Source organism: Amborella trichopoda, chromosome 6 (assembly GCF_054954075.1).
Source record: "Amborella trichopoda isolate Santa Cruz 75 chromosome 6, AtrichopodaSantaCruz75HAP2 v2.0, whole genome shotgun sequence".
NCBI classification, from domain to species: domain Eukaryota; kingdom Viridiplantae; phylum Streptophyta; class Magnoliopsida; order Amborellales; family Amborellaceae; genus Amborella; species Amborella trichopoda.
Window position 1 is genome coordinate 41,253,676 of NC_142341.1, and position 72,089 is coordinate 41,325,764.

General features: G+C 38.4%; 2 protein-coding genes across 3 annotated transcripts in view; one reads left to right on the forward strand and one right to left on the reverse strand.

The window, feature by feature from the left end:
* Positions 1-33,025: 33,025 nt before the first annotated feature.
* On the forward strand, positions 33,026-58,824 carry LOC18429952 (high mobility group B protein 9). Of its 2 annotated transcripts, none has more exons than XM_020664671.2 (7): positions 33,026-33,225; positions 33,690-34,142; positions 41,991-42,069; positions 56,672-56,834; positions 56,974-57,120; positions 57,274-57,638; positions 58,002-58,824. In XM_020664671.2, the coding sequence occupies exons 2-7, from the start codon at positions 33,838-33,840 to the stop codon at positions 58,365-58,367; spliced, it is 1,425 nt and encodes a 474-aa protein (XP_020520330.2). In that variant the 5' UTR covers positions 33,026-33,225; positions 33,690-33,837; the 3' UTR covers positions 58,368-58,824. The 2 variants fall into 2 exon arrangements, with proteins under 2 accessions (XP_020520330.2, XP_088726964.1); XM_088870838.1 differs by lacking the exon at positions 33,026-33,225 and adding an exon at positions 53,543-53,655 and having other exon boundaries at positions 33,978-34,142.
* A 10,118-nt stretch (positions 58,825-68,942) lies between these two features.
* Positions 68,943-72,089, reverse strand: part of LOC18429949 (ubiquitin-conjugating enzyme E2 11) — a 14,475-nt gene continuing 11,328 nt past the window's right edge. Inside the window, exon 2 of the mRNA XM_006840115.4 lies at positions 68,943-69,422. Within this exon, the coding sequence (XP_006840178.1) occupies positions 69,192-69,422 (231 nt within the window). The 3' untranslated portion in view covers positions 68,943-69,191. The remainder of the gene's footprint in view (positions 69,423-72,089) is intronic.

The window sequence follows — 72,089 nt, forward strand, 5'->3', positions numbered from 1 at the left end:
AGTGGTCAAGTGGCAGGGTTACAATTTATGTCTTGAGCTCCATTTTTATCATGAATAGAAAATCCTTTCCTACTGAATTGTTCAAAATAGAACAAAATTTGAGTGCTCTATAATACTCTTTTAATTTGAAATATGTTAATTTTTATTTTCTTTGTCTATACCAATGTGGGTTGTTCATCCCATTCACAAAGCAAACCTATTTGTCAAGTTCTAAGGGGCAAGCCCCTCAACCACGACCAATCCCTCACCTAAAATGGTGCCTTAACAATGCCAAACCACATATTAGAGTGGCATGCAAAAAAGGACCCCTGATGAGAGGGTGTGAGGTACTGTAGAAAAAGTGCAGCATGTTCACTATATGGCTTTAGGAGCGGCATCAGTCAAAGAAGGTATTGGAGTAGGGCTAGTGCTTGATTGTTATTCATATAATTGGAAGTGGAGGTGAAAAAAGGGCACTTCTTTTATAGATAGATGAGCGTGTATACTATGGTCCTGTAGGATATATTACACACATTCTCAGGCAACTTGGGAAGATCTTTTTTGATTGAAAATTTTGAGAAACACCTAAAAATTACTAGATGATTATATTTAAAAGAAATAAATTGAATTTTTAAAATTTTTAACACTTAGACCTGCCTTTAAAAAAATTGGACGGTTTCTATTCAGTCTTGAGGCATTATTTCTTTTAAGCCCAATGAGAATGCAATCCACTCCCTTTTTTTTTTTTTTAATATAACATGGGTATGTTTTGTATAAGGTTGCAATATTAAACAATCCAACTAGGACATACCTCCAAATTTTATCATAATATATCACTTTGGTGTGAAGATTTCTTAGGATTATTTGGAAATCTATTTTCAGCCCTAAATATAAAATTTTAAACATGAAAAATGGTCCCACCTTGGAAATCTCCTTGGAATATTGACTTGATACCTCTAAATTAAAACTTGTAAATAGTATGTTTGTCTCTCCAAGCTATAAAATAAGAAGATATTGTGAAATAAGTGACCCTCAAACTAGACAACTAGCCCAACACTAGAATAAGCAATACTAGATTGTCAAAGACATTTTTATTTCTTTTTGATAAATATTCTTGAATTTTATTGATGACTAAGAAAAGAAATTACGTCATTAGAAATAATAATAGTAGGTAAAGAACCACCACCCTTAGCCAAAGCATCTGCCACATAATTCGTTTCGCAATAAACATGAGAGAAAGAAACTGATAGAGAATCTACCAAGTCCATAACATGCAAGCATAGAGATTACAGCTCCCAAGAAACTTTCTGCTCTTTATTGCACCATCTAATAATATTTAAAGAATCCCCTTCAATCCAACAGTTATTACCAAGATTCCTATCAGTGAAGATTTTCACCCTACAAAGTAGAGCACTCGGTTCAGTATAATTGGCAGTTTTAACACCTATTGGACCGGCATAGAAAAAAAGGATGTTACCCATGCAATCTTGCAGACTACTACCAATCCCAGCTAAACCAGGGTTTTCAAGCAAGCTACCATCAAAGTTGAGCTTCAAACGTCCACTAGAATGTGCAATCTAAATACTTGTCGTTCTACTTTTAATATAACCAAGGAGGAAAAGATTACTAAGATTAGCCATAACATCAACCTTGGAGATACCCCTACCCCTTTTTGTCACTGACAACCAAGACCAAATAGAAAGTTTTATGACATGTACTAATCTTTCAAAAGACATAGAAATCCTCTCAAAAGTCCTTCTATTTCTTTCCGTCCACACCTCCCACAGGATAACACCTTTCGATATTGTCCAAATAACTTTTCCAATTTTAGGCAGATGAAAAAGCAAATTGTGAGACTATCCCTTCCACAGATTGGGGAAGCACCAAATTAATCCCTAAAACCCTAAAAAGCCAATACAAAATTCTCACTGTGAATGAACAATGAATAAAAAGGTGCATAGCATATTCCCCATCAGCTTTACATAGCAAACAAACATTCGGCAAAATTTTCACCTTTTGATCAAATTATCAATGGTCAACACCTTATTCAGTGCCGCCAGTCAAATAAAAACTTGAACTTTGTGGAATGGGCCATTTCCATATTTGGGCAATATGAGGGCAAGGCCATCTCCACCGATCATGAAAAAAGAGGTTGTAGCACGATTTAACAAAGAAAACCCCTTCACTCTCAATTTCCCAAATCATTTCATCCTCTGCATTCAGTGAGATATAAGCCTTATCCAACAACTCTATCAATGCACGCCATTGGGATAGCAACACATTATTCAAGTGTCTGTAAGCCAGGAAAATGTTCCATGACATAAGATGACCCCTTCTCTCTATAGCCTCACTAACTTTCAAATTAGGACGAGTAATTGTCCCAAATAATTCTGAAAAAACCGACTTTAAAGGGTACTCCCCAATCCATTTGTGGTGCCAAAAAGAAACTCATCTACTACAACCTATATTCCATCTGAAATAACCCGAAACCATAAGCCTACAGTTGAAAATAGCCTTCCACGCATGAGAAATAGCTTTACCTCTTCCACCCCCAAGCCAAACATCAAATCTATCCATCCCATACTTGGCCAAAAGAACTTTTAACCTGAGATGATCTTGCAAATAAAAATTACGCCACCACCATTTGCACATCAATGTTTGAACGTATTTTTCAGCACCTTGGTCCCTGGTAGGAAGCAGGTCAATAAATCCTACAAAACAGTGAAAATTCTCAAAAGTCTCAGAACGACACCGAAATTGGTCACGATCGTCATCAGCACTCCAAAAGACCACCTGCCAAGTTTCGTCGGATTCCAACGTGTCTAAGGCAGTGAACACAAAGGAACAATTTTCCAAAAAAAATGGCCTCTAAGCACCATGAAACGGACCCTACAACTGGGACTATATTTTCGATGTCTCAAATCATTGTGGGACTACTGCCATTAGATCTGGCACGGTCAAAAACCCTACAAGCCAAATTTCGGCTTAATCGGACACTCCAAGGATATGAGCAACACATTGAAACAAAAGGGGCCGCACACTAATCCCGTGTGGCCTCACTATACCAAAACACCATTAAAGGTGGTTGTTTTTACAGTCACGGGCAGTCACTTTCGGGGCCCGTAACTCACTCGTTCCAAGTCGGATCACTCCCAAATTTGGTGAGTATATTCGTCTCATCAAGACAAACAATTCGATATGTGGCACACCCCGAGACGATGTCCGAGTAGGGAAAAAAGCTAGAGAGAAGTTGTAAATCCGTGAAGAAATTGTAGAAAAATTCAGCAGTGACGTGCCTCGCTCGATGGACCAAATCACGACGCTAGCGAAACTGATCAATGTTAAAACAATTCCATTGTGTGTGTAAGATCCAAGGCTATCATTGGTCCAAACCTCGTACATGATGGATAGTCAGATTTCATGCACGAAGCCAACGAAGTAACTAAAATTCCAGCCGTCGGATCTTAGATTGGCCAAAACTTAAAAGTTACAAAATCTTTGTTCGGCTTCCAAATCACATCCCGTTTGTTGCCACGCAATCGTGACGGCATGCTTAGTGCACTACGATGAAAAAATTATAGAAAAGGATCAAAGAACGAGCGCACTATCAATATGAAGTTTCCACGATTCAAACAAATTTCAAGTCTCATGATCATGGCTCAAAAACATGATTCATGGCTCGAAGTTGGTATCAAAACAATCGTCATGTCGAGCCCTACAAGAAAACAATAATATTTTGATCAAATAGGCATTAGTGCAACCCCGGGTCAGCCACCGAAGATCACGCATGTTCTCGTGCAGCAACAGAGACTGTTCTGAAATTCTACACATTGTTAGACAGGGGAAAACAGTCTTTTTGTACCCATTTTTAGAATTTCTTTTAATTCAATTAAATCTTAATTTTTAGTAATTGGGTCTAATTTTGATAAATCCACCCATGTTTGGGCACAATTCTATATAAACAGGTATTGCCTCATTACAAATAGGACCCTCAGCCTTCAGTTGATTATTTGAAGATTGAATAAAAATTTTGATTCCTTGCTTGAGCCTGTGAGTACGTCTTGGAGAGAGAGAGAGAGAGGAGAGAGAAGAAAATGGTCGGTACCCTTCGGGCATGCAACTTTCTCTCTTCTCCCTATCTCTCCCCCTCTTTTCTCTCCCTTCTCTCTTTCTTTCTTTCTCCCTCTTCTCTCTCTCTCTCTCTCTCTCTCTCTCTCTCTCTCTCTCCTCTGTCTCTTTCTCCATCATCTCCTCTCATCTCTATCTCCATTTGCTCCCTTCTAATGCAACCAACAAGGCTTAGCGTCGATTGGTCTCCTCACTCTCTCTCTCTGTCAGTTTGCAAGACCTAGCACCAATTGAGCTTTCTCTCTCTTCCTCTGTCAGTCAACGAGACCTAGCACCGACTGGTTTCTCTCTCTTCCTCTGTCAGTCGGCGAGACCTCGCGTCGACTGGTTTTCTCTCTCTCCCTATGTTAGTTTGTGAGACCTAGCGCCGACTAGTCTTCTATCTCTTCCTCTGTCAGTCGGCGAGACCTAGCGCTGACTGGTCTTCTCTATCTTCCTTTGTCAGTCGGCGAGACCTAGCGCCGACTGGCTTTCTTTCTCTTCCTCTATCAGTGAGCGAGACCTAGCACCGATTGGGTTTCTTTCTCTTCCTCTGACAGTCGGTGAGAGCTAGCGCCGACTGGGTTTCTCTCTGTTCCTCTGTCAGTCGGTGAGACCTAACATCGACTGGGTTTCTCTCTCTTTCTCTATTAGTTGGCGGGACCTCACGTCGACTAGTTTTCTCTCTCTTCCTCTGTCAATCGGTAAGACCTCGTGCCGACTGGTTCTCTCTCTCTTCTTCTATCAGTTGGCAAGACTTAGCACCGATAGCTTCTTCCCTCTCTCATCTCCTGAAACACACGGTAATGTCTAGCGCCAACTGCATCTTGTCTCCTTTCTTCTCCCTCCTCTCTTCCTTCTTTTCTCTTCTTCTGTCTATTCCCTTCTTCTCTTCAAACCATACCTCTGCCACTCTTGCATTCGACCAAGCGAGATTGAATTTAGCATCTCATGGCAGGCCTGCTGTTTAGTCGTAATGTTGTTGCACCAAGATCACTTGGCCTGCTTTACTGCCACGATAGACAGACCATCGTGCTTAGCTGGTCGATATTGGTAATAACATCTAGTGGTGATCTCGTGAGCCGGTCTTCATTATCGAGCCCGTTTTGCTGCTACGTTAGGTCAATCATCAACTAACCTAATCACCGCTCTAATCCTCTCGCTTGGTCGAATTCTTCTCTTCCCCCGTCTTTCTTTCTTCTTTTTGAATGCGCATGCTTGTGTATGTTCATTAGAGAAAAAATGGGTGAGGTCTGACCCATCTGTCCCATAACCTTTGCCATATACATGTGTGATTGCAGAAAAGCAGAAAATACGAAGAAAACGAGCCAAGGGAGGCGATTTCGAACCAGTTTTATTATTGGGGGCTTTCTTCGTGTTCTAAGAGGGTGCCCATGCGAGACAACCCAATTAAGTCTCGAACCTACCTTTAAAATTCCTCTCTCACGGGTTGGTAACACCTGCCTCCATTTTCAAACGAGGTTCTTGAGAGAGTGATCTCATAAACGTCTCGGGTCTCCCCTGAAACCCGAGACACAAGCCACCTGATCCTCCAGGATCCGGAGCGCGAGATCGAGCCACCTAACCAGCTTGTAAACTTCAGTGGGGACTTAGTACCTCTTAGTCGAATCGTTCTTCTTTGGCTAATTTTTTCTTTTATTATCTGCTTTCATTCTCTTTTCATATTCACTTATGGTTGCTGGGTTTTGTAACCCATTTATCCAGATTGGGGATTTTCTTTTCCCCTTATTCGAGAGTGTCCCCAGGGATCAAGGTCCTTTGACTTTATTCCCGACCATCCTCTTGAGCAAAGACCCCTTGTCTAGCTCCCAGGTCTTAACCTGGACCGGTGTGAGGAGGGACTTGAAGGTCCCTCACTCCCCATCTCGTCGATCTGGTGGAAACTCCACCAAGGAGCCCTGCATGGGCAGCCCCACACAGCATACAGTCAGCTATCGGTAAGTTACTTGTTGGTCGAGTTCCTGAGGTACTCCCGAAGGCTGCCCAATCCCTTTCTACAAAAGGCAAACAAGTTGTCATTGCTCTTGTGGGTCGCCATAAGGCTACCCCCCCACATTTATGCACCACTGGTCTCTATCCCTAGAGGCTCAACACTTCGAGGCAGAAACCCCCATCCCTCACACACACCACAAGTCTCATGGGTCATCCACTCGAGCCACACCTGGAGGCAACCATTTTGTTACCTCAAGTCCGTGTCCAAGATCAAACCTTCCAAGGCCAGGTCTTGCGCATGCTACTCATATGCATCTCATTGCTCAGGGCAACACCGTTATTATGCCAACCAGAGTACACAGGAGATGACCTCTTCATCCTCCTACTATGCACATACAAGCGCACCCTGGAAGGGGCAGGACTGCACCCGTTCTCTTACAGACACCTACTCGTAGTTCTCCACCTCCTAATGCCAGATCACTTGCACGAGCCCAGGTGGACCCCCAGGTCCCCCGAGATCCTTCTTCGAAGGGTGCACACGCGTCGCCATCTCAAGTGTCCCCTCCCCCTCAACTCATGCCTCCTCATGAGTCAACCCCTCTCCTGCCTGCTCCTTCTTCATCGAGCAAGCACCTTCAACCTTGTTACTCCAAGGTTTTCCCCAAGAGTACCATCCTGAACCAGCCCTATCACTTAGGTCATATCTCTGGAGCTCATAAGAGAGTTTGGGACATTGGCTTCATGGAAGATCGAGTCCTTCTTCTTCCCCGGCCTAAGATGACTCCAGTTCCTAGCCCTCATCCATTGTCGCATCTGATGAAGACAGCTCTTTCATGTGCAAAAAGAGTTGACCTTTCGTGACCTAGATCGCAGTTTTGGCGTGAGGTCCATCAAAACCTCAAGGCTAAACGTGATGGAGACCTGCGAATTTCTACTAGGGAGGTGACCAAGGCAGTCAAAATAGCCAATTTTGATGACCCTCTTCACCTGAATCCCTTCCATCTCCTTCAGACAATGAAGCTTGAAGAAGAGCTCCATGAGCCCTTTGCTGCGGTTACTGTCGCAGAAGAGGACCCAGCCACTCAGTAGCCACGGTCCCAAGATCGTCGAGAATCGGTCCAAACGAGATCCATGTACAGAAGTCGAGTTTAGTCAGGGCATGCTGACCCTTACTGACTGACCTACCATGTATGACCCGTTAAGCTCGCAAGCCTTCAGCTGCCACTAACGTTGACCTCCCTAAAGAAACGGTCAGCGTAATGGTCGTAAGAAGGCCCAGTGATACGTAGGAGGATCGTATGAACAAGTTTGAGAACATGGTGCACACGATGACGGAGAAGATCGATCGTATCGACGTGGCACGTCAGTCGGCTAACCATGAGGTCAATTCCCATCACTCTAATGGTGCACCTCCATGGCAGCCCCCTCCATCTACCTCACAGGACAATTTTGTCCCTCATTCGGTCTCTCAGTTAGATATTGATGCTATGGTCACCCATAGCCTAAAGAACAGACAAATTCCGGGGATACAAGGTGCGACGCCTTATAAAAGACCTTACCCCTCCTATATTGATCAGGTCTCGTCCCCCTAAGACTATAAGAAAGGGAAGTTTCCCCTATTCAATGGAACCACCTCCCCAAACCATTATATTGCCCACTTCCAGGCGACATGTCGGGAAATAGCCGCTGACCAGAGACTTCTTCTCCGATAGTTCGTTGAGACCCTTGATGGCCCGGCATTCCAATGGTATGCCCGACTTCCTCTAAACTCGGTGCATACATGGGAGGAGATGGAGAAACTGTTCTATCAACACTTCTTTGAGGTCAAGAGAGAGGTTCAAACTATCAAACTTCTCACCCTGACTCAAGAACCAAATGAACTCATGGATCAGTTCATATCAAGATGGAGAAACTTGGCTTCTCGCCATCCTAATCCCATTACTTAAACAATCCTCCTATTCTCCAATTTCTTGGGACCCTTTTTATCTCATGCACTCAGCCCCTTCCAAAACCTCAAACTTCCGTCACTCGAACCAAGCCCACAGTGCAATCAAGTCAGTCAGCCAACAAAAATAAACCCGCTTTACCCAAACCTACTCCTCAACCCAATATACCCACCAAATCAGTGGCAGGACTAGGAGCACAAGGCCTTGATCAAGAAAATGTGAAATATGATGTAATAGGATATCTATGAAAGCTTTCAACCCTTCTCAGTATTTACGACGGCCTCATGCTCTCAAAGGATTACCGGATGGCTTTGATTCAAGCTCTCTCTGACCTAGAAGTGTACGAGACCGAAGTAGAACCTATCAAGGTAGATCCGCAATTCTTCTAGAATGTATGCCAATCACCTTTTCAAAAGACGATCTGTAGCTAGGGGAAAAGTTTCATAATCGCCGTCTCTTTGTTACTGGTGAATTACATGCATGCCTCATCAACCAAATTATGTTAGATGGAGGGTCGGCAGTTAACCTGATTCCAAGGAGGATCCTTACTCGATTAGGATTGGGGTTCGAAGATCTTACCCCCACCCACGTCACAGTTCAAGGTTGGTTCAACCAATCAAGGGAGAAGCCGGCAGGCACGGTACGCCTTTGTTTTAAGATCGGTGAGCTGAACGATTATGCCCAGTTTCATGTAATCGACACCGAAACTTCTTACAATATCCTCCTCGGTCGGTCATAGCTCCATGACCAGGGGGTTGTTCCATCAACATTGCACCAGTGCTTCAAATATTGCCGAGATGGGAGACAACATAGAGTCTATGCAGACAAAAGACCGTTCCCTATGGTGGAAATTCACTACGTCGACGCTAAATATTACTTCACAGATTTGGCGTGCCTCAGAAGCCGAGTGATGAAGGTCACGAGTCTACGAGCAAGACTGTGTCCTTGTCTCATGAAGATGTTGAGGATGTTGAAAGGACGTTAGTGAACATGTTCTAGGAAGAAGAAAGGCAGGGCAGAATTTTATCCCTAACTACTCTTCATTTCAACATCCCAACCATCATCCCTCAAGAAACTCCCTGTTTGTTTGAAAAAGAGTCTTCACCTTTTGCCCCCAGTTCTGAGCCACCTTGGTTGGAAAATGAACCAGAAGTCATTTTTGATATCGAGAAAGCCATGGGGATAGAATTCCCAGCTCCAAGGATCACCTATATGCCGGACCATCAAAAAGTCCTGCATATCCCCATTGCACTCTTGAAAGTCGAAGCAGTGCGACAACCGCCACGAAAAGTTTTTTAAAATCCGGTTGCTATAAGTATAGAGGATGTTCCTCAGACCGTTGTCCAACCAAAATTTTTACTTTTTCAAGACCTCTCGGGAGAGAAGTTCAGCAAAGGGCAACTTCCTCCCCCTCAAGGGCAGGATCCTCTAGCAAACTTGAGGACCGAAGTCCGCAGTCTTCAAAGTCAATTGAAGGTCATGCGTATCGCTTGAAAGCATCTCAAAGAGTTTGTGCCGGAGACTAAAAGCGATGATGAGCTTGAAGTAAACACACCACCAACAGAGGCCAAGGCCCCTCCTGATTGGACTGTCTATAGCGACGAGGCTCACCAAATCATGAGGAAAATGAACTATGACCCTCTGTTATGGGGACCTCTACTGCTGTCCCAACAAGCTGAAGAGGAACATGTTCCCCTTGCTCTTCACCCTCCTGAACTGTCACCTCAGCATCACCAAGTTTAGGAATTGCCTCTTCTCTTTGCCCTTCCTCAGCCGACTCATCTCTGGCAATGGCTTCCTCCATTTGGTCCTCACCTTCAACAGCTAGAACCTTGGCCACAAAGAGCTCAATCCCCCAATCTTCATGACTCGGGACCATGGGAGCAGCAACCTCTTAGTGCTCGGGCACGTCATCAACTTCAGGCTCTTCTCCTCGAGCCATAGCCCCTACCCTCGGTCGGGGTGCTAAACTCCTCATGCATGGATGCCACATCGATAACAGAGCCCCTATCTGAAGCAGTTGCTTCAGGGCTTTCATCCTCGTTAGTCTCCACGCGAGCCGCCTTAGACTCAAGAACTACCCCTGGACTTAAGGGTGTCTCCTTAAGATCTGGAGTCCCCTCCCGATCAAAAGCAACATCAATCGGCTCAGACCTGTCAGAATCGTCTGCCTCAGTTTCTGAAGAAAAAGAAAACACTTTAGCATAATCAAGATATGCTTCAAAAAGCACAAAGGGTGATACTAGAAGAATTCTTAAAAGATCAGAAGAGGAAGGCCTACCTCCCGTTTGCGACACCACAAGAAGCTTGTCCCTCTTCTGCCTCCCAATACGCCCACTAGCTGAAGACGCTGCAAGGGTGTCCGTAGGAGTTGGGCGCTTTCTTTTCTTTCCCCCTCCTGGAGTAGGAGCTGCCACCTTCCTGAGAAGGCCCTCTAGCTAATTTGTTGTGAGGATCGCTCCCGATTAGGACGTTCAAGTCTTGTGGTGGACGCTTCTCATAACCATGGACTTGTCACTCCTCATCACATACGAAGATCGAGCTAAGATTATTGAAGACACTCCCAGTCATCGTCTTCATTGTAAGGAACTATGGTGAGGCCTCATCAGCAGCTATCTTACGTGGAAGCCCCAAAGCCCGCCAGTTAGAGGGATAATCCAAGGCAAACACCATATCGAGAGCAAGACCATCCGCCAGCCTCCTGTGGTGGGTGTTCTGACGTCAGTTACTGTTCACCCCTTTCCAAGGGTGATCCTTATCCCAATAGCCATTACTGGGAACCCTCCACCAGTTCACGTATGCCCTGGTTGTTCGAACTCTCCTACCACTGTGAGGCAGTACATATTTGTTGGTCTATGTCATTTCAAGACACATGGACCAAGCAGTCCGTCTATGCTCCGACAGCCAACACTTTTGGAAAGTTCCAAAGTCTTCCTCTCTCCCCTTATAAACCTTACTCTAGCGCATCTCGAAGAATACCGAGAAGGGGAAGCCTTGGTCAAGCTCGTGCTGACAGGTGAAGCGGTGGGGGAAATACCCCTCCAACGGGGCACTGTGTGGAGTTCTAGAAGGTAAAACTCCCCCTCTGATGCTCAGCTTGAACATGAGTTCCTTAATCCTTGTTGGGGCACCATCCAGTTCCTTCCCCAATTCATCAACGAAAGCACGGTCGGTGAAGCTCCTGACTGGAAAAGGGACTCTCCTCATGTTCAAAGAATCATTCCTGAACAGACCCCGAACCTCCCTTGGGGTATGGAAGATAGCCCTCTAGTTCGCAATCTTCATCAGGAAGGGCCACAATTTATTTCATGAGCACTGATGCTTGACCTAAGTGTCAGGGAAATAAGCCCCTTGCCAACCGTACACATAATGCACAAGGAACGGAGTTTTAAAATCTCCAGGAAAAGCTTATCCTCCTAGGATGGCATTCCCTCCCTCTTTACCCTTATAAGCTTTTCCACGGGAGATAGCCCCCAAGCCATGGTATATGTTGCATAGGACTGGCTAAGCAAGGGCCTACTCATGCCCTATGGTCATGTCGCATGCCACGTAACCCCTGGACAAATGTTGTCCCCTCAACCAGGGAACACGAATTTGCACAAGAATAAGGTCAGGTTAGCCCCCAAGAAGACACAATCATTGCCGGTCTTGAGTTGATATATGGGAGGTGTCTCTTTTGCAACTGCCTTCCCTTTTCCCTTCGGAGCACCTTGACCGCCCTCAAGATATTCCCCGCAAAAGAATTTCACCCATTCTGTAAAGGTAACCCTGCCATTAGTAGATCGGCCGACAATCGACTGATAGGCCTCAAAGATCTTTGGAAGACTGGTAGGCGACTCTTCACCCCCCAAGTTAACACCACCAAAGATGACTGAGTTTGAGGGAACAAACTCGTCATACATAGCCCCAATCATCAGGAAACCTCTAATGAAGTGAAGGTCTAGTAAAGAGATTTCTGCTTCACCATGACCAAGAAGCCAAGTATTGCTTACATGGCTCCACGTCTCCAGCAATACCTTTACTGTATTGGAGCAACGGTCATAGTAACTGCCTGAACACTGGACCGCTGCTAATAGCAAAGCTCGCTCAAGAGGCTTCCATATGAAGCCAATACCATGGCAGTCCAGGAAGCGTATCCCTTCAGCTATTGGTGCTCTCCCTGAATCCTGAGGCCTTTTGCTGACCACCTAAGTAATCCCTTCGCCTGGACCATTCACTTCCCCAAGGTGGGCAAGTTCTCCCCGAAAGCTATGTTTCGATGCATATAATGAAGAAGTGCCATCTTTCTTCTATACAGACATTGCCATCATTGCCCTCCCTCACTTCAAAGCATACGGGGTCAGTAATGAATGTAACACTAAGGGGCCATTCTGGTTCGCACACTTGCTGGGTCAACCAAATGGGTTCACCACTTGATAAAACCTCACCCGTAAAATCACGGGCGTCGATCTCTTCTTCCCTTGGGAGCATTTTCACATCAGGTATTTGGTAAGAAGAACCATCCATTGCAAATGGACTTAGTGGTTCACTCCCAAAAGCTGCTAAGGCACTGGAACAGCGCCGGTTGAGCCTCTCAAACACTTATCGCCGGGCGAGCTTATCAATGCTCAGCGTCGGTTGCGTATTAACGATTAGCGCCAAGTGAGTTTGACAAACACTCAGGGTCGGTCAAGCTTCTCAGTACCCAGCACCGGTTGAGCGCCAACAACTAGCGTTAGTTAAGTCTTTTAGCACTCAACACCGGCTGAGTGTCAAAAACTAGCGCTGGTTGAGTCTTTTAGCACTCAGCGCTGGTTAACTAGCATCGGTTGAGTCTTTCAGCGCTCAGCACTGGTTAAGGTTGCCAACATCCCAATGACAATTGAGCTTGTCCAAGGCCAGCGCCGGCTGTGATCGAATATCTTGTGCGTGCCACGAATCATAGTCGTGACACCTCGAACTTAGCTACCCCGACTGACAACCGCCTCCACGACGTTTCACCTCCTACAATGATACGACCCACCTTCTGCTACAGTTCGTCTCCCACCAAAACTTTTCCTATACGACCGGAAACCCATAGAAGAACTTTCCCGCTCGTGTTTTTGGCCTGAGTGTCACCAGAACCTCACTGAAAAACTCCTGCAAACTTCCACTAAGTTTTCGAAAACTTCTGTAACACCACAAGCAGTGCTAAAAAACCCTAAAAATCCCTACCATAAAGGAAAACTTCTCAGAGGATTCTCCTCTCCCTGCTACTCTCTTTGCAACTTCGCCAATTCTGGGCAAAGTCCACACTCCAAAGGTTTTCTCTACAAGACCCTTGCCGAAATCTTGTTGTTTGCCATCTTCCCTGCAAAACTCCTACTGAAGTCTTACTGCTTGCTGGAAACTTCAACCGGGCACACGCTCTCCTCATTGTTAAAGAAAATTGTTGCTTAATGTTTTACCCTTGGTGAAAAATAAGGGAAAATGGGATTTTACCACCTTATATAGACTATGCTACCCTCAAAAGCCCCTCACAAACTCGAAATTCTAGTTGTGTCTAAGGGAAGCCAACCAATGACGAGCCGGGTCGGGCCTCGACCCGAGGTAACTCTCATCCCCAGCGTCGGTTGACTTAACGTCGGGTGTGTTTTCAGAAAGCGCCGATTGACTTAGCGCCATGTGAGTTTCCTAGCGTCGATTGACTTAACGCCGGGTGAGTTTCCAAATACAACCCTAGTGCCAGTTGACTTAAGGCTGAGTGGGTTTCCAGAAACGACCCTAGCGCTGGTTAACTTAGTGTCAGTTGACTTCAGATAACATCACGGGTCGATCTTTAACAACTCAGTGTCGGTTATGTTGTGAGAACTCAGCGTCGGTTGACTATTTGCAATAGACCATTAGAGCTACACATGGCGCCAACCATATTTCAAGCAGTGTATGCCCTAACACTTTCCCAAGTAAATTTGCACCCAAGCCATGATGTGTCCCCAGTGGAGTTACACACGGGCCATTGCACCCAAACCGTAACTTCCCAAATGAAGTCAGTAGTTGTTCCTCATCACCCAGTAGGAGTCACACCCATATTGTAGCCCATTCTCCCTAGTGGGGTTCAGATCATTCTTACCTCTTCAATTCTCGGTGGGTCTGTTTCACACCAAGCTATCTTATCCCCAGGGAGTCGGGTTATCTTCGTAAGCCAATTCTCCAAAGAGTATGCTTACCTCCTTTAAACCCTAGTGAAGTCCACCTTTGTTGACCAGCCTTCATCAAGTCACCATTTTCATCTAAGCCTTCAGTTTGTGAATGGCCTTAACCATTTTATCCCTAAGGAGTCGGATCCCCATCCACAAACCTATTCCCCATGGAGCTCCACCAACATGGTGACCCAGCCTCGGTCCGTGCTACACAACCCTAAACTGCACAGCCTCAGTTCGTGTTGCATGACCCTAAACTACACAGCCTCGATCCGTGCTGCACGACCCTAAATTGCATAGCCTCGATCCGTGCTGCACGACCCTAAACTGCACAGCCTCTGTCTGTGCTGCATGACCCTAAACTGCACATCCTTAGTCCATGCTGCATAGCCTCTGTCCATGTTGTATGACCCTAAGTTGCACAGCCTCTGTCTGTGCTGCACGACCCTAAACTGCACAACCTCAGTATGTGCTGCACGACCTTAAATTGCACAGCCTTAGTCCATGCTACACGACCCTCAACTGCCCAGCCTCTATCCGTGCTGCACGACCCTAAACTGCATAGCCTCGGTCTAGACGCACGACCTTAAATTGCATGGTCCAAACTATATGACCTTAAACTGTAGCGGTGGTCCGTGCTGCATGACCTTAAACAGCACAGCACCATGGTCCAAACTATACGACCTTAAACTTTAGTCGTGGTCCATGCTGCATGACCTTAAACAGCATAACACCATGGTCCAAACTATACGACCTTAAACTTTAGCGGTGGTCCGTGCTGCATGACCTTAAATTGCACAGCACCATGGTCCAAAGTATACAACCTTAAACTATAGCGGCGATCTGTGCTACATGACCTTAAACTGCACAGCACCATGGTCCCAACTATATGACTTTAAAATGTAGCAGAGGTCTAGTTACACGACCTTAAACTGCATGGTCCTAGTCGTATGACTTTAACCTGCATAACCACAGTCTAGTTGTGTGACCTTAAACCATAGCACCCGTCCTAGCCGCATGAAGTTAAAAGGCTCAGCAACCACGGTCCAGCTGTATGACCTTAAACCATAGTGCACATCCTGATGTCATAACAATAAACTGCTTTGCCCAGGTCACGGAGGCATGACCATAAACTCGCCTCCACATAAGCGCATGCACCTTTACGTGCACTTTCACGCACACCTTTCCTAACCTACCTGTTCGTGTGCGCCCGCCACCTTTATTACCTCCCCAGTGTGTCCGTTCACTTCATCACCATACCTCATTCCCCAGTGAGTCTCACCCGCGCTCACAAAATAGCGACCCATCCCGCCATCCATATTCGTTGTAACTTAGTGGGTCACCATCATCCACTCACATTTCATACATCATCCATCTCTCATATGTAGCCTAATGTCATTTTCCCAAGTGAGTCAAACCACCACCATACTCACTTCATGGCCTCCACAGACTACCATTCATCACACCACGGTCCAGCTGTATGACCTTAAATCGTAGTGCTTGGAATGACGTTAAACTGTTTCGCACAGGTCCCGGAGACGTGACCTTAAACATGCCTTCACAAAGAAAAACATAAAGGAATAACGGGCATAGTGTATACCTAAACAAAGGAACACTATGAGTAAAAATGATGGATGGACATGGTCACGAAACCATGAGTAAAAGAGTTCCGTGAATGAAAATTGCGCACGATGAAAACCTGAAAGGGCATCGTGAGAAAGAATAAAAAAAAAAAGGGTAGACATGACCAAAAGGTCATGGGTAAAAGAACCCCATAAAAAGAAGTTGGTGAAAACTGTCTCTATGGCATCGCTTCCTAAGACCAACCGAAAATCCGCAAAGGACGCTTAGATCAATAGGTTGATGCAGCACTCGCCTCAATAGACGACTTCAATCCTCACTCAAAAGAAGAAAATCCCTAGTGACATAAGAACCAGGAACCCTAAAACATGAGCTTCAAGGAAAATATTCCGACAGTCTGAGTCCAGTTGCAAAAGGACTTGAAAGATAGAAGACTCGCCAAGACGGCAAGACAAGTCTCATGAGGAAGAACATTATTCTCATGAGGTCACAATTACACTCTAAGAAACAAACATTACGAAGGCAAGAAACTGACAAAGCAAGGGGAGAACCTGTCAGAGACTTCAGCTTGCTTAGCCAACAGGCCCAGACCTTCAGGACCGGCTAACACTACCCCCAACTGGACCCAGTAGTCGAAAAAGTGGTACTCTGAACATCAAAAGAAAACTTGGGGTAGCAGCAAACAGCGCCTACCAAAGCAAACCAACGAACCTAGACCAAATGGGATCAATGCCCTTCGCCATGGCACTCAATTGCCAGATGGGCCTGATTATGACTGACGAGGTCCGTACAAAATCCTCAAATTCAGAATCATAAACAGTCCGCACGAGGGTGAGGACTTCGACAAGATCCCTCAAAAAAGTCTCTTCTCCCCCTAAAGTCTCCACGGACAGACCTGCGGACAATGCATCCCTACGTCTGAGCAGCCTAGTTACACCATTACGTGAATCTCCTCGGCGCCCACGTGGTCCTGCGGCTAGGAAGGAAAAAAGTAAAAGTCAAAGGAAACTTAATGAATGATTGTCCTTCTCTCTTCTCTTGAAGTACAACATTCGGCGGGGCAAGCTGTTTGGACGTATTTTTCAGCACCTTGGTCCCGGGTAGGAAGCAGGTCAATAAAGCCTACAAAACAGTGAAAATTCTCGACAGTCTCATAATGGCACCAGAATTGGTGAAGATCTTCATTAGCACTCCAAAATACCACCTGCCAAGTTTCGTCACATTCCGATATGTCTAAGGCAGTGAACACAAAGGACCAGTTTTTGAAAAAATGGCCTCTAAGCATCTTGAAACGGACCCTACAACTGGGACTATATTTTTGGTGTCTAAAAGCACTATAGGACCACTTCCATTAGATCTAGCACGATTGAAAAACCCCTATAAGACAAGTTTTGGCTTAATCGGACATTCCAGGACAAAGTTATGAGTAAAACATTGAAACATGAGGGGCTGCACACTATTCCCGTGTGCCCTCACTGCACCAAAACACCATTAAAGGTGGTTGTTTTTACAATCGTGGGCAGTCAATTTTGGGGCCCATAACTCACTCGTTCCAAGTCGGATCGCTCCCAAATTTGATGAGCGTATTCGTCGCATTAAGACAAACAATTTGATATGTGGCACGCCTCGAGACGATGTTCGAGCAGGGAGAAAAGCTAGAGAGAAGTTGCTGATCTATGAAGAAATTGCAGAAAAAATTAGCAGCGACATGCCTTGCTCTATGGACCAAATTACACCGTTCGCACAACGGATCAATGCAAACGAATTCCATTGTGTGCGTAAGGTCTAGGGCTATCATTGGTCCGAACCCCGTACATGATGGATGGCCAGATTTCATGCACAAAGCCGACAAAGTAACTGAAATTCCGTCCTCCGGATCCTAAATTCCTGCCAAAACTCAAAATTTATGAAATCTTCGTTCGGGCTCCAAATCGCGTCCCGTTTATTGCCACGTAATCATGACGGCATGTTTAGTGCACTACGATGAAAAAATTATAGAAAAATATCAAGGAATGAGCGCACTATCGATCCGAAATTTTCAAGATTCAAACAAATTTTAAGTCTCATGATCATGGCTCAAAAACATGATTCATGGCTCGAAGTTGGTATCAAAATGATCGTCATTTCGAGCCCTACAAGAAACAATAATCTTTCGATCAAATGGGCATCAGAGCAACCCTAGGTCAGACACAAAAGATCACGTAAGTTCTCGGGCAGCAGCAAGGACTGCTTTAAAATTCCACACATTGTTAGAAAAGGGACAAACAGTCCTTTTGTACTCATTTTTTAAATTTCTTTTAATTCAATTAAATCTTAATTTTCAGTAATTAGGTCTAATTTCAATCAATCCACCCATGTTTGGGCACAATTCTATATAAACATGCACTGCCTTATTGTAAACAGACCATCGGCCTTCAGTTGATTGTTTGAATATTGAATAAAAATTTTGATTCCTTGCTTGAGCCATTGAGTACGTCTTGGAGAGAGAGAGAGAGAGAGATGAGAGATAAGAAAAGGGTCGGTACCCTTTGAACATGCAACTTTCTCTCTCCTCCCTTTCTCTCCCTCTCTTTTCTCTCTCTTCTCTCTCTCTCTCTCTCTCTCTCTCTCTCTCTCTCTCTCTCTCTCTCTCTCTCTCTCTCTCTCTTTCTCTCTTTCTCTCTCTCTCACTCTCTTTTCTCTCTCTTTCTCCACTTCCTCTGTCAGTCGACGAGACCTCACACTGATTGGTTTTCTCTCTCTCCCTTTGTCAATCGGCGAGACCTAGCGTTGACTGGTCTTCTATCTCTTCATCTGTCAGTCGGCGAGACCTAATGCCGACTGATCTTCTCTCTCGTCCTCTGTCAGTCAGTGAGACCTAACGTCGGCTAGATTTCTCTCTCTTCCTCTGTTAGTCTGTGAGACCTAGTGCCGACTAAGTTTCTCTCTCTTTCCCTATCAGTCGGTGAGACCTAGCACCGACTGAGTTTCTCTCTCTTTCTCTGTCAGTCGGTGAGACCTAGCGCCGACTGGGTTTCTCTCTCTTCCTCTGTCAGTCGGCGAGACCTCGCACCGACTAATTTTCTCTCTCTTCCTCTGTCAATCGGTGAGACCTCGCACCGATTGGTTCTCTCTCTCTTCTTTTGTCAGTTGGCGAGACTTAGCACCGACAGCTTCCTCCTTCTCTCATCTCCTGAAACAGTCGGCATTGTCTAGCGTCGGCTGCATCTTCTCTCCTTTCTTCTCCCTCCTCTCTTCCTCCTTCTCTCTCCTTCTGTCTATTCCCTTCCTCTCTTCAAAACATTCCTCTGCTACTCTTGCGTTCGACCAAGAGGGATTGAGGTTAACATCTCATGGCAGGCTTGTCTTCTAGCCGTAATGTTGTTGCTCTAAGATCACTTGGCCCGTTTTACTGCCACAACAGACCGACCATCGTGCTTAGCTAGTCGATATTGGTAATAACGTCTAGTGGTGATCTCATGAGGCGGTCTTCGTTACTGAATCCGTTTTGCTACCATGTTAGGCCAATCATCAACCTGCCTAGTCACTGCTCTGATCCTCGCGCTTGGTCGAATTCTTCTCTCCCCCCATCTATCTTTCTTCTTTTTAAATGTGCATGCTTGTGTACGTTCATCAGAGAGGAAAAACCAAATTCCAAAATCTATGAAAGAAAGCTAAAGGCGAACCATCATGTCCTGACGCCTTATCCACTAGCATTGCAAACACTGCCTTATGTAACTCCTTACTAGTAACCTCTCTTTCCAACAAACTCTTCGTCTCCATCGACAGTACTTTGAAGGGGACTCTATTCAAAGAATGGTTAACTTTAACTTCTTTAGAAAATGCCTTTTTGAAATGATTAATTACTACACCTTCAAGAGCATCATTATTTTCATAATCAATCCCAAGAATAGATAATCCAAAGAGATCATTTTGTCTTCTTCTTGCACTTGCAATCGCATGAAAATAGTTTAGTATTAAGATCCCCTTCTTTTAACCACTTAGTTTTGGATCTTTGCTTCCAATCTTTGCTTCCAATAAACTTTTTCTGATCTACGCAACTCCTCCAATTCTTTAAGTTTCAAGGAACGATCCAAAACTAATTACTCGGATAGCACACCAGCCAATTGGGTACTATGGTTTAATAATTCAATATCAGATAACAGCCCATCAATTTTGGCCTTAATGTCAAATTTGTTGTCTTGCTTCCAAGCAATCAACTTATGTTTGATATTTAACAACCGGCTATGCAATTGAAAATCCAATGTACCTTCCACCACAGTATTTACCCAAGTCCCTCTGATCATTTCGGCTACCTCTTTTTCCACCAGCCATCCCACATCTAACATGAAAGGTTTCGATCCCCCTTTTAACAAGCTTGAGTTAAGCATAATTTGACAGTGATCAGACGGCAGTCTAGGCAAAACCTTAACAGTAGATGAGGGAAATTCTTCCAACCACTCCAACGAAATTAAATATCTATCTAACTTGGACATAGACAGATTAGTGATATTATTGTTAGACTAAGTAAACTTAACACTAATAATAGGGGGATCCATAAAGGAATTGCTCTCAATAAACCTATTAAACAATCTCATTGAGGTGTTAATAGGTGTACCAACTAAGCATTCATCTGACCAGCGAATTAAGTTAAAATCCCCACCAACAATCGTAGGATAAGAAAAAGACTGAATGACAGAGTGTAAACCAATGAGAAAATCTTCTTTCAAATCCAAAACAGAGGGTTCATACACATTCACAAATCCCCACTGGAAACCCCCTTTCAGACCACGAAAGCCCAACAACGAAAAGTTCTCTCTTTTAATGTTATCAAAATTTTGGAGAATCGTAGGATCCCAGAGGACCCATAGCCCACCAGAAGCACTACATGCGTGAATACCACAAAAGCCAACAAAGCCAGAACCCCAAATTTCCCAAACCCCTGAAACATTGGGGCAAGGGAGTTTTACTTCTTGCACAACCAAAAGCACCGGTTTATACTTAGAAACTAGTATTCACCCATAACAACTAATCTGAAGACCATTCAAAAGCCTGTTGAACACGACAAAATATTTTCATTCATTGCTGGTTTGAAACCTGAGTATGAGAGTCTTAGAAGTCAGATTTTGATGACCACAGAACTCCCAACATTTATAAATGTTTGTTCTACTATTCATTGGGAAAAAACCTGAAAAAAGGTTATGAATGTTGAAATAAAGTCTGAGTATGAAATAAGTGAAAAATCTGTCTTTGTTGTCGCTAAGGAAAATACTGAGAAGAAAAATAATAATATGTTTGAAAAAAGAGGATATGGTGGAGCTAGGAATCATGGAAGAGGTTGTGGTAATAAACCTCCTCTACGGTTGTGATCATTGTAAAGGAATTGGTCATTTGGTGGATGGACGTTGGGAAAAGCACCCTCACCAAGATCCAATAGCAATAGAATGGGTGAACCTTCATCAACTCAAATTGTCGATACTAGGATTTCTATGGATAAACCGGCTCAAGTCTTTCAACATTTTACAAAAAATGGCTCCTCTTCCACACAGGATCTTCCTCGTGAGTCAGGTAACTGTTGTGCTCTCCAATCTCTTTTTCCCTCTAATAATGATAGTACGATTATTAATTCAGGGCTATAGATCATATGACTGGAAATAGGAATTCTTTGCCTACTTATCAAGATGTGTTTGATAAAGCCCCATGTATCAATTGCAATTGGTTCACTCATCCTCGCTAAAAGAATAAGTAGAACTAATTTTTTTTTCAAAAAATGCCAATTCTTATGTTCTTTGTATGCCCTCATTCCCTTCAAACCTTCTTTCCGTCAGTAAACTAACTCAAAGCTTGAACTGCAATGTTATTTTTTTTCCTTCTACTGTTTCTTTTCAAGATCGGGTCACGTGGAAGAGGATTGGTGAAAGGAGATTGTCTCGAGGACTTTATTATATTGATCAGAAGAATAAGGCTTTGGTTAGTGAAGACTTGAGCAAGATTTGGCATTCCAGACTCGGTCATCATGCCAATAAATCTTTGCTTTATTTAAAACCTGAATTATCCATCAACTCTTATAATTGTGATGTGTGTCATTTGTCAAAGCAGTTAAGACTTCCCTTTTAGTCTTTAGGAAATAAGGCTAAAAAACTTTTTGATTTGATTCATTCTCATGTGTGGGGGCCTGCTCCGGTTGAGTCCTATAATGGATTGAGGTATTTTCTGCTTTTCATTAATGATTTCTCTAGGATGACCTGGATATATTTGCTTAAATTAAAGAGTGAAGTCCTTGAAAAATTTAAAGAATTTTCAAATCTAGTTAAAACCCAATATAATGCCAAGATCAAAATTCTACGTTTGGATAATAGATCAGAATATACAAATAAAAATTTTTCTGAATATCTCGTGCATCAAGGCATTATACATTAGACATCTTGTGTCTCTACTCCCCAACATAATGGGATGTCTGAAAGGAAAAATAAACACTTTCTTGAAGTTGCTTGATCTGTTATGTTCGAAAAAAATGTCCCTAAATTTTTTTGGTCTGAAGCAATTCTTACTGCCTGTTATTTGATTAATAGGCTACCAAGCAAGGTCCTTGGGAATAAGTCTCCTATTGAAATTATAAAGGGAAAGAAAAGTGATTTATCTCATTTACGTATATTTGGATTGTTTGCTTTGTTCACAATAATTCTCAAGGGAGAGATAAATTGGATCATCGGGCTTTTAAATGTGTTTTCATGGGGTACTCCTCAACATAAGGGATATAAATGTTATAACTTCAAAAATAAGAAATTTTATATTTCTCGGAATATAACATGCAATGAAAATGATTCATTTTTCCAAAATTTCAAATCAAGCAATTTTGAAAAAGGGAATCAGGGGGAGTATTTTGGAATGTTTCCTAAATAAATGGTGGAAACACACAAATCATCCAAAAAGATCAGGAAGAACACGAAAATAATGTTGAAAGGGATATTTTTAAAGAACATGGAGAATCAAGTGATCATGAACAAGAAGAACCCGTGGCCCTGTTTCCTTATGCTATTCACTCTCATGATTTTCTATCATTACGCAGGTTTGATCGTGTTTCTCGTCCTCCTTCACATTTGAAAGACTTTTTTACTTATCATGTTGGTTCATATCTTATTTAAAACTATTTATCTTTTTACAATTTGTCCCAATCATATGCTGTTTTTCTTTCACACATTTCTGAAAAAGTTAAGCCCACATCTTTTCATGACGCTCATACCCAACCTGTGTGGAGGAGAGCCATGAAAGAAAAACTACTTGCTTTGGACCAAAGTCACATATGGGATATTGTCCAATTGCCAGTTGAAAAAAATCATGTTGGATGTAAGTGGATCTACAAGATTAAGTATAATAGTGATGCGTCAATTGAACGATACAAAGCAAGGTTGGTTGCCAAAGGTTTCATCTAAACCTATGTGATTGACTATAAGGAGACTTTTGCTCATGTTGCCAAAATGGGAACCATTCGAATCCTTATATATGTTGTCATTAACTATGATTAGAATCTTTATCAAATGGATGTTAAAAATACGTTCCTACATGGAGATCTAGAAGAAGATGTCTACATGAATTTTCCTCCAAGACATCCCATGAAAGAAAAGCCTAGAATTGTATGTAAATTAAAAAAGGCTTTATATGGATTAAAACAATCTCCCTGGGCTTGGTACATTAAGTTGAGTGATGCTCTATTTAAAGTATGATTTAAGACAAGCTCTACTAACTCCTCCATATTTGTAAAGAGAAATTTGAAGGGATTTGTTATTGTGTTGATTTATGTTGATGACATTGTTATCACGAGAAGTGATGAAGAAGGGATTTTGAACTTAAAGGCTTACTTTCACAAAAAATATATTTCCTAGGGATTGAAGTTGTGTATTCTAAAACGGGAATATTTTTGTCTCAACGAAAATATACCTTGGACCTATTAAGAGAAACTGGAAAGTTAGGAGCGAAACCAACTAAAACTCCCCTCAAGATAAACAGTCAGATTAACTCCGCTGATGGAGAATCCCTTGAGGATATTGGAAGATATCAAAGATTGGTAGGCAGATTAATATATTTGACTATAACTTGTCTTGATATATGTCATGTTGTAGGACTTGTCAATCAATATATTCATGCTCCTAGAACAAATCACCTTGAAGTCATTGAAAGAATTCTAAGATATTTAAAAGGTTCTCCAAGAATAGGAATTTAGATGAAAAATAATTCACATGTCAAAATTATGGGCTATACGGATGCAGATTAGGCTGGAAATCAGGATGATAGAAAGTCTACAACAGGATATTGTATGATGGTAGGAGGCAATCTTGTTACTTGAAAAAGTAAAAAGTAGTCTGTGGTAGCCAAATCAAGTGCGAAATCTAAATATCGAGCTATGACATCTGAAAATAGTGAAATTGTCTAGATAAAGTCTCTTCTTCAAGACATGTGATTTCAAACTAAAGAACCAATTGAAATGTTTTGTGATAATCGTTATGCTATTCATATTGCTATTAATCTTGTTTCTCACGAAAGAACCAAACACATTGAAGTCAATTGCCATTTTGTACGTGAAAAGGTTCAAGATAAAATAATCAGCACCCCTTATATTCGAAGTGAAGACCAGCTTGCCGACATATTTACAAAGGCAGTCTCAAAGTCAAGGTTCCAGCAAATTCTTTCCAAGTTGGGCTCTATTGATATCTTTGCACCACCTTGAGGGGGAGTGTTGAAAATGTGTTGTCACCGTGTCGCCACCGTATTGCCAATATGTCCTACCGTGGTTTACTTGTTGGTGGTTTTTTATTTTTGGAAGGTTAACATACATCATGGGATATGATAGATTTTTATGGGATGTAACTGTTGCTCCCTTCTTCTATATATTATCTATCTTGAGCCTTTGTATTTGTCCAGTGACAGAATAAAGGATACAATGCTCACTGTGGACATAGGCCATTGCCGAACCATATAAATCTTGTCTCTTTCTGTGTATGTGATTTTCTATTTTTCTAAGACATAGGCTAGCCTCTCTCATATATCATAATTTGATAGAGCCCATCTACCTTTGATGGACTCCGATCTAGTTCAAAGGCACTTCATACAATAGCTAGAAGTGTAGATCTCACTACCTCCAAGCATGAACAAAAAGTAATTCTTTTTTTTTTTGAAAAGCTTAAATAGTAATGGAACTTGAGAAAATCTAGCTGCTACCATCTTGACTCAAGCTCAATTCCTGTGAACAAAAAAAAGTAATCCTTGTTTCTTCAAATTTTATGTTGGTTTAGCCTTTTTCATCAATTTTTTTTTGTTTTCTTTTTCAAAATACAATCAGTCTTGTACTTCAAGGACCTAATAACATGTACTACTTTTTCTTTTAGAACTCAGTCTAGTACTCTAAGTACATGGTGGAGTCCTCTACACTTGCTATTTTTGTCCAAAAGTTGGGTGGGGTGGTGACTTCAAGTACCGCGTCGACTCGAACAATGCTAAATGTGGCCCGGTACTTAAAGCCCCATACCAGCTTGGGGCAAAAAAAAAGTTGATAAAGGTAGTACTAGAAGTGTCTGATTGAGTTTTGGAAAAAGAATTTACATGTGGTCCTGTACTTGAAGTAAAACGTGGCAATGTAGATCAAGTGCAATGTATGCAGTAAAAAAAATTCTTTATCAATACTGGCAAGTCTACTTAAGAAAATCACTTACAATTATAAAACACAAAATAAACTTCTACTACATTTAGAGGATGCAGCCTTACTATTATAAATATAGATTTTTATTCATAAAGGAAAGATGAATATAAATCAAAGTTGAATAAAGATAAGGGGAAGCCCCATGACCGAAAACAAGATGCCTCAGGATTATCTCGAACGGACTTTAGTACACGTCACTCTGAATTGCCACGCTCGAAAAGGACTGATCAGGATTACCTCGAAAGGAATTTAGTACATGCCACTCCGGATTATAGGGATTGATCGCAATCCCTATTGAATCCCCTGAAAATGGGAAGCTCTTATGTCAAACCTAGAGTCAGTTGTGACAAGAGAACACGACCAAGTAAGAGAGAAATATAGATTTAGGGGTCCACGAAAAAGGGGCCTTTGGTCGTTTTATGTGGACTACAAATTAACGGACCCGTATTATATACCTTCTGATCGATGAGGTTCAGATGAGGAATCGGCAAGGAAGTTCACTTCATTATGCCCCAAATTCATGTATAAACAATGGGGAAAATATGCTATAATTTTATATAATTACAACAACAATAGTTATATTTAAGTGATATAACCTAAGTGAGATCCTCAGTAAATTACTTATGTTACTATATAATTTATTTTTACGTTGTTCTAAAATATAAAATAAATAATTTACTTAGTTTGCTAAATAAATGTTTAATATTCAATCACAATACAAAGAGTGAGACAATCATATTTTCTCATAAAGTACATTATGTATATGTCATTTTGTTATGCCATGTGAAACAAGTGCATCTACTAGTTATTTTAATATTTTTTAAAAATATGAGGTCTTCCCTGAATCTGCTGAATCGTCAAAGCATTTTCTTTTCATGGCCAAACTGAAAAATAAAGCAAATCTAATAACATTTAAATAGATTCCGCCATTACAAGGGTGGGTGGTCTTCTCACAAGATCATCAAAGAAATGCGATTTGTCCTACTTAGGTTCGTGATCCCCATGTAAAAAAGCAATTGAAGCAGAACGGCAAGCCCTAAAAAATGGTGTACAATGCTTGAAGCCATTCGCAAAATGGCCCGATCTAACCACTAACCGCCTAGTTAGATCGCGGTCGGTACCAGTTTTGGGCGGTTAGGGTGATCAACCGGTATTTTTAAAAAAAAATTTTAAAAAAATGTATATAAATTCTCAAAAATAAAAAATTTGATTTGTAATGTATTTTTAAATACTCTTTACATTATGATAAAGATTAAAAATTGTTTTGGTCATTAATACTCACTTTTATATTTTTCCATCTTTTTTAGAAAATTTAAAAATAGCCCTTGAAAAATATAAAATGGGTTAAAATCCATTATTTTTTCATTAATTTTCAACTTCATTTAAATTTGTTTTGTTTTAATCATTCTTTATATGCTTTTCATATTTTAGTAAAAAAAATTTGTCATTTTTTATGTTTTTCAATATTGTTTTTACTACCCGGGCCTTGCTCGGTTAGAGCGGTTTAATTGCCGGTTTACCGGCTAAGCCGGTTAAACTATTTCCAGGTCCATGTATGGTTAACTGTTCCGGTTCTATTGCAGCCCAATATTTACAAAAGCGAACAGGAACGGTTAACCTGACATGGACTTGAAAACGGTTTAACCAGCCTAGCCAGTAAACCGGCCGATTAAACTGCTCTAATAGGGCAAGTCCCAGGCGGTCAAAAAAGTGTTGAAAAAATTAAAAAAAGTTAGCAAAAAAAAATCTACTAAAATATGAAAATCATATAAAGAATGATTAAAACAAAATACATTCAAGTGAAGTTGAAAATTAATGAAAAAATAGATTTTAACCTATTTTATATTTTTCAAAGGCTATTTTTTAAATTTTCTAAAAAAGATGGTATAATATAAAAGTGAGTATTAATGACCAAAATAATTTTTAATCTTTATTATTTAAAAAGACATTACAAATCAAATTTCTTATTTTTGAGAATTTATGTATATTTTTTTGGAATGGGTTTTTAAAATAATCACTCTAACCACCTAGAACCGGAACTGGCCGATCTAATCGGGCTGTTAGCGGTTAGATCGAGCGATTTTGTGAACAATGGTGCAGCCAAAGCATAACATGTAATAGTGGAGGAGGGTTGAGCTAATGTGTAAGTTGTGATAGTGGTTCTCTAAGACTGCAATACCTTGGGTTATTTTTTGAGTATATAGTTCATCCTCAGTTGTATCTATTTTTTTTTCGTACATTACTGTTGTTTTACATCAATTTTAACTTCAATCAAATTTTTTGTTAATGTTCAAAATGAACAATATGCGTATTGACTAGCAAGAATGCTAATTTGTGGATAAGGTGATCTCGAGACGACTAGTATCAGTTGAATGGAAAACTTCTGAGTCTAGCACTAGGAAAAGCATATAGTTTCATTCCTACCATGTGTAGGAAGGCCCTTTTGTATTGAATTACTTAAAATAGAACAAAGAGTACATATTTAAGTGCTCTTAGTGCTCCTAATTTGGAATATTTCTCACTTTTATTTATTTTTGTCTATACTAATGTGGATGCAAATTAGATCTTGATCTGGTTGGTATTCCAATAAAAATAAATCCCACATTTTGTGAGAATGCTGAAATTGGTATTGTCTGTGCTCCTCTCATTCACAAAACAACAGTTTATGGGGTTCTAAGTGGCAAGCCACTCAATGACAAGCAACCCCCCTCACCTAAAATGATGCCTTAGCAATGACAAGCCATGGTTGATGAGAAGGTGTAAGGTATTGTTGCAGGGACGTGAATGGCACTTGATGAGAAGGTGTAAGGTAGGTATGGTAGAAAAAGTGTAGCATGTTCGCATAATATGACCCTCGATCTTCACCTTAGGAGCAGCATGGATCAAAGAAGGTAATGGACGAGGACCATGCTTGATAGTGATTCGTACATTTGGAAGTGAAGGTGAAACCTAGAAAGGGCAAACTCCTTTATAAATAGATGCCCTCATATGCTCATATGTACTATACACTTACTACCTCAGGCAAAAGACAAACTTGGGAAGATTTTTCTTTATTGAAAATTTTGAAAACCCCATAAAGATAACTAAATGATTTTATTCAATAGCCATATTTGATTTTATGTTTTTTAATATTTACATCTTGGATTAAAAGTGGTGGAAAAAGATATGAGGATTTATAGTCTTACTGAAAGTATGGCCCTTGATAGAACAAAATGACAGAATAAGATTCGTATATCCGACCCCAATTAGTTGGGATAAGTCTTTGATGATAATTAGATCTTGCCTTTAAAAAATTGGACGATTTCTATTCAATCTTGAGGCATTATTTTTTTCAAGCTCATAGAGAACACAATTTGAAAAAAAATTTATATAACATATGGGTTGAATAGATTATGCCTCCAAAAATTTGGTGTCTTAAAAATATTAGCCACATAGGGTTTTGCCCCAGGGACTAGACGGAGAGTATATGCTCCATCAAGAGCACAAAATCTTTTGGCTAAATAGAATAAGCAACATTTTGTGTGACTGTGATGGGTGACCGTTGACAAGTAACTTGCGTCCTTGATTTGCTAAATTTGCTAAAAGAGCTGGATTCGGACCCCACCCCAATTCAAGCCTTAAACAAATGATTTCAATGTCGCCTTGGAATATTGACTCGATACTTCTAAGTTGAAACTTTTAAATGGGATTTTTGTCTCTCCAAGCTATAAAATAAGAAGACATTCTAAAATAAAGGATAATTGTTCTATGCGTCGATGGACACATTTCTACATTTGCGGCCCCCTAGGTATAAAGCATCCATCTTAAAGATGGATGCAAATGGGCCGTTCATCTAAAAACAATTAAAACTAACTCTCCAAATAATTTATTTATACAATTCTTATTTTTTACTTTTGAAATTTGTTTATTTTTTCATATTAATGATCTTCATGTTAGAGATTATATGTTCTAAAAAAATTAGGTCCAAAAATCCATCTCAAAAATATATTTTTAAGATAAGACTCATTTCTAGATGGACTCATAGAAACCATGTCCTTTATTTAAAGCTGAAATGCATCTGCACATTGAGATATGGACACGGCTATGGTGAGTCAGCCGACTCACCTATTACCATGCGGTCCCTTGTCTATCTAACGTCCATCTTCTGAGATGGATGTCAAAAACTGTTACATGCACTAAACGTTAAAACGGATGGCGAAAAAAGTAATTCAAAAAATAACATTTATTTTTTAAAAAAAAAAGAAAAATTCAAAATTTAAATCATTGTTAGGGTTGGGACTATGGAACCCTAAAATTTTGTATCGAAAATATATCTTTTAGATATACTTTATACGGAGCTTGTACAAAAATAGTGTGAGACGGCTGACTCACCCAACCCTTTTGAGATATAGTGAGGAGCAAGGTACACAATTCATGATGCCCTTTTGTGGAGTACCTATATATGCGCATGAGGGTATTGTGTACCTTATCACAATTTATTTTTGATATAAGAATAATTTTTTTGAAAAAGCATGCAAGGATATTGTTTATTTTTAGTATGAGGAGGTCACAATTACGATCATCTTTTAGATTTCAAATTGGGTGGTTGTGAGCGTGTCATTGATTAAACTTAAAATTAAAAAACAAAATATTCTTGAACTTCATGATACATCACATGCCATCCAATTTGATATCTAATGGCTATAAGTAAAGATAAATAGTCTTGTAGTGTACAACCCCAATTTTTTTTGTGAAATCCAAAGTCGTGATACAAGTCACAATCATCTTTAGCCATTAGTTGTGAAATCCAATAGGCAAGGGTGTATCATGAAGTTCGAAAAAATATTTTTTGACTTTGAACCAACTCAATGCAAGACCCACATCTAGGGCAAAGATGATTATGTTCGTGTGCGTGTGTGTGTGTATGTATATATATATATATATATATATAGGGGGAGTTGCACCACTTGGTGATGTTTACCCTTAAGTCCTTAACATTTTTTAACACTTAGATACCCTTATTATATAGTGTAGTAACTTTTTGTTTAGGGTATTTTTAAGTAATTAGTCAATGATAAAGTATAAATTCCTAATAGAACAGAAGCATTTATTAACAGTAGATAATGATATCATCGACATGGTGTGTGATATCACTCATTAATTATTTTTCAACTATTAATAGAATGCTACTATTTTTTATAGAAATATCCATTCTCCCTTTTTAAATGACCAAAATCCTTTTATTTGAAAAATTTTGTATTACAATTCAAGGGTACATGTCTAAAAAATGTTGAAGACTTTAAGGGTATAAACCACCAAGTGGTGTAGCGTAACAAAACACACACACACACACACATATATATATATATACAAAAATGTCATTTGTGTTTGATATAAAGAGGTCACAATCATCATTGACCATGACATTTGGTATCATGAGATTTAGGATGTGTCATTTGGAGATAAAATTCAAAATAAAATTTCTCAAATGTTGTGATGTATTTTCACTTATTGGATTTCACATACAATGGCTAAAGGAAAAAGTTTACGTAAGGGTGAAGCCCTAAACAATCAAGTTAATACTCAACTCAAATTTTTTAGAAGAGGTTGTTTCGATGCCTAAAAATCCTCAACTCAATCATCTCGACTTCAAGATGTATGAACATGAGAAAAAATGAATTTCAAATCCTAGAAATATTGCATCTTGTAATGCATTTTTTGGATTGTCAATTCCCAAGATTATCAAGTGTTCATGCATTTGCTCTGATCTGCACTATTTTTTAAGCTTTAAATTTTATAATTAGAGACAAAAATAAATTTTCAAGTCATGACAAAGATTTCCAGTATTGGAATAACATTTTTTGGCACTATTTCAAGGTGCGCCCTAATTGTTTAGGATCTCAGCCTTATACAAACCACACCTATGGCTAAAAATGATTGTGACTTTTTTATACTAAAAAGAAATGGTCTCCTAATATTCAATCCCAAAAAAATAAATAATCTTATTGTATATGCTTTTCCACACTTTAGAATTGGGGCAATAATGGCTGGCAATGAATAGTCAAGAAATTTGAGAAAGGTATGTATAGAGTATAAATCAACAAGAAAATATCATGTGAACCACATTAGGGATCATTGATGGATAAATGGGCTAGAGATAGAGAGAGAGAGAGGGGTTATAACCTCTAAGTAATAAAAGGGGTTTGCTTCACAAGAAATCCGATGGCAATGCCTTCAGGTGTACGCACAAGGATGTTTCCATATACGATATTAATAGTAGTGTGTGACAGTTCCAAAGAAAGAAGTATTACCCATGGTTGAGGATAAGGGTGGTTGGACCTGGCTTTTATAGAAAATAAAGCTACCGTAATTGCTTTTTGAACATTAAAAAATAAAAAATAAAGCTACCATAATTACAATAATATTAAAAAAAAAACCAATCCTACCATATCGCAAAGGAAAATTGTTTGGTGCGTCCAAGCCCGCACTTGTTACTATGCGGGCTTGGAGATCTACACAATCCACCAAAAACGGAAGTAAATAATAGTTCTTAAAAAAGAAGAAGTAAAATCAACGGTTCAAATATTTTTTTCAAAAAAATATGATTTCTAGTTTTTAAAATTTATTAATTTTTATAGATTAATAATCTCTATGTTAAAAGTTATATATTCACTAAAAGTTAGGATCAAATTTTATTTAAAAAATAAATTATTGAGGGGCCGTATTTCTACACGTGAGTGCGTGGCTCATAGAAACCGTCTCTCACTCTATAACTCTGCCGTTTGCTGGTCTCTCTCTCTTATATGTTTCCCTTCTTTTGTATCCTACTATTTTTGCATAGGTGCCATATATGGCAAGTGTCACATGACAACAAACACTTTACATTATAAAATGGAATTAAATAAGGACAGTGAGAGAATAAGATAACCCGGAAAAAATGTTTTTAGAAGTAGCAACAAGTAAACTATATTTCTGCAGGAGCATACTGTGAATATACTCCCTCACTCAAACACCTATTTTGGAAAAGAATTTAGTCTAAAATGTGGTTCAAAATTTGGGAACCACAAGAGAATTACTATATATTTATTTTCAAAAGAACAACTTTAAATTTTGGCGTTTTTGGATACTTAAATCTAGCCTTTCAAAAATTAGATGAGGCATTAGTTTTTTCTAGGGCATAAAGCTTATTTTGAAGTTTTTTTTACTAAGATTAGTCTATAGGTACTACTAACCCCAAAATTTGAGATCTGAACATTACTCCTAGCATATGTTTTGCTGAGCGAGTAAATAGATAGTTGCATGAGGGAGTAAGTAGATGGTATACTCCTTTTATTTCAAAAATATTTTGATAAAAAAAAAAACCCTTAATTTTCTAAAAAAAAAGGCAGAAAAACCCCTTAAATCATGAAAAAAATTGGATGAGAGAGTGGAAGAATTTTCTAAAAGAAGGAAAACCCCTTGAATCATGAAAAAAAAAAAAGGATGGGAGTGAGAAATGGATGAGAGAGAAAGAGGAAGAGAGAGAGAGTTTGTTGGGTTTAAAGACTTAGTCTAAAAATTCATTCCTTTCCGTTACGCGAACACGTTGGTCCTTATCATGTTCGAGAGGGCGAGGTCAATATGACACGTTCCCTTATCTCCTCAACACTAAGCAAATTTGCACATATTTTTCCATTACTTTAGGGTTCATTCCAAATTAAGCCTTGTCCTCAAGCCCTTTATGCGTATCCCCTTCTCTCCTTTAAATAATAATATAAACCATTTTTTTTCCTTGACGATACCTGCACTGTTATTATTCATATCCTCTCGTTATAGGATTATTTTACATTTGGGTACGGTTGAGTTTAAGGTAAGGTTTGAAAAGCATCTTGTATTTTCTTCATTATAATAACAATGGTGTTTTCATTATAATGATCGTGATTTCTCCCTCTCATTCTCCCATTAGTTTTTTAATGGTTTTGAATTGTTTGATGATGGAAAAGAGTGGGTGTCAGCAATCATATCTGCTACAAGACTTTTGCTACTGTGTGTTATGTCACTGTTTCATTGTTGTACTATCAAGAGGTTGGGCCATGCCTGAGGGACTAGAAAAGTTATTTTTTGATTTGTTTTTGTGAAAGTACTCATTTGGTGGGACTCTGTGAGATTTGGTGGGCAATCTGTGAGGGTATGCTTCAGGTTTTGTGGGGGTGATGAGTAATATTGGTCATTGCCATTAGTGACTGTTCTGCAGTCATTTTTTGCATGCACACATGCCATTGTTTTTTTGGTTTTTTTGATTTGTTGCTAATTGGTGTTTTGGATTTCCTATAGAGAAAGGTTGGTTGAGGATTTTTTTATTCTGGATGTTTTGAAGAAAGAAAGAGAGAGGTTCATTGAAGTGTGGATGAGCCATTTCTGTTTTGAAGAAAGAAAAAGAGAGGTTCATTGAAGTGTGGATGAGCCATTCCGGCTATTTGTTATGAAAAAAGAGGATTGTGTTGAGGAAGAGAACCAGTTAGCTTTAGTGGCTTTTTCTTCTGGTAGTGATGTTGCCAGTGTTGCCCAAGAACCATTGGGAGCCCAAGAACCATTGGGAGCCCAAGAACCATTGGAAGCCAAAGAACGATTGGAAGCCCAAGAAGCACCGGAATCACAAGAAGCTATTGATGGAAAGAGCCAGCCCTATCCTAATCCGCTTGCCGAGTACGAAGAAGTTAAAGTAGATTCGAAACTTTTTATGGATACACTTCAGACGCTTCACTCTACATTGGGTACCAAATTCCTGTAAGACAAATTTTATATTTGTTATTTTTTTTTTCTTTTTTTTTTTTTTTATACATTTTTTTGTTTGATCAAAATTGTCCCCCCTCCTTTTTTTTTTTTTAATTAATTCCATTCAGTTTTTTTTTTTAATTAATTCCATTCAGTTTTTTTTTTTTAATTCCACTAATTGATGTCCTTATGTTGGGTTTTTTTGTCCTACTAATTTCTTGAAAAAAATGTTTACTCGGGTTTGATCTGAAATGCATTATGATCTTTTGATTCCTACTGTCACCATATCATACCATTCTATTTTTATTGGGGTTTTTAATTCCTAAATTTGCTGAAGAGGTCAAAAGACTCAAAATTCACCATCCTATTTTTATTGGGGTTTTTAATTCCTAAATTTGCTAGAAGAAAGGTCAAAAGACTCAAAAAGACATCCATAAGCTGAAATATATCATGGTTCACAGTATACATAAGTTGAAATATATCATGGTTCACAGTATACATAAGTTGAAATATATCGTGGTTCACAGTATACAATCATCCAGTGAGGGTATACCTTGATGAAATGTCGCGCATATACATTACTACATGACACTACATGTTACTTGTATAGTACGCTATATGTCACATGACTGTATGTACAATTGGATGTTCCAAATGAACCAATTTTCGCTCAATCCATTGATGTCTACTGAATCATTCATCTAAACATCCGATTTCTGAATCATTCATCTAAACATCCGATTTCTGAATCATTCATCTAAACATCCGTTATCATCAATAGATGCTTGAACTAATGTGCATGGAACATTTTATCTAAACATCTACATCCCTGATTTTATTAAGAGATTTTAAATGTTAGTGGGATTATCTAATTCTCATTTTTTTTGTGGACATTCTGATGTTATTATTTAGATTTCTTGTTTACATTGTGATGTAAAGCATGCCAGAGTGTCTAAATTAGATTGTGTTTCCCTGCTTGGGAAATTTGAGTACTGGCCATGGTGAAACCCTTGCTTGTTTTCCTAGCCGTACAGTTTTCCCTGCTATATGCAAGTATATAGTATAGATGCTATAGGCAAGTATAAATTTGTGTATGTATAATCTGCTATATGCAAGTATATAGTATATATGCTATATGCAAGTATATATTTGTGTATGTATAATTTCATACATGTGAATGTATCCACCCATGAATACTCGCATGCATGGACATATATACATACATTTTTGTGCATGGCTTATACATATATCTACTACACATGTGTACATTCATGTGAACACAAATGTAGTTGGTGAGGATTGCAACACAAATGTCCAAGGTTGGAATCCCATCTATGTATGCATGTATATTTAGGTAGATGCACATCACATTTGTATAAACACATGTTGGGATCTGGGATGTATATATGCTGTTTTTATCTTTTTCAAATAGCAGATCTAAATTACGCTACTGGATAGGGATAATTTGGTTATGCCAGAGACCCATCTACTGTGTTGATAATAGTACTAATGTGTTGGGTATTAAAAATTGGTGCCTAAAAGTGTGTATACCTGCATTTGCATTTGCTTTTGACAAGCACCTGATGTGATTTACAATAGACAGCAACGGTATTTTCTATTAAAATTTAGAATGTTATCAAAGTTCATTATAACTGAAGTGCATTGGTCATACCATCAGACCACCACCACCCTTCCCCTCCCCCCCTCTCCCCAACTGAAAAAAAGAATAGAAAAAAACCACCTACCCACCCACCCGCGCACATGCATGATGTCCTAGACCTATGCGACATTTTTGTGCATTCAAATGCCCTTCCACGATACTCTTTTGATGAATTTTAATGTTATAGCAAGGTTCTCAGAACCAGACTGGGCCCTATTTGGATGAAGTGTCTGGATCAGTTGTTTATTGTAATCTGACTGGTCCAGATATTGTCGTCGAGTTTTCTTTTTCTTTTTATGGTAGAAAATTAAAAATTGAAGATGAAAGAGAAGGGGTGGCTGATGGGGGAGGAGAAGTACAACCAAGAATGTATTCTTAGATCAATCATGTCAAGCATCTTTGGTTTTCTAGCATATATAAAAACTACCGGCCATCATCTATACAAGTGTGTGGCTTTTAATCCCATCTTTCTTTGAATGGGGTTAGACATTCCATCCAATACGAATAGAAAATGACGAAAAGAGAGCCAGTTAATAAGATGTGTTCCTTACGTGAAAAATGAGAATTAATGTTCACTCTAGACAAAATGAACTTGTGGGCCAGTCCACATTGGACTGCTTTTTGGCCTGTTCTAGTCGGTTTTTAATATTTGAGTTTTTGCTTTTTCTCCATACTGAAGTTTAGTGCCTACTTCTGGTCAAAGCTAGTTACACCAGCTGACCTGTCCAAATTTGATGACTTTATTTTAGGACTTCATTCTAGGGCAATTGTCAATGTTACAATGGAAATTATTGGTTAAGGATTTGTGTCTGTTTGGAGGGTATGGCTCAAGAGGTATGAAGTCATCCCCATGGATCATCTACTGCTTTCCTAACAGTTAACTTATCTCTCTATCTTTTACCAACAATTTTATTAACCCCTGCAATCAGTGCTTAAAATCTCAGAGTTGGCTTGGGACTTGGCTTTGCATCAATTCAAGTCAACGCACCGAGCAAGTAGACTTCCTAAGTCTTATAAAACTCAGATGCTCTTACGAATATTTGCTATTTCTATAAGACTTGGTTAAGACTTGGATAGACGTCAATATGACTTTGCACTCGCCCAAGCCCCATAGAAGGCTTTGTGAGTCTCAGGGGTGTCTTTGCTTACATGAGTGCAGGTTGAACAGTTTTAAAAAATTGGCACTTGCCTCATCTGAGTTGACTCGGATGAGTCCCCAGTTTTAAAACACTGCATTAATGACATACATTGCCTATCTTGAAAAAAATATATTATGCAACCCTAAAATTTCAATAAACAAAACTAGTGATGTATATTAGGACCCCATTTCGATGACATAACAAGTCAAACAAAAAAGCAGCTTATTTAGGAACAAGTGAAAAACAATTTCTTTCCAAAAATGCAGGCTTTACTTAATAAGAGGGGGCATATATTGGAGCGCATCAAGCTCAGCCTTATCTTACTCCTAAATGAGAGGAGGAAAGTTCTCAAAATTTAGTCTGTCCGTGGTCAATAAGGATCGGTACAAATTTTTCCTTCTACATTGACAATTTTTCTAATTGACATGGGCATTTATGAGATGATGTCATGTATAGCATCAACCACTTGGGGCATTATTGATATGACACCAATCAACCAATGCTCGATGTTGCACGCCCTTAACAGTAATTCCCATGATGTTCTATGACATGGCAAGACTTTGACAAAATGCCCTTAATATATTTTTCTTATATTTTGAAAACTCTGCATAAATATTAATTATTATGTAATAAATAATTGATACAATCCCTTAACAAAAACATGTTTTACCAAAAAATTGGGTATTTATAGTTGTTATGGATGTTGTGCATATCCTAGTTCTTGGGAACAGGATCAGGAATGGTTCCGAGATTGGGACAGAATCGATGGATTGAGGCTATTTAGAAGATCCCTATGTTAGGAATCCATGTCTGTACAACCTCAAACTTAAGAAACACGATCCCTGTGTATTAGGGATTGAGTTCCTCCATTAGATAAGATCGAGTATAATAATATCAGGGAGCAAGATTCTCTGATGAAGATCCAAAGTTCTTGAGCGCATGTTGTTGGTTACTTAGGGTCCTCACCACAATTGACTCTACATCATGATGGACATAAACTTCCATATGATTGGGACCAAAGTTAGGGGATTTGGAGGCATGAGTGAGCTCGATTTCTTCAAAGTGTTAAAACACCCCCATATCGGTAAATTTCAAGGTGCAAATGGGTCCAGACGAGTACACACTTATGATATAGCCAGATTGGAGATAACATTCCGAGACCTTGAGTTGCACACTCAAGAGACCCGTACAAAACCACAGTCAGAAATTACTAATGTCTTTCCAATCGGTATAATACCATTCAACATCTATTGGAAAAATTCTTTTCTCTCTCAATTCAAAATTATCTTCTAATCATTAAACATTGATTAGGAACAAAAATTTGACAAACTTATCTCTCACTCAAATAATTTCCAATAGTAGGAATAAACTTTGATTCGGTATAAAATATGAGATAATTTTTTTTGGTATTGATCAAGTTGTTGACACCCTTTGAAATTTTGGTAGAACCTAATGTCTAAATCTCCGAAAACACTCTTAGTCCTAGTTAAATTTTCGTTAGAATTTGATGCAGGAAGGAAATGTGGGAAATTAAATCCACCATTTTTCTGAATCTTAAACAAATAAAATCTGCAATAATGGAGAAAAAACGTGACTGTAATCAAGCCAAGAGAAGATTAACGTTATTTTCATAAAATAAAATTCATTCCAAATAACATAAACCTCTCAAAATTTTACATTTGACTTCTTATAAGCCTATGAAGCCTTAAAATCAACTTGAGACCAAGGAAACATTTAAGACTCTAAAATACCCTTGAACAATACAAAAATTTCAGAAATACCCCTGTGAATAGTAAACGTGTGATTAGTACTCTTGAATAGTAACATGAACAATACCCATGAACAGTAAATAAAATATAAAATATAAAACAACCTAGATTCCCTAGAAAATGTAAAAAACTAAAACCAAAATATACATCTCTTGAAATTAAAGAAAAATTTTAAATTAGAATAATTTTGTCTTGCATCATTCTCCCTTGTTCGGAAAAAACTTGTCATCGAGTTTTAAAATGTGTAAAGATCAATTTAGCATCAAAACCACCTTCAATCTTTTCTTTATTGGCTCAAAGATTATTTGTGGTAAAAAGAATTCCTTAAGAAACGGATCCTGATATGTATATTAAGGAACTAATGCAAATTTATCAAGGCTATCCTTGAACTCCCATTGAAAATCGTGTAGGAAAACCTCAAACCCAATTTTCTGGTATTTGGAGGTTTTCTGGAAATTGGCCCTCTGCTAGCCTGTGCAGAGGTGCTGCCTAGACGCTCGCCTTAGAGGAGCTACCTAGGTGGCGCCTTGCTTGCCTAGGAAGCTCACCTAGTGGGCACCTAGGCATTTTGACCTTCCGGCCACCGTAGTCGAGATCTTTGAACAAGAGTGGGAGTGTTTATGTTAGTTGCCTGACGTAGAGTTAGGTGGCCTGGCTGGGCAATGGAAGTTTTGAACAATGAGTGGGCGTGTTTCTGTTAGTTGACTGACATAGGTTAGGCGGTTTATAGCCCTGGTCATGTCAAAGACCTTTTCTTCTCTGCATATGGCATTTCCTTAGAGGGTTTTCAGAGGATCATCCCTTGTTGAGGCTGGAGATATGTCTAGGGATGGTTTGTAAGTTAGGAGAGCTTCACAGTATCTTATGTGTGGATGTAGCCTTGTGAGAGCGAGGGCTAAATCTTCAACAAACTTGTGCTTGACAAGTGCACATGGCAACCACATTGTTGGGAAGCAAACTTGCTTGTTGGGAAGCAAACTTGCAAAAAGATAATGTACATGTGCATAGATAGTGTCCCCCTTGCGCTATAGTGCTATGTGCATGTGCATGTGATTTGCTCATAAGGGGGGAATATGTAATCCACATTTCAGGACCACAATTTTGCTACTCATTGGCCACCTTTGACGAGCCAATAGCCCTTACATGAGACTGTATGTCCTGGGTCTTGTTGGGCTGGTTTGAGAAGATAGAGAATCATGGTTACTGGGTCGGGTTGAGTAACTTGACAGTCACTTTTCTTGATCTATTGGTGTCAATCCACTTTAGAAATTTTGGTTTTGGTCATAGAAATGTTTCTGTAATTGCAGAATATTTTTTCAGAATTTTTAAAACCATTTTCAGTAGAGAAAAACAGCATATCTAGAATTTCCAGAATTATGGAGGGGCTAAAGGAACATGTGTAGGGCCTTTGGATCCAGCTGCACATGTGCACCACACCCACGTGTGGGATGTGGGGCCCATAGGGCCCACACATGAGATGCCCCCTCCTCTCTTCTCAAATCTCTAGTTTAAAAGTTCAAAAAGTTCTTTTAGAAGGAGAACTTGTAGAAATCTTTGGAAAAGATTTGGTGACCTTATTTTGCTGTAGTAGAGAATATTTTATGTTTTGAAAATATTCTTTTAATATTTGTTTTTGATCAAATTTTTTCACTTTTAGTTCCTACAATCGTTTATGAGTTCTAGTCGAGATAGAATATGGTTTTATGTTAGGTTGTCTGGATGTGGATATGGGCTTTATGATTAGTTTTATCCTAGGTTGTCTGGAAGTGGATATGGGTCAATCATTCATGGGGATAAGGTTTCTAAATTCCTCCTTATATCATGATGGCTCATTCATGGGATGGATAGCTCATATTTGTTTCTCTCTCACCTCATATATTGCTTAGGAGTTATGTGGTCAAGATGAATTCTAAATTTCTATATATATATATATATATATATATAATATAAATATTATTATAAGTAATATATAGATAGGCATACCTCTTGGAGGCTATAAATGGAGGGACTCCCTCATTTTCACCATTTGAAATTCCTAGCTCTATCTCTCAGGTACTCTCTCCTCCATGCCTATCTCCCTCTCTCTCCTCTCTAGTCCCAAGGCGTAGCACACATTACCTTAAGGAAATTAGGGGTGCACGACCCACAGATAACATAGAGGGGTACGCTTCACCCTAATAGGCTAGGGAGGTGCCACTTTGGCATGCCCTGGAAAAGACCAAAAGGGGTCTAGAGAAATCCTAGTATTGTTTTATGCTCTCAAACCCCAGATCTGAAACTTCCTCAAATCAACACCCAAAAGAAACAAATCAACAACCAAATATCAACCAATATGAAAATCTAAGAACTTCACAAACGTAATTTTCCTCCACTTTTTTTTTTTTTGATTTATTTGATTAAAAAAAGCTACGGATGTGGTTGTTTTTAGTTGTTTGGGGGGTTTAATATACCCCCAAACCCTTTCCCCCTTTTTCGGGGCTCAAGAAGTAAAAAATACCCCTTCTTGAGGGGTTTTTTTCACAAAATCGATTGGCTGCATATGCGGATTATGAAGTATATGTGGGATGCGGTCTCATATGCGGGCGCATCTTGCCAAAGCACACATGCGAACTGTTGCAATGCGCTATCCAGCGGATAACGCTTTATGAGGCCGCATATGTGGGGATGCAACCGCATTTTAAAACCATGGTATTTAGGGGTTTGCTTCTTATTTACAACATTGTTTTGTGGCACTTGTAAGTGGAATTTAGATATATCAATAAAAGAAGGATGTGGTTTCTATAAGGCTGCAACCTTAAACAATCCAATTAAGGCGCACCTTCAAATTCTATCATAATATGTAATTTTGAAGTAAAGATTCCTTAGGATTATCTTAAAATCTATTTTCATCTATAATTATAAAATTTTAGACAAAAAAATAGTTTAAATCAAGTAGATCTATAAACATATGAAAATCTCGAAAATGGACGGTCTAGATAATGTGTTTCAAGATGCACTATTTCTGAGATTCAGAATCTTTGTTTTTTCATATTCATACATCTCGATGTTGAGATGATCAATTAGAGAGTTTTTAACATTAAAACAACAACTTTCAATGGATTTTTGATGTGCATCTGTAATTCTACATTTAAGGTTGCAACCTTATATAAATTTTTTCCATAAAAGAAAAAGAAATTGTTTTTTATTTTACTCTCTGGAATTTCACATAGCCCATTTTCATCATGTATATGCTTGTGTAGGCCTAACTAATTTATCATTGGCAGCTTTTAGTTATTGGATGTTGTTTATGTAGGATACCAACTATAGGGGGCAAGGAACTGGATCTGCATCAACTTTTTGTTGAGGTTACTTTCCGAGGGGGTCTTGAAAAGGTATGACTAATACTAAGGGCATCAAATATTGATATCCTTCATTGTCACTTCATTGTAAGTTGGTGTCTATGGATCACATAATGTTCCATGTTGTACTCTTCAAAGACGCAGGTCTTGGAGTGATGCATTCTTTGATAGCATGGTTATTTTATATGCTGCACATATCTTATTCCTTTATGAATAATTGAACACCCATTGGCTACTTTTTTAATACATATCAGATGAATTACGAGACATCCCTTTTTTAGCTTTCATCATTGCTGATACTTACTTGGTTGGCCTTTTAAATTGATTTGCAGCTTTTGCTGTCATCCACTATAAGATTGTCTCTTGGCATTTTTCCCTTTTATATATTGTTATATTTATAGCCAAATTGAAGTACATTGTGAAGTGCTACCTTTTTATATGACAATATTTCTTTTCTTATAAGGAGAATTGACCTTTTCTTGTTGTCATGGATTAATAATTCAGCTTGGTGAACCGAGCGACTCGGACAAGTTGATTTGTTTAACAGTATTGAGCAGGAAAAAAACATTTAAATAAAAATAAGTGGATTGTGAAAAGATTTGATGAATCTATTACATATTTTGATGGAGTTATCGAAGAGGCTCAAATGAGGGTTTGATACATGTCTGAGTGCCGCACAGTTTAAAATGCAGCAAATCTAAATAGTGACATCCATAGGATTGATTAAATATCAATATTATATTTAAATTAGTTAAAACATACAATCTAAAGCCATAAGGAACAATGTGGTAACTCTTAGCAATCCCGACCGCCGTCGTCCCGATCAGTGCCCATCGGTTGAGGAACTCTCTCCACAAATTGAATCGTACTAATCTCTCTACACAAATTAAATCTTACTACTCTCACTCCGCTTCACATGAAAACACAAACTGTTTCTCTCATTCACCAAAGCTCTCTCACTCTCTCGATCCATCTCAACAAAAGTCAGTCCTGCTTCTCTCTCTACATAAATGCAATAGTACTAGTCTCTCTCTCTACATATAAGCCCAAACTGTCTGTCCCTTTCCATACCTCTCTCCCCCACCCCTCTCTTTCTCTACAGCATATCTTATTACTTTCTGTCTACATAAACCCAAAATGTTTCTCTCTCTGCACAATGCCAACTCTCTCTACCCAAAGACAATCTTATTTCTCTCTATATATATACACACACACACACACTACCAATCCTACTACTCTCCCTTTCTCTGTAAACATTAATACTGCTACTTTCCCTCTCTTCACAAGCCCAAAATGTCACTCTCTCTTTCTACACAGCAAATTCTAGGAGTTTTTTTTCTCTCAGTCCCTCCTATCTCACAACCGTAGCTTGCTCTCTCTCGCTTCTTTTTACAATTTACACAATGCCAACCCTCCTAATCTCTTTCTCTCTCTCTATTTACATAAAGTTAATCATACTAGTTCCTCTACCTCTACAATGAAGCCAATCCTACTAGTCTCTTTCTTTACCAATGTAAACTTTTTCTCTTTCGCCTGTCTGTCTCTTTCTCTTTTACCTTGCATAGCCAATCCTACCACTCTCTCTCTCTCTCTACATAGACTCAAAATGTCACTTTCCCTCTCCCTATAAAGACTGTTTTTGCTTTCCAGATAAGCCAATCCTTCTCGTTTCACTTGCTATCCCTATTTTTCCAATAACTCATAAACATAGCTCTCTCTCTCTCTCTCTCTCTCTCTCTCTCTTTCTCTCTCTCTCTCTCTCTACACAATGGGCAGGCATGCCCATTGCCAGCCCTATTTGTGGGTGTGTTTTTTTGGGTGAGAGGGGGAGAGAGAGAGAGTTTTGTGATTAAGAGAGCTAGAGAAATCAAGTTTTATATGCATTATTTTGTTGATAGTTTATTTAATGCACATATAAATGCAATATCATGTATTATATATTTTAAGATTGTTTAGCTGTAGGAATCGAACTTGGGATGTAGCTTTGCTAAATGTTAGTTGCTAACCTCTCTAGGCCAAGCCCAATTCCTGTGTACTATATATTTTAGAAGTATGTTTTACAACTAGAGGGTTGGGTCTTTAATGCTTTGTGTGCATGCATGCTAGTTCATGTTACTCAGTCAGGTTCCAATTCCATCCATTCCATTCTGTAAAACTTCAATATATTTTCTCGAAATTCCCTTAAAACTAAGAAAATAAAACTAGAGCCGGGTAGGGTGGGCTATAGATCATTGACCCAAGACTTGCCGAACCTGGTCTTTGGTCCGGATTTCCAGACCGTGAGCTAGATATAGTGTCCTGGTCCAAGGTTTTATATTGCCAGCCAGCCAGCCTATTGGCACCTTGTGTGTATTTGTGTGTGCACGCGTGCACGTGAAAGCTTGCGTGCATCTTTGCGTGTGTGATAAGACGGCGAATTCATACTGTAGCATAAGTCCCTTTAGGAAGTAGCAGTCTACTGCACCAAGTTTACACACATGTAGATGCCTATGTCATCAAAATAAATCTAGGAGAATGAATTTGCAAAAAGACAATGAAAAAATGAGTTTGTTATTTCGGTGAAAGAAGGTTGTCCATTTGGTGGCCTAAGGATGTTGACCTTAAAGAACTCAAGACCAATTTTTTTTTTCTTTCTAAAAGTTTCAATTTTCTAAATCAAAGATATGTAGAATTTCAAAGTTAACACTTTCAAAAAAAGAAAAGAAAAAAGAGATGTGTCGAGTTTCAGCTCAAAGATCCCTGTAGCTATGCATTTTGGAAGACAACCTACATTATAAATCCATTGGCTTATAAAATCTTTTATACACACACGCACACATGTTTGAAGGTTCTAGTCTTGTTCAAATAAAACATGATGCCACTAGAAACAAAAGTAAATTTAGTTCCATAACCCCATGCCTACTCTCTTTTTTTAAAGTACATAATAAATCTGTGATGAAGAAAGATATGAACAAGGAGGAAAAAGACAGCCCAGTTGTAGCCCTATTTCTTGTTTTATTCACATTTGGCAACCTTTTAGTCACTAAGTTAACTGCATTAGGGCGGTGAATAAATCATAAATCACAAATTTTGACTACAGTTCGTATACTTTCACATTTGACTTCTTTAGGCTTCTAGGGAATATGACCATTTCCTCATACCTCCTTATAACAAATCTTCCTCGATGATCAATATTCTTGCAAAGTCCATTGTTGACATCCATTATACGCACACTCAAATGACCTCTTGGATACCAAGTTTCAAAATTTTTATAAAATAAGCTTCAAGAAATGCCAATTTGAGTTTTATCCATAAGGTGTTCCAAAGGAAAATGTTTTGGCAACACCTTGGTTGTACTCTTCATGACTACAACTGCACCTAAAAAACCCATCTTAAAGATGAATTGAGGACCCAAGACTCTAGAAAACCGTCCTCTGACAATGAAGGCTACAAGCAATATAAGCATCAACATTTTAAATTTCATCATTTCTATCCAATGTTTCGAAAAACGGTCTACCCGACGCCTAGGTGGCAAAGACCCTATGCACTGCCGCCTTGGCCTGAGCGGCCCATTCTAGGTAGACTTACTTGGGCGGGCGCTTAGGCGGTCCAGGCGGGTGCCTAGGGCCGTGAGATTTTTTTATTTTTAAAGATACCCAAAAGGGAAAAGTGAGTAATTTTGACCCCCAATAAGGTTTAAATAGCTTATAGGGGTTATTTTCAACCCCCAAAGTTAAAAGAACAATTCCATAAACCCTCAATCTCTTAGCTATACCTATTTCTGAGAATCAAAAGTACTTTTGTGGTTTGAAAATGCCTCTTAAACTTTTTCACTTGTTATGGAATATGGAGAGTTGGAGACTATTATTAATACATATCTTATAAGACTTTGAAATTTTGTACGGTTTGAATTTTGAAACTTTGAACAAGTTTATTCTCAACATGCGACATGTCATATGTTTGTATATAAAAAAGTTATGTTACAATATTTTCAAATGCAATAAATCACAAAATTGACACAAATATATGTAAATATAATATCTATAAAACTTGTATTATAGGGCGTCCAAGGTTCTGGGCTCTCGCCTAGGTGCTGGGCGCTAGGCTGGCCATCTGGCGTTTTTTGAAACCTTGTTTATATCTGTTCTTTAGAAAGGCTTATGAATGAAATTGCTCTTTCTAGAGGTAGTCCATTTTTTAACATCAAAGAACGAAGGTTATATTCATAAAATTGCTAATATATATATATATATATATATATATATATATATATATATATATATATATATATATATATATATATATATATATATGGGTTATGTTAGGGTGCTCACACTAATTGAGTAATTATCATTGTACACAACAATTTTTGGACACTTCTATAATCTTGTTTTGTACTTGGAGCATTTTTAATAAGGGTATTTTTGATAATTAGGAGGGATGTGACGTCATTTGCATGGGGTGTTACATCACCCACATGGAAAGTTTTTTTGTAAGGGCATTTTTGGTAACTAGGAGGGGTGTGAGTCATCTGCATGGGGTGATCAATCATCTGCATGGGGTGATCATACCATACCCCATGCAGATGATTGATCACCCCATGTAGATGACTCACACCCCTCCTAGTTACCAAAAATGCCATTACTAAAAAAAAGTTCCATATACAAAACAAGGGTGTATGTGTCCAAATTTTGTTGAGTACAATGATAAATTATTCCATAGTGTGAGCACTATATATATATATATATATATATATATATATATATATATATATGTAATATCCTACTTTACCACAATTAAAGCAAACATGTATTTTTGTTTTTCCTCTTCTTCCTGAGGGGCATTTTTGCAGATGTTTTGAGATCCTGGGTCCATGTCAAATCTTTGGGTTTTTAGGTTTAAAGTTAAAACCTTTAAAAGATTTGGATTTGAACAGTCTACAAAAAAGTTTGGAAAACAGTTAAAATAGATTGGGACCTTACATAAACTTGATTCAACAATCCCCAAAAGAGAATCAGTAAGTCGTCTATGTCTATTATCTCTAAGACAGAGTAAAATAGAGTTATTTAACCTAGTTCTTGTTAATGGCTTAATTGCCACCCGAACTAGTCCGATATGAAGATAATTAAAAGTTTTCTTCTTATATTCTTCTATCATTTTGTTAGACAGAAGCTGAAAACTGTCTTGTTTTCCATAATAGATATAGTTTTTGCAATTTTTTTGATTGAAAGATTACTTTTAAAATCAAAAGTTCCTTTTTTGTAAACATCATGAACTGGAACCTTGGGAATATTCCAATTTTGAATTTGTTTTTCTATATTATCTATAATTATTTTTTCCTTATTATTAACGCATAAGACATTAGAACTAGTAGAAGCTGTTCTGCTAGATAGGGTTATGAGAAAATTAGCCATCAGAGTAATATTATAATTTGGATCCTAGTCAGCAGGAAACAATTTCTACGCTTTTTCATACCTGCTTGGCTTTTAGCGATTATTGGGTCACTGCAACTTATGGAGCCTTATTATAATATTGACTATGTTTGGAGAATTCCTACAGTTTACCACTGTGATAACCTTGGCTCTGATACCAAATAGGAAGCTAGCAAGCTAAAACATAAAAGATAATAGATAAACAATAATAAAGAGCAAAATCACAAATATAAACGATAAGCGAGACTCAAAGATGCACAAAACACAAATATTTTTATAAATGACAACATAAAGCATATAAGGCTACAACCTGAAACTTACACAGTACAACTGTAGAGGTGGAGATGGACAGGTAGAGAAGAGCGAAGCAACACCACCCGATGTACAAAACTTGAACAAATTGGAAGTATAAAGACAGAAAAGAGAAAACTCAGAGAGAGAAAACAATATATTACAACCCAGAGAAGAGATAATGCTAAGTCAAAATATAGTCTCTTGCGGGTCTGTGGCAGTCAAAAAATCACGCGAAACCGCAACGAGGTCCGTTTAATATACCGCCATGGACATAGCAAGTCTGTGGCGGTGTCGAAACATTGTAGCATTTCGCCTATAGGCATTTTTTAGGTTTTTCCTATATATATATATATATATATATATATATATATATATTAAATGACCTCTTTAGTCAGCCATTTTGGAACTGAACCAGAGTGAATTAGCATTTGGCTCTAAAAAGGCAAGGGGAAGACCTAAAAGGACATATGGATAGAACTAGTTAGAAAATATATAGTTACGTTTGGTCTTACTAAGGATATGGCCTTTGATAGATAAGAACGGAAGAGCAAGATTCATGGAGCCAACCTCAAATAATTGCGGTAAGACTTGGATGATGATGAACAAAAGTGAATTAGCAATAAAGAAAAACTAAGAGGCAACTTGGGTTTGAAATGTGGTTGGTGTGTTTATTCATTACTCCGAATGCCTGATTGATATTATTCATATTTGCATATCCTTTAGGTGTTATTTTTAAACTTTCCCTTTTCCATAATGGGTCTAACCACATAGCATTTAAAAATAATCTCCTTACAAATTTCATAGTGCACTTTGGAAGCTGTTATGAGTAGGATTTGCTTTTTTCCTCTCCTTCAAAGTTGAAATTGATGATACTTATAGGACGTAGTATCTACTTACTAGGTGGATTAATGTTTGGTATAGCTGACATGACTTGAATCTAGGATGGGATCAAGTATATGATCCCTTTACCATGTTTGGTAATATAGCTGACATGACCTGAATCTAGGATGGGATCAAGTATATGATCCCTTTACCATCTAACTTAGGTTTGTGCTGAAGTAACAAAAACATATGTCAATTCATGTTTGATTGGTGACTCCAAAGCTTTACTTTCCGTAGAGGATTCTATTGTTTCTGTATTAGATGTTCCTTAGAATATTCTATTGTTTCTTTCTGAGGAAGATGAAAATCGGAAAGACTTTAGGACCAGATGGTATCCTGATAGATGTTTGGAAGTGCATTAAGAAGATTGGCATATACTGGTTGACCAAAGTGTTCAAGTTATTGAGCACAATGAATATTCCAGATGAATGGAGGAAAGATACTATGGTACCTATTTACAAGAACAAATGAGACATAAAATTGTGCAAACTATTGAGGGATCAATTTTACATATTATTACGTTGTGGGAGAGAGTGATTGAGCAACGACTAAGGCATGAAACGAGTGTATAAGAAAATCAATTCGGTTTTATACTAAAGAGGTCAACAATGAGACAATTTTCTTATTTAGGCAACTGATTGAAAAGTTCAAGGAGAAGGGAAAAGACCTCCACATGGTCTTTATTAATTTAGAGAAAGCTTACAACAGGAATCTAGAGATTTAATTCGGTGGGTGTTGGAAAAGAAAGGTGTCTCCATATGCTATATTGGAATCGTGAGATATATGTATAGGGGAGCACTAATTAGTGTGCGGACAACTAGTGGAGAGACAAGTGACTTTTCAATGACGGTAGACCTACATCAGGGGTTAGCGTTGAGCCCATATCTCTTTCGTTTAGTTATGGATGAGTCAACTAGGCACCTACAAGATGAGGTACCATAGTATATGTTGTTCGCGGATGACATAATTTAGATCGATGAGGCTAGAAGGGTCATAAACACAAATTTAGAACTTTTGAGGGATGCTTTAGAATTTAAAAGTTTTAAAATTAGCCGGACTAAGATAGAATTTATAGACTGCAAGTATAGTGTTAATAGGAATAGAAACAAAGAAGTAGTTACGATTGACGATCAAGAAATTCCTAAAAGAGAATATTTTTGATGTCTTGGGTCGATAATCCAGGAAAATGAAGAGTTTGAGGAAGATGTCGCACATAGAATTAGAGCTGGGTAGGCGATGTGGTGATGTGCAACCGAAGTTTAACGTGATCACCGTTTACCAATGATGCTGAAGGAGAAGTCTTATACGATGCTGAAGGAGAAGTTCTATAGGACAACTGTCAGACCACCTTTGCTTTATAGGTGGAATGTTGGGCAGTCAAGAAACAATGTACGTATAGGATGAATGTTGAAAAGTTAGAATTCGAAATGAATGCATTCGAGAGAACTTAGGTGTGGCTTCAATATGCGATAAGATGAGAGAAAGTAGACTTAAGTGAGTTGGCCATGTGCAGCATAAACTACATACAACGCTGGTTAGGAGGTGCGATGTGGTTCAAGTAGAAGACTCTAAAAGGGCAAAAGGAAGGTCCAAAAGGGCATGGATGAAAATAATGAGAAAAAATATGAGGACTTATGGTTTTAGTGAGGGTATGGCCCTTGCTAAAGCAAAATGGCAGAATAGGATTACCCCACATATTTAGGATAAGGCTCTAATGATAATGATGATGATTTCTTAGCTTTTTTTTTTTTTTTTTTTAAAGAAATAATATGCATTGTTAGGTGAACGACCCACCCCACCAATGTTTTTACTAAAACACTACATATAAGTATAAAACACTGAAAATGCATGTTAGTTCTATGACCATAGATGGTGTTGATAATCCCTTTTTCATGTTTTATTAGTGGAGTATTGCAGAAAATTGGACATGCATATATCATACTTATTGATAACTTCTTTCAGCTAAGCAAAACATCAAGGGCATCTGCCCTATCGCACCATAGATCTCCTAATCCTAGGAGACTAATTCACCTAGTTTCAACTCTACCCCTCAAGACCTCTATATGAATGATACCCAAGCCCCTCATGAGTGCATATTCCTTCTTCCAAATGAGAGCACCAGGTGGGAATGGGGAAGAGAGGTCAAGAAAGAGAGGGGCATGCAAAATAGAGAGCTTTTATGCATTTTGAGGGTTTGGTAAAGAGAGAAAGAATGGTGGTGCGAAAGGGTTGGGCTAGATCTTGGACTCTTTGTTTTATGTGAGAAATCTAAGAATGAGAGAGGAAGACCCTTCAACCAAGACCACCTATTCTATGCAACTTACCCTAAAGTGAGAGAAAGAGGTGAATTAGTCTCTGCTAAAATCTGCACCATTGATTCGGGGAGATCATATGGGGTGCATGAAAACCTAGTAAGTGATTCTAGGTAAATTTTCAGGTATGTTATCTTTCTGTTTTTTCCTCTCTTTTTTTTTTTTATGGAGCACCTAGTTGGTAAAGTGGCAACAACTTTTCTCAGGGCGCGCCTTGTTTTTCTTTTGTGCTTTTGGTTCTAGTTTCATCCCCTAATATTTCATTAGAGGCATGTGTAAGTCCAGGGGGGTATGGGGGTTTCAATTGAAGATGCCCAATGCAGTTTTGCTGGAAAATTTTAAATATTGCATCCTGTAGCACATGGTCATAGCCTCAGACATCATCATCATCATCATCTTCATCGTTAGAGCCTTTTCTCAACTATTTAGGGTTAGCTACACGAATCTTGGTATGCCATTCTGCTCTATCCAGGGCCATACCCTTAGTGAGACTGTAGGTCCCTATATCTTTTCTCACTACTTCCAACCGTGTCCTTTTGGACCTACCCATAGTTTTTGGAAATGCCTGGGAACCCGAATCATTTTAGGAACCGGAATCGCGGTCGGCTATAAAATTCGTATCTTAGGAATCATTGTCCTTACAATAGGATACACTAGAAACGAGATTCCTATTTTTTTAGAATCGTGTTTGGATTGAAATAGATCCAAGTTTCATCCACATATGGAATCGAGATTCTGTCCTCCTTAGAATTGAGATTCCCACCTCCCTAGAATCGACACTCTAGGAGTCAAGATTCATTAATATGCAGAATCGAGTTTCTGACATCAATAGAATCAAATTTCTGACATATGTGGAACAAAGATATGTTCTTGTTCCGAATCGTGATTCTAATATATTTGCAATCAAGTTTTTGAAGTATATGGATCAGAGATCCATGCCAGTTTGATATCAAGATTTACAATAATATAGACTTTGGGATACGTTTGACGACCCCTATCAGGAAATGAGATTTCATTTTTATGGCGAAGGAAGCCACAAGCACATCTTGAGCCTCGTCAACTTTAGAACCTCTATTGGATGTCTCTTATTAGATGGTTTCCCCAATTTCAAAGTGATTATGTTGACTATTGAACTTACAGTCATTATATACAAAAGACAAGTATTTCTGAATTGTTATTTTGACTTCATTATTATGAAGACAAAATGGGATTATGTCTACGCCATGGTTTTACTTTTAATTGTATATGTTGTATTTACCAATTATATTTTAAATTTAACGAAAAGGCCATCCAGGGTAGCACAAGTAAAATAATGAAACCCTGCAACCACTAGAAGCATTCGAAGGAAGATTTCAACTCCAATTGATGTGGAATCAACATTTAATCCTTGCTGGATTCCAGATTCGATATATTGAGGAACGTCTACCCACAATTAATATATTCAACTTTTTAAAGATGTGTTGAATTGAGATTCCGAAATTAAAGAATAGACTTTCTTTGGTTCTAAAAAATGGTTTCTAAAGATGTGTGGAATCGACATTCTGAAGTTAAGGAATCGAGTTTCCTTGGTTACGAAAAATGGTTTTCTTGGAGATTCATTAACAGAAATGCGAAATCAGATTTTGGAACCGGAAACGTGAGATCGGTGGAGAGATTCCGGTAACTATGGACTTACCCCTTGCCCTTTTTTGAGACTTCCACCTGAACTAACTCGCACCTCCTGACACGTACTATATTGGGTTTGTGCTGCACATGGCTAAGCCACCTAAGTCTACTTTCTCTCATCTTTCGTCTATTGCAGCCACATCTAAGTTCTTCCGAATGTATTCATTTCGAATTCTATCCCTTGTTGTCTTGCCACTCATCCATCTCAACATCCTCATCTCTACTACATTAATTTTATGGGTATGTTGTTTTTTTTATCCCCCAACATTCCACCCCATAAAGCAAAGTTGATCTCTCAGTTGTCTTATAGAACTTGCCCTTTAGTTTCATTATTATGCAGCGATCACATAAAAACTCTGGTTGCACATCTCCATTTCGCTCACCTAGCTCTAATTTAATGTGTGACATCTTGAATTATCGACCCAAGATATCAAAAATGTGCTCTTTTTGGTATTTCTTGGCCGTCAATCATAACAACTTCTTCGTATCTACTCCTATTATATCTAAACTTGCATTCCATATACTCTGTCTTAGTCTGGCCAATGTAAAATATTCTAGAGCATTACTCCACAGGTTTAACTTTTTGTTGACACCGCATTTGGTCGCATCTATTAAAACTATTTCGTCCACAAACAACATACACCATGTTACCTCGTCTTGTAGATGCCTAGTTAAGTTGGTCATAACTAATACAGGTATAGGCTCAACGTTGACCCCTGATGTAGACCTATTGTCACTGAAAACTCACCCGTCTCTCCACCAGTTGTTCTCATGCAGCCTCAGACATCTCTAGGCATATTTTGTGAAGAAATGTACCTTATCACTTGTTGATTGAAGAGAAATAGAAGCAATGACAATGTTACCCTATCTCTTTTTTTATCATGAATATTGGCTAATTTGTTGCTAACCTTCAGTAATATTGAAAAAGGCATCTAATGACAGATGGAATCGGAAAGGGAAGCTAAATGTACGCCATTGCATCAGGATGCATATTGGGTTATTTATTTGGAAGTTTGGATGTGACGAGACAGTAGATGACAGATTTTTCTTCTATGGTAACATGCTGAATCCTTGTTGGCAATTTTTGGTATTTCTTGGACTTATCCTCGTTTATGAAATTTGTTGTGCCTCCTATAATTCTAGTTTCTTTTATGAATCTCTGCTTCGAGGATGGGGCTCGGTGAAGCATACAGCAATTTGGAGCTTCTGTTTCCAAAATTTGTCCTTCAATTCTATGGAATAACAGTCTTGTCCAATGTTATAAAATCAATCATATTGCTTGCCTAATAAAGATAAATAATTAGCTTTTGGCATCTTGGCATAAGGGTTAGATTTAAGGTTGTAGTAATAATTTTCAAAGTCATAGTCCCAGCTGACCCATCCAGAAAATATTTACATAAAATTATTTAGTTGCCAACTCTGTGGTTGTGACTTACATCATAGATCACCATTTTAGTGAAAGGAAAACTTATGTTCTACCAATGCTACTTTACAATTCTGGAGACTGATTTGGAAAGGGTTTCTTTCCCTTCAGGCCTATTGGATCCCAGTTACGGCCATTTGGTAATTGCTTGTGAAGTTAGCTTGGTCTTTTTTTTTTTTTGGTTTTTGATGGGTAGCCATCGGCCTCAAAGCATTCAACTTTATTTGTAATAAACCACTAGGCTATGGAGATTCACCTGAAAAACGAATCAGTAGCATATTACCAAGATTATATCCATAAGATATTATAGTATATTACTGATGTTATGTGTGTGCACGAATGCACATATTGATGTTTTTTAATGTTCCAAGTCTAAAAGTCAGTCCCCTCTCATCTCTATATAACGCCAAAACATTCTAGTTGCCAATTTGGAAATGTTCAGGTGGGTTTTCAATTTTTAAAGAAAAATTTTAAAAAACAAAAACCAATTATGGGATTTGATCACAATTCTTCGCAAGATATACTGCTACATAACACTTTACTGGAAAGAGCTATTTTGTAGTTAGTTTTTCATGGAGAAATATGTAAAGGAAAAGGCTAATCACTTTTAAGTTTTCCGCATAAAAATTGCCCATTTGACAGGTCAAGTTGATTTGAGCATCATGCAAAAATTGTGACCAGTTTTTGACACTGGTATGCTTCTCTGTTGAGATATCTCACGTAAAAGCATCTCAGGTTGAAATTTATGTCATCCTAAAATGTCATTGTCTGTTACATTTTACCAACAAACCATTTCCTATTTTTCTTTGGGTAGGTTAAAACCCTTGAACTCTAGAAATGAAATTTGTAACCTAAACCGTACTTGTTTAAAAGCATGCTTGTATGGTATTGCATGTTTTTGTTTGCAGATTACAAATGACTCCAGGATAGGTGGTCTATATGTTCTCTTGGGGAAAAGTTTAAATATAGAAAATGCTTACCTGAATTTGCAGCCTGGTTGAACTCTCTGCTTGGAAATTCAAACAAATCATTGCCGAGTTTCTCCCATTCCCAATTTGAGGACGTGGCTCATTAGCTGAACAGGGCCATGGTCTGACCTGATGAAATCGTCTTGAAACCACCCTGTCTGGCCTGGTTTTATAATTGGTCGCAAGCGTGAATCGCATACTGAAGCTGGCACTGTGTATAGCAATCCAGTTATCGTGATTACCCTGCAATTTATTAAGTAATTGGTTTCAGTGGATTCTTGAGTTCTTCTAAGATCTAGATATTGTTCTTAAGTTAGCTGATGACAGAGGCATGCTGATTCAAATAAAGAGAATTTATAATTGATACATGTAATAATACCTTGGTAGCATGTTCCTTTTAAGTTCTAGAAATTGCAGTTGGGCCATTTTGCATCTCAATACTAAATTGCTAGAGACTAGAATTATGAAAATGGAGAGAAGATTGGGATGTTTAATAAAGTGCATTCTGCTTTAGGTGGATCTTATCGCCAATCCCTTTTAGTTGGAAGCTGAACCTTCTTTGAGAACTTTAAGTATGAAGTTGAGGAACCTTATGACATAACTGCATGGTAGGAATCTTCCAAAAGTTTATTGCAATGATCTGGCAGCATCCATGGTATAGGCTATCTTGTCAATCGATCATGAGCTTAGGTGGATGCTCGTTTTGGGGATCAATAAGTTTAAGTTGATGGTGTCTAATTGGTGAAACGTAGAAATATAACAGTAATAAATGTGCTGTGTCATGTTTCTATAGCTTTCTGAATAGTATAAAGGCCTCATAGACATGCTAGTTTGCTGCATGCATATGGGTCTTTTGACATTTGTTCAAACTTCAAGACTTGTGTGCTATCTTCTGATAGTTTGGTACTAGATATTTAATCGGTCAGGAACTAAAGCATAGCATGTGGTTGACCCGAATAACTTTTCTCCGGCACGGCATTGTACTTGATCCTTTCCAGAGGTACTTTGCCATGAATTGCTCAGACTCTGACTGGATATGGCTTGACCCATTGAGTTCACCATCCTGGTGGGCGATTTGTCAATAATCTTTATTACTTAGTTGAGAAATCACTCTTGCATATGTGCTTCTCACTTACAAATTTGGAAATTTACTGTCGCAGCAAAATTGAAAGCTGTGAAGCTTAATTTTTGTATAAGTTCATGAGATTTATTTTGAAGCAGTAAATCTTTATGTCAAAAGGGTAAATATGTTTATCTCCTAATTGTGATTTTATATCACATTGAAGCTCGAAGGAGTTCATTGTATTTTGCTTAGGCAATAGTTACATGGAGAATTCAGCAGCTCTCTTTTTGCCAATGATTTATATATGAGACTTTATTAGCTTCTGGAATTAAATTTGCTCTTGTCCTTTCTTTAAGTTGAAATGGAATAACAGTGCTGACCATTTATTTTTTCCCTTGGTGCACGTCACACATCCACTGCCATCTCAGGTTCATTTCACATGAATGCAGATGCCTTAATATAGATCCTTGGATTAGTTTTCAAGGTGTCTGTTGAAATTTTCTGTTCATTCTACTGTTTTCCTTGTTTTTATAGTGCTTTTGTGGTTCTTATTCATGAGCATTCATGTTTTTCTTGTTTGCTCTTGATATAGTATTTCCTTCTGTTGGTGACAACAGGTTATCAAAGATCGAAGATGGAAAGAAATAACTGCCTTGTTCAACTACCCTTCTACCGCTACTAATGCATCATTTGTCTTGCGCAAATACTACGTCTCTTTGCTTTACCATTATGAGCAGATTTATTTCTTCCGAAGTCGTGGGTGCGATTCACCTTTCGGTGGTTAGTATCAAGGATAACCCTTCAATCTCTTCTTCTTCTTCTTATTCTTCATTGTCTTTTGGGTTTTCACTCTATTATCATATGTTTTGTCATTAAATGCTAGCTTCTTTGCTTACTTTGCCTCCACTTCTTGTTTCAGCCCAAGGGCTCTCTCAAACCATGGTTCCATCTCCAGATGTTCAGGCACATCTAGGGAAACAAAAGATGAACACCTTTGAAACACAATTAGAAGCACACCAGGCACCACCACAGAGACGGAAAGCCCCATCTGAGATACATTTAGCTGGTATGTCCTCTATATTTCTCTTGCTAAACATTCTTTTACCCTACCCATTCATATGTTTGACCTCCTATATCTCTCTCTAAAGTCAATGAACTAGTCCTTTTCCGGCATTGTTTTCGCATCAGAAATCCAATATGTAACACATTTGGTTAGCAGCTTTTCCTCAGGATCATCCAGTTAATGGAGTAATCGATGGAAAATTTGAGCATGGCTACTTGGTCACTGTGACAATTGGATCTGAGAAGTTGAAAGGTGTCCTCTATCACACGCCTGCTGAAGTGAAGCAAGCCGGTGGCAATGGCAATGTGGGCACGGTATCAGGAATCGGGAGGAGGAGAAGGAGGAAGAAAAGTGAGATGAGAAAGAGGGACCCTCTGCATCCGAAACCCAATAGGAGTGGGTACAACTTCTTCTTTGCAGAGCAGCATGCAAGGCTCAAGCCCCTAAATCCAGGCAAGGATAGAGAGATCAGTAAGAAGATTGGGGAGCTATGGAACAATTTAACGGAGGAAGAGAAAGCGGTAAGAGAAACTAAAATACCCAACCAATGAAACCTTTCTCTCTTAAACTTTATTATTATTATTATAATTATTATAATAATTATTATTATTGTTAATATTATCAGTATTATTATTATTATCATATTATTATTATTTTTGGCCTCTTGATTTGGTGTTTAGGAACTTTGGCTGTAAGTTAAACACTAAGAAATTGGTTTGATCTCTGGCTCTGCCCCCATGGAAGGACAAAAAGATCGATTTCTTTCTGATTATAGTTGACATTTCTAATAAAGAAAAGAAAAAGAATGAAACACATAATGGATCTTTACCTTTCAGTTAACTGCCAAATGTATTATATTTTTCTTTTGGTTTATATGCATGCAGGTGTATCAGGAGAGAGGGGTGAAGGATAAAGAAAGGTACAGGAGTGAGATGGTGGAGTACAGGGAGAGACTCAAATCTGGAAATTCAGTAATTGGTAGCAGTTCTATTGCTGCTTATCAAACATTCTTGGCACCAGTTATTGAGCTGGGAGCATCGCAAACAACAATGGGCATTGATTACCCTCCCACTCTGAGGAATTTCTTAGGCCCCGAAAAAAATGGTGAGAATTCAAAGCCCAAGCCTGCAGATGAGAGTATTGAACATGACCAAATTCAAGAAGAGGCAAGTGCGATATCAGTCGATGACAATGCATCAAAGGAGAGTAAGGTTGTGGTTTCAAGCTCCGAAGAGGTTAAGGAGGGATAAAATTTACAGGTCGAGGATAATTCAACAACCAAATTTGGCCAATATAACTTCATTATGGGCAGTTTCTTCTAGGATAGGCTGCTGACTTTTTGCTGACTTCTCACCCTTGCTAGTCCCTAGGTGATTCATACTTTTCATTTCTCATTCCTCACTTTCTTTTTCTCCAGTTTCCCTTTCTTGTACAGTGACCTACAGTTGCACCAGATAATTTTACAGGAGATGCTGTTTTTTGTGCAATGAGATGAAGCATGATTCTTAGGTGATCAAGTTCTCACTGTTTACTGCTAACTAACGGTCTTTTTTTCTTCCTTTTCTTTGGTGAACTTTGATGTACATCCAGTGCCATCTGGATTCAATTGTAGAGGGCTACAAGATTTTAATCCGTTAGATTTGTCTTTTTGAGTGGGAGCTCAACAACGATGTAACTCTTGAAGGCACTAAGAATTTTGAAACAAAAGAATGTAATGCAGGGGCCAGAATGAGTGGCACCGTATGAAGTTTTAGACTGATCATGCAGGTGCCCTTAGGGGAAGGGGTAAGTCTGTGTTTTTGAAGCAAGCATATTTTATGACTGTTGAGAGAGAGAGGGAGAGAGAGATAGAGAGTGAGAGAGAATTTCTTTTGGTGAAACATTAAAGTGCATAATTTATTGCAGATATATATAAGTTAGAAATGTCAGTTAGCTGACCTATCAACAGAGGACTGTTAGTTTTTCTGTCGTAGGCCTGTGCTATAAGGTTCTCAAACCAGAAATTCTGGAGATACAAAGGATCCTTAATGGTAATGGAGAAATGGTCCCTGCAGAAAATTTTGTCGTGGTTCAAGCTCATTTAGCACTGGGCTTGAATTAAAGGATTTCCATTACATGCATGGACGAAGGAAGTCTTTAAAGCAGATGGCATAACAGATTAGGGAATTAGGCGAAATTGACTGGAGCACCTTGGCAGGTATATTCTTGGAATGTCTGAGAACAAAAGTAAATGTCTCAGTGTGAAAGTAAGACAATAATTCGATGAAGAGCTCCCTTGCAACCTCATCCTTAAGGTTGGCAGTTTCTACTGGAGGTTAATATGTAAGAGAATCTTCCCTGAACCTTTAAGGAAGTAGTGGGAGAGGAGAAAGACAGATTCCATATAAAGGTGCATAAAAACAGTTTATAGGAGGAAAAACAGATCTCTGGTCAGGTGTGTCAACTTGGCAAAGGTGGGGGACACTGACAAAGTGGGTAGAATGGAAGAATTACGAACAACACCATTGAGAAGGTTCTTGCGGGGAAGCCGTAGAGACAGGTTTAGTGGCCTTATCACAAACAGCTGGAAAATTCAAATTTCACAGCATCAAAAACCAAATTTACCTGCATTTAGCAGCCCTAGCACAGTTCTATGGCGGTGTCTATTTTCCAATCGGCAGGTGGCTGCATGAGTGCCTTGGGTTCTTCTCAAGCTGCCACAAACGGAGTAGCCTTGGGTATGAATCTCTCACCCTCCCTTAAAAGACCAATTTTCTCTTTCTTGGCCTGGTGAAGTCTTTGGATCATTGGATGATGATTTGCTTCTTACATTCAGCCAAGTAATTGATGTCCAATTTGGCAATTAAGGAGGTGTCTAATATGCTGGGAGTCCCTCTAAATCGAGCCCTATGCAAGAAACTTAACCCATTCCTACCAATGCAATCCTGTCTTAAACTTTGTGCGAGCTTCCTTCCTCTGCTCTTAGGCATGAGGAAAACACTCTCTAACATCCTCCTACGTAGAAACCTGGCTGCCAAAACCGGACTCCATGCCATATCTGAATCCGGTCTTCAGGAAAAGACCAAAGAAACATGAATTCATTATAGGTATTCCTGATGTGTTAGAGGAGGAAGATGCATTGGAAATCCTTCCTGACCAATAATCTGGGGCACGGTAAGGGTTTAAATGACAAAGTGGGTGGAAGCAGATTGTCTACTAGAATTGAAAATAGAAATTCAGGACATGTTCGTGTTGGCCTGTTTTATAGCCAATGCTGATGAAATCCACATGATGGTGGTGATACTTAAAAGAGTCTGGTTTGGTGAATCCATGCAGACAGGTGTGGAGAGAGAAGAGAAAGATCTGAGGGACAAGGAAGAGAAACAAGTGGAGGAAGTTAAGGCATACATTCTAAATCTGTTGGTTGTGTTGGGAGTTAGTTATGAGGAGACAATGCAAACTATCATGGAAGCGTTTAGGCTGGGGCCTCATCCAAGACGAAGTTGCTAAGAGAGGCGAAGGTTTAAGGGCTAAGTCCCCCTTCCCCGCTCAACAGGATCTTCTGTTTTTTTGTTTTTTTTTTTTTTTAAGGGGTGGGAGGTGTTGGTTTTGAGGGCCTGCTCAAATTTTGAGCTTAATGAAGATTCTATTTTGGAACATTTAGGGCTTAGGCAATGATAAATGATAGTAGAATTAAATTCCTGGCAAAACTAGTTAGGAGAGAAGCCACACATCATCCTCTTTTAAGAACAACGTTGCAATCCCTCAATGACAAGACTATTAAATCTTTATGGCTTAGGATGCCTGTTGAATTTCTTGTTAGATTTGAACCTATTGCAAATGCTCAACCATAGTTACCAAAATCTCTAATTGAAGGTTGTGGTTCCTATTTGAAACCCCAGTTCGGGAACCTGTTTTCGTAAAATCTAAAATCTCAATTCGTTATTTTAGGATTCTCGACTCTAACATTTATATAATATCATTTCCAGTATTTATTGATTTTTTATTCTACACTTGTTGAAATTGGTTTTCACATTTATTCAAATTCTACCACTTTTTTTTTTTGTTTTTTTGTTTTTTTTAAAATTGAGGTTTAGAAGTTTTCAAAGCATCAAACTACTCGAGCTAGGCACACTATCTCAAGGTACAAGGTGTAGTAATCTTTTTTGGCATGAAATAACTAATAGAAACCGAAGTGGCATTCCACATTCTCTACGTAATTCTTAAAATATGCATTGTATTGATCACATGGAGAGATTGCAACTCTAAGATGTTAGAAATAATGTAATATAAATAATGCTACTGTTCATGCATGACATGTTGGTCAATGCATGGCTTTGATAAATGTATTGTATCCCTTTTAGTTCCCTCTTGATTGTAGAGATGCCGGAATCTGGATTTTATAAATGAAGGAATCTTAATTTTATATTCATCAATTTCAACTAGCTCGGAAACTTGATTCTAAAGAGCTAGGAATCTCGATTCCGTAAGTATTTTGATTTTATTTTGGTCGAATCTTGATTCTTAAAAATAGGAATCCTGTCCCTCACAATTCTTTTTGTACCAACATCAATTTCGAAAAACAGAAATCTTACAATTGGCGGTGATTCCATGCTTTCAATTCCTAAATCGATTCGGTTTCCAAATCGCTTCGGTTAACCATGTGCTCAACAGTGTATTGCTTTCCCATCAAAGGTGGACGAATGTGTATGGGGGTTAAACTCAGGAGTGTTATCTGTTCAATCCCTTTGTCATGTTATTGCAATGGATAGACCAGTGCAAATTGAACTGGCAACAGATAGAGCCTGGAGTCTACCGGTCCCTCATAGAACTCACGAGTCTACCAGTCCCCCCTAGAATGAGGAACTGAAGAATCTACCAGTCCCTCTTAGAACTCAAGCCTTTGCCGGGATCATCATTGGGAACAGAGCCCCCACATAGACTTTCTTAGGTGAAGGGGGATGATTCTCATGATTATCGGTTCAGCGGGGCGTCATCTTGCCACCTAAAGCAGCTAGTCCAACAATGGAGCAACCCCTGAATAGGAAAAGAGAAGAACAATAGGACGTCTGAAAGTATGGAAGAACTTGTTTGCCTCAACAGGCAAGCTCAGACTCTTATATGGGCAATGGCTAAGAAAATAGTTCTTTGGGTGTCCCAAGGAAGATTTGATGGACAACTTAAAGCAAGAAGTCATTCTAAACACCAGAAAACAGACTTTCTCTTCTCCATTCTCTAATGCAGGACCAAAAATCCACTATTTTTCACCCTATTATAATACAAATAATAAATATTATAGTTTGAAATAATATTTTCTGAAATAATACCTATTGAATTTGAAAATAAAAATACTAATAATAGGCTCTATGTAAAGGCTGGAAAATAATAAGATAGCCATTACATAATGCAGAACATAGTCATCAAGACTGGACCAACTTAAGGCTGGCATTGGGGAGGTTTGCCGGGCCCAGCCCTATTGGTAGTGCTCTATAAAACTGGGGCCTAGGCCACAAAATGTGGCCCTAGGATTGGGCCGTGACATGGCTCACCTAGCCGGCTTGAACAGGCTTAGGGTTGGGCCAGGGCTAGGGCCTCCTCTGCTCGTTTTGATTTGGGCCATGGTCGATCCTACATGGACTAGGGCCAAGCTAGGGATAGGGCTAAGGCTGGCCCAGCCAATTGCTATCCGGAGACAAAAATCACCCAATCCGATTGCCAACTAGTACTTTAGCCAGTCCACTCCTATGTAAAAGCAAGTTTAGTAAGAAAAACCCGTCAAAATCAATGTTTGATTGATTTTGGCGAGTTCTGATGAGCCTGTTTTGACTATTAGACTATTCAAATAAAGTTAGTCATTTTTAAATATATTTTATATTTTTAAACTATTGTTTCTTGATTTTATTTACTTTTTAAATTTTGGTCGAATCGGCTTGATCAAATATTATACTAATTTTGACTAAATCGGGTCCCTCACTAATTTAGTGACTGGTCAAATCCTAAAACACTTAATTTGGAATACAAACAACCTCCAATAAGGTTGTGGCTATGGCTTACAATGTCCAATTAAGGAGATAAGAATGTGCCCTGATCTCACTACCAGGGGTTCTTCAACAGGTAAGGTTGCTCACAAGTTTTAGAATGCAAATGACATGGATGTGTTAGTGAGCTTGGTAACAGAGAAAGAAGATCACTATGTTTAGGTGCCATGTCTTCTTTGAAGATTAATCAGGATAACAAACAAGAACGATACAAAGGATGCTAGTTTTTGGAGAGCGACAATAGATATCCTTTGTGAGTACATTATTCCACATTGACAATTGTGGTTTGATTTTCTCATATCAACTCAACAATTTTTAAAAGATTTAATTACAAAACTTGACGACTTGAAAAAGTATATCTGATTTGTTAAGTCTAAATTTGCTTTTAATTATAAAATATTGCTACTTTGCTTTGCATGTTATCTTTTTTGTAATGATGTTTGGTTTGCATGAAATATGTTGTTGATGTAAAACTATTTACGCACTCAAACAATTGGGTAAGCTTTCTATGTTTCCCATACAGCATAAAACTTATATATTTCCCCTTATCTAACCGTCCATTCTGAATGGAAGGCTAAGATTGCCCCAATCACAAAGTCACGTCTCTACTCTATTTTATTTTAAATTTTTTTATAAACTATTTTGACGCCAAATTTTGGACGTCCAATCTTCTATTAAACTCGCACTAGCAAAAAATATAAAAACAGAAAAATTTCAAAAAAATAAAATAATCAAAATACCCCTGAAAGTTTCAAGGGGTATTTTGATCATTATCTTTTATAAAAAAATTATTTTTAATATTTTTTTAGGTGCACTCCAATGAGAAGATGCCACGTACCAAATTTCATATTCATACATTATGTATAAAAAACATTAGAAATAAAATACTTTGAGAAGATGCCACATACCAAATTTCATATTCATAGCAATGGGGCATGCCAGCCTTGGCCGTAGCCCCATGTGGGCTATAGAGGCCTTGGCCCTATGCCAGCTTGACCAATACAATAAAAAGCAAAAAAAAAAAAAAAAAAGAAAAAAGGGTCGGGCTAGGCTGAACCTAGCTGGCATTGTCGTGGCCCTAGCCTAGGTCCTATTTTTTTTTTAAGGCCTACTGCACCATTCAGCCCATTGCCAACCCTAGGAGAGTGCTGGGTGAGGGTTGAGAGAGAGAGATGCATTATTTGCGTGTAAGGCTGGTAATGCGCTTGGGCCTGCCGGCCACAACCCGATTGACCCCGGCTTTGAACAACAAGGGTCTGACCACAAAATGTGGCCCGAGGACTGGGCCACCATGACCTAACAACTGGGTGATGGTTTCCTTTAATGACTAGTTCTTTATAAATGTCTCTTTTATTCACAATCAGAGCAATGTTATCTTCGTATGTTAGAGTTTTATCACACACTTGCGAATACATAGGATTTTGCTAGTTTTCATAGAACATGTGAATATAACAGCATTTTGTTCTGAATGTTATAGTTCTGCAACCGTAAAATGTTGAATTAAAGATGCACCTCTAAAATTATTCAAAAAGATTATTTTAATGTCGAAAAACCTTTATATCCATACATCCCGATGTCAATATGAAAAAAAAAAAAAAAAATTTTGAATCTTTCAAAAATAATACGTCTTGAAATACATTATTTAGACTGTCCATTTTCAAAGTTTTCATATGTTTATAGATCGACTTGATTTTAAACATTTTTGAAGTTTAAATTTTTATAATTAGATAAGAAAATAGATTTCAAAATCCTAAAAAAAAATTACACCAAATTGCATGTTATGATAAAATTTGGAAGTATGCCTTAGTTGGATTGTTTATAGTTGCAAACTTATAGAAACCACATCCCTAACAAATATCTAACGGAGAAATCATGAAAACAACGGTTCGGGGCTTCAAAACAAAGAAACACGTATAGCTGACGTAATCCCCTGGTGGCTCCAAAACAACCTTTAGGACTCTCGTCCACTAAAACTGAAAAGTGAGCACTAAAAATACATCCATTAATACAGGATCTTCACTTCTCCCCAAAACCCGTACACCTCATTATTTCCATCAACACACCCCATTCAATCCTATCATAGGCCTTCTCCATATTTAATTTTAACATAATCTCGGGCTCTCTCTCTCTCTATATATATATATATATATATATATATATATATATATATATATATATATATATATATATTATTCTTTTCACCCCTTTTTCTTTCAACAAATGTCACTTACAAGCGGTCTTGTTACAATAATTCTTGTTTTAAGAAAATAAAAGTAAAACCAACAAATCTAGGACTTTAAAAACTTTGATGTCATTAAACTAATTTTTTTTAAATAAAGAAAATAATTACTACTTATCTCGTGCTTGGGAATGTAAAGACATTATAATTAAAAAGGCAAGAAATAAAAAGAAGAATACCGAAAATTACCACAACCAGGCTTATTACACCCCACATCGAGTCACCACCATTCGATGGCGTGGGATCAATGATCAACCTTCAATCTCAATGGGAAAGCAAGTTTCAAGGCAAATCCTCTAATGGAACTGTGAACTATCACAAAATTCAAAATTAGGTACAAACCCATAAAACCTAATTTCTCTCTTGATCACAAAATTCAAACTTAAGTACAAACCCATAAAACTTAGTTCAATCAAGATATTGTCTACTTGCTACTACCCAACCCTTAGGTTTGTCGGGAGATAAAACAACATCTAGGTGGGGGCGTGCCCCTTAGGTCAACCTAGAGAGAGAGAAACTTCTAGGGTTGGGGCATGTCCCCTATTGATATCAAAGAGGAAGAGAGAGAGAGAGAGAGAGAAATATTTAGAGAGAAGAGAGATATTGGTGCGCTGGAAATTATAGACAAGGGGTCGTCTTTTTATAGTATAAAGATAAGATAAGGGTTTCTTAGGATTTTTATGGCTTGTCTCTTCTTGCGGATTGAATATGAACCGTTGATTATGGGTGACTTGTGGGGTAAGAGATTTGAGCCCTTCATAACAAAGATGTGTCATCAACATGCTATGAAAGGCGCTAGAACATTTATCCCTTTTTTCCTTTGACCATTATCAGATCAATAGAAATTAAATAAGATAACATTAATCATAATATTATGCTTTATCCAAAATATGCATGCGTCTTATTAAGCTTTTAAAAGATTCATTCAAATATTCTTCAAGATAAAATACCTCTCCAAATCTCATAATAACTTGGCCGTCAAGCCAAAGTTATTACTCTTATCAACTCAACCCTACAAAATAGAAAAACTCCCTAAAATTGGGGTGTGCCACCCATGTAGTGGCTTGGGCCCACTAATTTAGGCTATAGTGGGCTCATGTGCACAATAGGCCCCCAATGCTATTTTTTAATATTAAAAAATTAATAAAATATTTTAAAATTAATTTGAATATTTAAAACATTAAAAATCAATATCTCAATTTTTATAAATCCAAAATTTATAAATAAAATATCTAGATATCTAAAAAAATTCAAATAATAATTCTAAAATCATATCATCATAAAATAAACACAATGAAATTCATTAGATGGGATAAAGATCCACATGGTCTAAGAATAAACATTTTGGGGCACTCCACCTTCAACCGTGGACGACGGTCCACACTAGCTTTATCAACCGACTTTGTGTTTCCCATGACTCACAGTCTATGCAGGGGCTCACTAGAGGGTTACCAAAGTCTGGTTAAAGAACCAAGAGGTCGTAATCCCAGTTTGTGGATTTCAGGTTCTCCCCTAGAGATGTGCCAAGGTCACCTAGACTTGATACGATCATGTTCCTATGGCGCATAGAGATATCTTTCGTACATACATAAGCTTCTCTCTAAAATGTGGTTCACTTTTCCAAAATGTCTATCATTATACATGCCACGTGATGGTACATGGATGATGCTTTGGCCCCTGTCTCTGAAGGTCACCATCACACACAATGATCACACAGTCTCTCGAATCACTCATCCGGGCATACTCCGACCTCATCAAGAGATGACCTATTAGAACCATTATCGGATAGTTTTCTATGCCCAGATAACATAGGTTTTTTCCTATCGACTGGCCTAGACTGTCAAACACAATTTGGTATAACAAATGTTATTTGCTTAGTATGGTCTACAAGAGACCACACTCCCACTGAATTCATGTTCCTTTATATTAAATGTTTCATTACAAACATTAAGAAGGCTTTTAATGGCCACACTAGCTCATATGAGCCCAACGGCCTAAATTGAATCTGGACCGATCTGACGATCACGAATGTTCGGTAGTGCTTGAATTTTATTTATTTTTCTACAAATCCAAATCACTTGAAATTTTAAGTGTGTGTTTATAAAAAATAGTTGAATCTTCAAAAAATATCAAAAAAATATTTTACATAAAATAAATTAACCAAAATATCATCGAAAAGTTTCGGGGGTATTTTGAGTGGCTTTATTATCATTAGATGAACAATGTTAAAAAAGAAAAAAAATGATATGGAGTTTATAAAGGCTAAGATCTTGAAATTCACAAAATGAATGGTCTAGATTCATTTTTGGAGGGCACTCATTGTAACCATATCTAAAGTTCAAATTGAACTTTTTTTTTTTTGGAGAGAGGGGGGAGGGGGGGGGGGGGGGAGCGTAGATTGATTATTGAGATGAAGAGTGTAGGTGTACAAAATTTGAGGTCATACAAATACCACAAACATGGTTTTCTAAAAATGTCGTTACATTATACTATGATACAACCGTTGCATTGGATCATTGCTCTTCCCTATTTGCCTAAAAAAGCACATTCACACCGAAAGAGATGGAATACAGCTTTCTCCAAAAATTCATCCAGGTGCTCATATTGTTTGTTACTCTCAGAAAGAATTCACGAAAGAATTGATCTAATAGTAAACAAACTTGCTTTATTTTAGGGTTCTCAAGATTTCATCCAGTTTGATACTCATGAAAGAACTCATCCAATAGTACACAAACTTGCATTGTTTTAGGATTATCGTAGTTCACTTGTATAACCGTCCTCGTAACATTCTCAAGTCTCAGTTTTCCCATCAGTCTAAGAAAGAACTTTCCGAATGTTAACCTAAGACCTCGATAGGTCAAAGCAAACATAAAAGAAATAAACTGCAAAAGTAAGAGCTGAAATATTTGGAGCGATTTTATGAAAATGAAACCTTGACCCGTTGTGTTTCTTGAGTATATAAGATATGATATCCTTCACATAAAAAAGTTAAAGATTAAAGATGAAATACAAATGCTCAGCAACTCTGGGACTCATCTAATATTGTTATTTCAGTGGCACATAGCATGCTCCCAATTTCTAGAAACCAAACAATAGTAGGACACAGAAAAATGCTGTCGCTGTAATTAGCCTTTCAAAGTTTTCAGAGAGATTGGATTTCAGCAGCAACACGTAATAATGCTAATGGCTCATTTACATGTACATTCAGATGTTCATGGATGAAAATCAAGCAAAGCAGAACCGCACAAGTAGATATCTTGAAAGAGTTCATCAAAATTTGTATAATATTGTGTGGCACTCGACTAAACAAAATAAATGACACAAGAAATGGCAGTAGAAGATCACGAGCTTCAAGTGTATTTTGACATTACGAACAAATATTTCCACGTAATATTGAAGTTTACAGCCATCTTCATAAATACCAGACGAGTATTCCCCAATGTGGTACTTTGGCAGGTGACATGCATTGCTCATGTATAAACTATTTTTTAATTAGGTTTGAAAAATAGTGAGACCCAGCAACAGTTAGTTGAATGTATCTACAGAAAATATTAGAAAGTAGAGGGAAATAAATACTAATAAAGACTGATGTATAGAAGTGTCGAAAAGAAATTAGAGAAACAGCAGCAAAAGTGACCCCAACATAAGCAACACCAGAGTTACATATAAATTACACAGCACACCTGCACACCTCATGCATTATGCTAGATGGTGCCTACTTTTTTTACAAACATATATTAAGATCTGCCTCATTTCAGGACTACCAAGACAGACTTCTCCGCAAGTTCTCTTTCCCTTCTCTTTCTTTTGACAAGAGATTAGTTCATAGCATATTTTTGAGTCCAGGCCCTTGCAGTTTCCTCATAACGAGACCTCTGGTTCTTGTAGATATGAGCTATCTCAGGGACAAGAGGGTCGTCGGGGTTGGGATCAGTGAGAAGAGAACATATGGAGAGGAGGACCTTGGAGATGGTCAAAGCAGGGCTCCATTGCTCCTTCAGTATGTCCAGACAGATGCTCCCATTTGAGTTTATATTGGGGTGATAAACCTGCAAATCATACGTATAAAATATTCAATGCCATGGTTCGCCATGCACACATACGTTTTTAGAACTTCAAAACCAGTTGCCAATTGTAAGAACTCATCATTTTCTTTCTCCCCATGATTCCTTTATGACGAATGAAATACCTCTTTTATTGTTGGTAAAGGAACAATACATAGCCAAAAAATAATATAACACTAAATCTAGGTCCTTTCTGGAATTCATGTGTGGCATGACCATCTCACAAGCAAGAGACTGTTCAAATATTAGGAGGTTTGGGCCCTCTAGGGTGTTCATAGGGGGCAGAAATCCCAAAACCTCCCAAATGGACCTATTGACAAACATATATATAAAAAAAATCAATTTCCCAAGCTTGTGTGTTATTGTTTTATGCTATTTCAAATTTATACATGAATTGAATTGAAACTTGAATTTGAAATGCTATAACTTTACAAGTTTGAAAGTTGCCTCAAATCCACACAGTTGCATTTCATGACTCATAAAAAGCCAATATGCCATATGGGTCCACAATCAGTTATCTAAATCTAAATTAGACACTAGCAACACAGTCAAACACATGAATCACAAGTCAAAATTCACAAAAACGTCCAAATACATAAACAAAAAAAAAATATCAAATTGGCAACTAAACTCAAAGTACATAAACAAACAAGACTCAAAGCATGACATCACGTCTGAAGATTGGGTCTTCCAATCTGCAGAAAATTTCAAAAAACTCAAAACTAAAACCTACTCTAGAGTATGGGACAATAATCCAAAGCCAAACTTCTAAAAATATTCCAGAACAAAAATAGATAGGAAAGAAAAAAAATCATAATCCATTTGTACACAAAGATCACCAACCCCTAATTCTATTATTGTTACACTAACCTTTCAAAAATGTTACGGTGCATGAGGTTGTAGGAGAAAATGTCCCCCTCATCCTTTGCTTATTGTTAGCCTTTTTATGTGGGTCGTTAATTAGAACTCCTATTTTGTTGGTATTTGACCTATTCACTAGGAAGTTAACATTGTAATGTGGGTTGTTATTTAGAATTCCTATTTTGTTGATGTTTGACCTATTCATTAGGAAGTAAACGTTGTAATGTGTCTCTATTTAAGAGATGAATGAATAAAGAAGGGATCATCTGATTGTTATCCCTACAATATCGTGTAAACCTTTGGAGGTATCGGGTTCTCTCGAAGCGACCCAACAATATATGTTTCCCTTCTTCTCGTTCTATATCTTCTTCAACGTCCAAGATAGGTAACAGAAAAATAACCAAGAGTAGCCAAGCCGTACCAAAGTTGTATCAGAGCTCAGGCATGGACCAGTGAGTGGAGCAATTAGAGCAACCTATGGGGTCACACTCAACCAATCAGCAAGACATCATGAATCAAATGGTTGAGTTATTTGAAAGAATTGCTTGACCCTGTATAGCCAGCTCATTGGGTCTTCTCCTCCATTGAAACGTGGGAAGTCCAACTTCACAAGCTTAGGCGTATAAGACCCAGTGTGATGATAGCTGCTACTGCCATTGCTCGAGTTGGAGCTAGTGAGTTCTCTCCCATCTCCCTAGCAGATTGCCCTGCTATTTGATCCACACGAGTACTGAATTTTTCAAATAACTCGGGCCATCCAATTCATGATGTCTTGCTAATTGGTTGAGAGCAACTCCATAGCTTGCTCTAATTGCTCCACTCGTTGGTCCATACCTGAGCTCTGACATCACTTTGGTACGGCTTTGCTACTCTTGGTGATTTTTCTGTTACCCATCTTGGACGTTGAAGAAGATATAGAGCGAGAAGAAAAGAAACAAATACTGTTGGGTTGCTTCAAGGGAACCCGATACCTCTAAAGGTTTACAAGATAGTGTAGGGATAACAATTAGATGATCCCTTCTTTATTCATTCATCTCTTAAATAGAGACACATTACAACGTTAATTTCCTAATAAATAAGTCAAACACCAACAAAATAGGAGTTCTAAATAACAACCCACATAAAAAGGCTAACAAAAAGCTAACAACTCAACAATAAGCAAAGGATGAGGGGGACTTATTCTCCTAAAACCTCATGCACCGTACCATTCCTCCCTTCTTAAATTTTACCCTTGCCCTCAAGGGAAAAATCTGAAAATTGTTTCTTAATGGCTTCCGCCGATGAGAGCCCTTACCAATGGATTAGAAAGTCTTGCTCCCTCTTTCGCAACCGACATTCCAAAATCGCTTAAGGGTTTGGAGTTATCTTCTCATCTTCTTCTCTCACCGATGGTAGTTGAGATTGAACAATAACCTTGGCTCCAATCTTCTTCTCGAGGAGAGAGACGTGAAAGACTAGATGAATTCGAGAATTAGTTAGCAACTCTATTTTGTAAGCGACAGCTTCAATCTGTTGTAGAACCTTAAACGGGCCATAATACTTTGGAGAGAGCTTCAATTTTTTTCTCATAGACACCGAAGCCTTCCTATACAGCTGCAACTTCAAATACACCCAATCACCAACCAAAAACTCCCTCTATGTATGCTTAGAATCGTAGATACGCTTCATCCTTGCTTGAGCCTCCTTGATTTTCTCCCTGACATCTTTGATAATCTCATCCCTAGCCAATAACTCTTGCTCAAATATAGCTACCTTAGTTGTCTGAGGTACATAAGCTAAGAGAGTAGGTGG

What these genes read in the sequence shown, in the direction of transcription:
- LOC18429952 (XM_020664671.2), top strand. Translation starts at nt 33,838, where the DNA reads ATGAAAAAAGAGGATTGTGTTGAGGAAGAGAACCAGTTAGCTTTAGTG. An exon ending in TCCGAGGGGGTCTTGAAAAG is followed by an intron (nt 42,070 to 56,671) that starts GTATGACTAATA and finishes TGGTGACAACAG; the next exon opens with GTTATCAAAGATCGAAGATG. An exon ending in ATCTGAGATACATTTAGCTG is followed by an intron (nt 57,121 to 57,273) that starts GTATGTCCTCTA and finishes TTTGGTTAGCAG; the next exon opens with CTTTTCCTCAGGATCATCCA.